The sequence below is a fragment of the Phocoena sinus genome, chromosome 17 (assembly GCF_008692025.1).
Source record: "Phocoena sinus isolate mPhoSin1 chromosome 17, mPhoSin1.pri, whole genome shotgun sequence".
NCBI classification, from domain to species: domain Eukaryota; kingdom Metazoa; phylum Chordata; class Mammalia; order Artiodactyla; family Phocoenidae; genus Phocoena; species Phocoena sinus.
The window spans coordinates 588,736-660,824 of record NC_045779.1 but is presented as its reverse complement, the minus strand read 5'-3'; the positions used below and the strand labels follow the sequence as shown (position 1 = coordinate 660,824).

Below are 72,089 nucleotides of genomic sequence, written 5' to 3'. Positions count from 1 at the left end.
CAGAGGAGGGGCTGGGGAATGACCGCGTCCCCACCAGCGGCCCTCCAAGGCAGCTTCTTAGCACTTTTGTGCTTTCACTGATGGTGGCAATTAATCCGGGCTTCATGCAGGAAAAGGGGTCTTTCAAGAGAGGAGCTCTCCTTCCCAAGAACAGTCAAGAAAGTTGGGAGAGATTAGCCAATCGTAGTATTCTGGGGGTGACATGGCTTTCGTTACTTTTTCAAAAGAAAAGAAAACACTGTATCACTGCAAACTGCTTTGGTAGATCAAACCGACGTGCGTGGTTCACTCCTGTTTGGTAGCCGTCCCGATGTGATTGCCATCTGGCGAGGTTCCACCTCACAGCCAACAGCCCACGTGTACTTCCACAGAGCAGGCCAATCACTCCGCCCCAGATCCCACTCGTACAGCTGACACAGTCACACTTCTGTTTGTTTTTACTGTGGATTTTTAATTTCTCACGTGCCTGGGCCGTGTCCGAGGCCTGTGTGTGTGCATTATACCGTCTTTAAAAGACCTGCCACCAACCAGACAACACACACGAATGCGAACAAATGATTCAAACGAGCCCCTTCCTGCAGACCTCTGACACAGCACAAGATCCAAAACAGCCATGTGCACAAACAGTGCAAACCGCTATCGAGCCGGAAAAGTCAGAAATGCCAAGTCCCAGAATCTCACAAATCTGCCCGCCGTCTGCAGGACGCAGACTTCCGAGTGACTTCGCCAGTGTAGACAGCGAGCCTCTCTCACGAGAACCGACTGAAGCGAGGCTCAGCCTCTCCCTGCTGAAGGCCCCATCGCGGCGACAAAGGGCCGACGGCCTGGACCCCACTGAGTGAGGGCTCGGAGCTCAGAGCTCAGGACAGGAGGCTGCACACCCTGTCCGACCCAGAGGCCAGGTGCGCCGCAGTTTCTCAGAGTGCGGCTCCCCCTGTCGGGCTTCTTCAGCGGCGGGTGTCACACTCCAAGTGGGGAGCGGGGGCCACGGAGGCTCGCTTCCCGGAGGAGAGTCCCGAGTCCAAAAGGATGACGGGCATCCTTCCCTTCAAGCTGCTCCTCGCCAGAGGCTGCCCTCCGTGTCTGTGGATTTGCTGGTCCCCAGTCGGCCCAGCACCCACGAGGGGGGCGGCCCCTCTCCAGGGTCCCGAAGCCAGCAGCATAGGTACCCCAGCACCTCCAGCTCTGGACCACCCAGATCATCCAGTCTCCTCATTTCAAGGCCCACCGTGCCACGTAACAGAAGACAACCAAGGGGGAGAAACCTCATCACACTGACAGGTTCGGGGAGCAGATGGGATGTCGGAGGCCAGCAGCCAGCTCAAATTCTGCTCCCACTGCAGTAAACACCGCCCACGCGCGGGCACTCCAGGTGGCCTGTGTGTCACTAAGTCCCCAAATTGGCAGTTTCCTTTCCTGAGAATTTGGGATAATGACCCTTTTTCAGGACTCAGAATACCACGAGGATGACTGCAAATTCCAGGCAAACGTTTATGTGTGACTATTTCATCGCTGCAGCAAACGTCCTCAGAGGTATAACATACACACGAAGACGACGCTGTCGGGGCCGGCCCTTCCCCCGACAGGGGTGGCGTCCCGGACACCCTTCCCGGGAGCGAGGGTGGCCTCTGCCCTCGCTCCCACCTGCTCCACCCGCCCCGAGCGTGCCCGGCGGGGCTTGGGGACGACTCAAGAGAGCTCCGTGAAGAGATGAGGCAAAGGGAAACGAGAAGATGTGACCGGACACAGAAGAGCAGGGGGCTCTGAAGACATGGGGAGGCGCAGCGACCAGGCTGCCGAGGTCTTAGGGGGAGAAACACAGGCGTCTCCAGCCTCGCCTGGCAAGGAGGGAGCCGGGAACACATGCCTGAGCTCTCTCGCCTCTGCCCTTCAACATCCTGCCGGCGCCTCCCATCGGCTGAAGGCAAGGAAGCCTGGTGGATGGCAGTCAGCGGAGATCAGAGATCTGTCCCCAGAGCGCAGAGCATGGCGGCAAAGTTGGAAATGCAGTGACTTGGATATTGAAGAAGGAGGAGGTGCCATTCATATAAAACAAATGTTCCTGCAGCAACAAACAGCCCCAAACCCCGGTGGCTTTCAGGAACGGCCACGTGTTCGTCCAGGGATGAACTGGCTGCAGCCGTGCTCCACAACATCCTGCCCCAGAACTGAGGCCAGCGGAGCCCACCATCCAAAGCACGTCCAACTTCGTGGCAAAGAATAAGGGGGGGTGATCCCAGGCCCGCTGCAAAAGCGTCTGTCTGGGGGCACTTCGGTCCTCACTTAACTGGCTAGAGCACATCACACACCCACTCTTGATCTTACACATGCAGTGACGTGTAGCTTCCCACCGTGAGAGGCTTGCAGGGAGGAAAACTAGCACATCTAACAAGCAGGAATACAGTGTAACAGCCAGGGGATGAGTGGTACCCACACCACCCCCTTCCAACAGAGGGAATACTGCAGCCCCTCCCCATGGGAGAGCGGCCCTGAGGACTCACCTGTCACCCCATCAGCTTTAAGTCTAGCACCCCTGGGTGACATCCTTGCCATCGGGTGCAGGTGTGGCTTCTCAGGGCCCAGAGACCTATGAATGCATGACCTAGAAATCTATCTTCCCCCTTAACACATGCAGCATGCCAAAGTGAAATAAAACCTCACTCCCGCTGAGAAAGGGGGAGAACAGGAAACACACAGCCGCCTTGGAGCCACGGCAGTGATCAATCCTGCTATGCAGAATTTTGTGTATGTGTGTGCGTTTTTCTGGGAAGCAGTCCATAGCTGATAAAACTCTCAAAGCAGTTCTTATTTTGAAAGGAGTTAGGAACCCCCGAAATGAAAAGAAAATTGTAGTATTGAGAACTCGAACTTTTCTGCTCTGGTAGAGTTTTCTTAGAACAAAAGCACCATTGGAACGCACATTGCTAGGTTACAGAAGTTGACGAGGAAAGGGAGGTCAGCCCTAACCTCAGTCAAGCTCTGCCCCCAGTAGAGGAAACCAAGAGGGGTCACGCAGAGGTAACGCTTCCGTTTCCAGCACTTACCCTACTTTGTGTTTTCACACGAGCTTTGGGAGAGTGGGCAGAGCTTCTCAGGGTTGGACGTCTGAAATGAAAAGCGATGTGAGCATCTCCACCAGATTCACCCCGCATAGCCTGCAGAGAGAGATTGAAAGAACAGTTCAAAATCTTCTCATAGTGAAAACACCAGACCTGTAAGTTTTGTTTTTTTTTTTTTTTTTTTTCCCCAGGGAAAAAAGAAACTTCTTTATTTAAAACTGCGTTTTTTGTTTTTTTTTTTTTTTTCTGTGAAACTACAAGTTTACAAGTGAGGAGAGAACTGCCCCAGGCCCGTGCCTCCCGCCCCCACCCATCACACTCCCAACCTGGCCCCCAGGCCTGCCTAGATCTTTGACGGGAGGGGTTCCCTACTGACAGTCTTGTGAAATCCTGAGGATATTTGAGGGGTTCAGGGCCGAGGGTGGGACAGTGGTGATTTTACCTTCCCTCATACCTGGCTTTTTGCAGCCTCCCTCCTCTCTCTCCCCACCCTCTCGATTTTGGACTAAAAAAAAAAAAAAAAAGATACCTCGTTTCTGGGGAAACTGAGGGAGATACATACACAAACACCCCAACCCATATTTAACATATTTGGCAATAACCCCCCTCCCCATTCTTCCCCCTCCTATCTGCAAATAGTGGTTTAAAAGAAAGATTTTAGATGTGTCACTCACAGGGGAAGGTGACATTTGCTCAAAATTACCGAGTCTTAGCCCTGCCCAAGGGTGGTGGGGAACAGGCTGGCAGAGCAAGCCCTGACTGCTTCCACACCAAATGCAGCAGAAAGCTGCCTGCACAAGCAAAGAACACCTCGGTGACCCTGGAAGCAAAGGAGAACACCTAAGTGATTTCAGGGGGCAGGCTTGGTGCCCTGCTAAATGTACTTCCTGACGAACAGGAGTGGAGGCAGGCAGGCCTCTTCACCAGTTCTATTTGTTCCCCTTTTTCTTATCATGACCCCTTTGGCTATCACCCCTAATGTGGGAAAGCAAGAAATGAAAAAAAAAAAATCAACATATTTATAAAAACATCTACTTCCCCAAACTAAATTAAAAATTAAGAACCACCACCACCACCAAAAATCCCCGAAATAAAAATTTAAAAAAATACAGATGGATCCCAGGGTTACTTTTTCTTTCCTTTAAAAAAAAGTTCAACCCCAAAGCCCAGTCAACAATTCCCTAAAGTAGCAGAAACTCCCTCCGAGGTAGATATCTGAGTCAGACACTCCCGTCCACCGAGCGATTCTATTGGTTTAAGATGAGCTGCGTATGAGGTAATAAAGCCGTCTGGGGGGGCAGGGGGGGTGGGGAGGCACAGGGGGCGTGGCCCATGTCCTCTGTCCAGAAGTCATGTCCCCATTTTTGGCATCTCTGGCTGGGCAGGGCTGGCATCTCCACAGATCCCAAAGCAGATAAGTGGGGTGAGGGAAGGAGAGTGGGGGAGCCCAGAGAGAGAGAGAGAGAGAGAGAGAGAGAGAGAGAGAGAATAGTTGTACGTGCGTGTATGAGAGAGGAGGAGAGGAAAACTCTGAAAAATAGGATTCTGGGTGCGTGTGTTTCTATGTGAGAGAAAAAGGGGGAGAAAAAAAGGAATGAAAAAGGGAAAAAAGGGGGAGACAGACCCCACTCTCCCCTTAAGGGGCCCCATCTTCCCTGCCATGTAGTCAGCACCCCCAGCACTGAGAGAGTCTGGCCAGGGAGGGGATGACCCCCGTTTGCCCTTCTCTATCTTGTGCTTCTCCTTTGTCTGGGTTTTGTCCTCTGGATGCCTGCGTCCTCTTCAAGAGGTGCCTTGTGAGCCCCTACCCCTGTGGCCCTGAGGGGCGAGATCAGTTGGAAGTGTCAGAATGAACGCTCCCTGGTCCCTCTGTCGGGGATGTCACTGAGGATGGGGTCACAGCCTCCTGCCAGCCACCGTTTGCCCTCATTTCCCGAGGGCTATACATCTGGCCTCCCCCGAGGTTATCCCCGTAGCCCCCTGGCCCCATCGAGTGTCGGAGTGATTCCACCTGGGAGGCAGAGTAGGAATCTCCGTTGAGCCCGGGCATCCCCAGAAACATGTCACCGGATCCTGAGAGATTGAAAGAGCCGCCAGAGCCTGCGGAGGAAGGGGGCGTCGGGGAGCTGGTGCGGCTGTGGCCTCCCTGGGTGACTGACACAGCGGTCTTGACGGCATAGATGTTTGCCTCCTCTTGGAACTTTCCAATATTTTTCTTATAGCGAATCCGCTTGTTCCCAAACCAGTTGGAGACCTGAGAGACGGTGATCCCGCACTTCTTGGCGAGCTCCTCCTTTGCCTCCTCACTAGGGTATGGGTTACTCAGGTGGGAGTAGAAATACTCATTCAGGACCTCAGTGGCCTGTTTGCTGAAGTTACGGCGTTTCCGTCTGGCGTCCAGGAAGCGGGACCGCAGGATCATGACGGCCTCGCAGGTGCTCTGCTTCAGCTGCATCTGGATGGCGCTGAACTTCCGGTGGATGATGCTCACCATGCGCTCCATCTCCTTGGGTGCCACCGGCCGCGTGCGGCTCTGCTCCCTCAGCAGGTTCATGACGTGAGTCGTGAACTCGTTACACGCCTGCTCATACTTCTCCAGCTCCGAGTGGTAAATGTGGCGGATCTGCGCAAGTTTGCTGCGATAGTCCGAGTGTTCGATGGAGTTGTCAGGGGACACGCCGCCTCCGGAGGCGGCGGCGGCCGCAGCTGCTGCGGCTGAGCCACCCCCTTTCTCAGGCCCGGCCACACCCTCTGCCAGAAGCATGTTGTCCAAGCGCATCAGCTGTGGGTCCACAGGCTCCTCCTCTTGGGAGCTTCGAATGCTGAGGCCAGTTTTCTCCTTGATTTCACACAGGACGCTAAAGAGAGCAGGCTTCATTCGGTGGCAGTTTAGGGCGTGTTTCTTGGCCTGGGCCTCGTCCAGGCTCTGGTCGGTGATGGTCATTATCTGCTGCAGAATGTCCCCGATGTCTTGCTTCCCTCGGCCTCCCGGGACCCCCCCGCTACTCCCACCGGGGTCTCCACCACCGGGAGGTTCGCCAGGGCCCCCAGGCTCCCCACCCACCAATCCAAGGCCCCCCCGGCCCCCGCCTGGAGGGGGCGGCCCCAGCAGCCGCTCGTCCATAGTTGGGGTGGGGCCCTGAGGCCCCCTCCCTGCTCCGCCCCTCCCCCCCCCCGCGCCTGGTTACTTCCCCCCCAAACTCGCTGGGGCCGCTGCTCCCTCTGCCCCAACCCCCGCCCGTCTCCCCCGCTCCCGGCTCTCCCGGGGGTTCACCCCGGCCCTGAAGGGAGACCTGGGGTACCGTCTGGGCCCCCCACGGGAGACCCCGGCCCCCGGCGGCGGAGAAAATGGAGCCGGAGAGGGGGAGAGAGAGAGAGAGAGAGAGAGAGAGAGAGAGAGGGAGAGAGAGAGAGAGAGGGAGGGAGAGAGAGAGAGAGAGAGAGAGAGGAGGCCCAAGCGGGGGTGTGTGTCGACCTGTAAGTTTTTACCAGCAAGCTCTAGCAAACATTAAAGGGATAAAAAATTCCAAGGCTACACAAACTACTTCAGATAAAAGATAATACGGGTTTATAACTATAATGTAGGATTGACGTATTATTAGAAAATCAACTGATGTAATTTACCACATCAGCCAATAACAGAATGGTATATGATCATCTCTACAAATGCTGGGGAAACTTTCGTAAAATCAACATCTATTCATGATTTTAAAACAAAATAAAATTCTTAACATGCTAGAAACTTCTTGATCCAATAAAGGGTCTCTTCAAAAAACCTAAAGCATACAAGATACTTAATCGATACTTAATTGAAGATGGGAAATAAGATCTGCCCGCTCTGCCACACCAAGCTACAGATCTTAGACGTCACAGCACAGCTGGAAAGAGAGAAAGGTAAGAGAAGTAGAAAGGAAGGACAAACGATGACTATTCATATGTACACATGATAAGAGCTGTCTACATAGAAAATTCCGAAGAATCTGCAGGTAAATAATCATAACTAATGGCAGACATTAGTAAGACTTTTGGGCAGAAATTCAGTTTTTAAAAACCCTTTTCTAAGACTTCCTCTTTCAGAAAGAAGGAGTAGACATACTTTTTCCTATCCCTCCCATTAAGGAAAGCCCCAAATCCTGGGCGTTATCTGTAAAACAAACAAAAGACTCTGAAAGGTGTAGAAAGGAACCAACCCCCTGGGACACCTGGACCCACACAACAGTGGTTCGGGTTCTTTCTCAGCCTCCTTCCCCAGGCTGGGTGCTGGGGAAGACGGTGGGCACAGAGCAGAAAGCACCCAGAAGGGCCTGCTGCCCCCGGTGAGGAGACCAGGAATGGGGCAGCACCCCGAGACAGAACACGTCAGGTGAGGACCACCCTCCTCCGGCGCCCTCCGCCGCTGTGGGCAGCTGACCGCGAGGCTCCGTCTCCAGCCCCCCCACTGACTCTTTGCCGGCTCGAGGGGCTGCAGGTGACAAGGCTGCGGCAGGGAAGAGGCCTACACTTAGTTTATGGCCCAGAAGTGTTTCTGGTCACCCCCCACTCTTCCCTGCCGGGCTGTTCCCAGCTGAGGGTGGGGGATTCCCCCCGGGGCTGTGGGTCCTAAAGCCCTGCCCTCCTAACGGCCCGGCTGCGTCTCCAGCGGGAAAGTTCCCCTCTTAGGTCCGGGCCTCCCCAGGCCTCCCTGATCTGCTCTGCGTGGGCACAGGGGTCCGGGGTCTGTCAGGTGGCCTTTCTCGGCCATTTGCCCTCCGACCTCTCGTGAAAGTAGCTGCTGGCGCCTCTCCTGTCTGGTGGGGACCGCAGGCAGCACGTAAACAGACAGGCTGTGAATTCGCTGTGCGTCCGGGCCAGACTCTCATAGTGCCTGGCGGCAGCCCTGGACAAAAAGGAGCCCAGTACCTTCTCAGGACAGCAGCCCCGGGTCCTCGAGGCTTCCTCTCTCCTCTCCCACTTCTCTCTTAAGAGAAGAACGGAGGACGGGACAGAGTAAATCCGCCAGTACGAGTGCATCCGAGAGGTTCCAATTCTCTCCCAAGAAACAATCGTCCATAAATATGTGAAAGAGCGTCTGTAACAGTTGTTTCTATTCTGCCTTGGTGGCCTCCAAGCTGACCAAACAGGAAACCAAGGGAGCTTCTGAAACTTGAAACTCAGTGTCCGAATAGTCACCAGATTTGTTGAGCCTTTTTTTTTTCATTGCTTAGAACAATAAGGTCAAGTTACCAGAAGAAAGCAAGACGGGGTGTCCAAAGCTTGGAGGGACTGAGGTCTGTGTGCCCAACACTCTGGCCAGAGTAACTTAGGTGGTGTCACTGTCTTTACACAGTTCCGAACGAGACTAGAAATGTGAGGCATTTGGGGGAAATACATCAGCTAAGACGAGCACTTCTACAAGACAGCAAATTTTGGTAACTGGAAACACAACAGGATCCTTCCAAGAAGGACCAATGAAGTAGTGAGACTGAGGCAGATGTGGATTAAAGAGCACATACCAAGCAAGTGGAGAAAGGGCTTGTCCTGCACTGGGCGATGCACCCGGCAAAATGTGCAGGTCCCTCCCTCAAGGGACTCACTTGCAAACTGCAATTCTGATGCCCCCAAAGAACTGGAAACGGGCAGACACTCCCGTGCACACGTGTTCACAGCAGCACTCTCAGTAATCAAAAGATGGAAGCAGCCCAAATGCCCCTCGATGGACGGACGGAAAACAAACGTGGTCCGTCCATACGGTGGAGTATCACTCAGCCACAAAGGGAATAACGGGCTGACACAGCACAGCACAGATGAACCCTGAACCTGGTGCCAGGGGAAGGAAGTCAGACACAGGAGGCCTCATACAGCATGACCCCAGTTATACATCCAGAGCCGGTGAAGGAAGGCACAGGGGCAGAAAGTGCTCGGGTGGTTGCCAGGGCAATGGCCAGTGCCTGCTGGTGGGCCGGGTTTTCTCTGGGGTGACTGAAGTATTTGGGGACTAAGTAGGGGTGGTGGCACAACACTGTGAATGTACTAAATGCCGCTGAATGTCCATTTTTTTGTTTTGTTTCTGTTTTTATTTTGGGGGGGGGGTTTTGCGGTACGCAGGCCTCTCACTGTTGTGGCCCCTCCCGCTGCGGAGCACAGGCTCTGGACGCGCAGGCTCAGCGGCCATGGCCCACAGGCCCAGCCGCTCGGCGGCACGTGGGATCCTCCCGGACCGGGGCACGAACCCATGTCCCCTGCATCGGCAGGCGGACTCTCAACCACTGCGCCACCAGGGAAGCCCTGAATGTCCATTTTTAAATGGCTAATTTTATGGTACATAACTTCACCTCAGTTTTTTAAGAAAGCATTTTAATTGCATGTTGATACAATGTCAGAAACCACCTAGTCACTTTCCTTCCTCCAGGGAAACATCTTGGATGCTCAAGTGTGAAGAGGCAAACGCGGGATTTCTCTGGGCCCTGGGCGCTCAGCCCTGCTCCCCGCAGCCCTTCCAGGGAGGTACTGAACCCCTGGGTCCCGAGAAGATCTGAAGCCCATCTCCTCATTTTGCACATAAAAGCACGGAGGCCCAAAGGGTGTGTCAGTTGCTTAAGAAGCTGGGGCATTTTTGAAAGATCGGAGACAAATTCATTATTTTTTCTATGTGAAAAGATACCAATGAAAACCTCGCTCCGTGCTCAGCAGGCAGTGTGGACGACACGCAGAGGTGTGCGTACAGCTGTGGGGGGAGGCTGGGCGCCTGGGGCCGTGTCACCCGGGCGGGGCTGCGCCCTGTCGCGTCTGGGAACTGAATTAACACAGGGGAGCATGTGCAGGAGATGGAGGGAACTAGTCCGGTTTATAAAATGGTGTGAGAGCCTCGGGCACACTTGGGCTTCAGATAAAAAGACATAAACGTCCTCTCAGGGAAAAACCAGATACGTCCGTGTCCATGTGGGTGAGTGATGATGTCACAGGACCGGCTGACTCTCGGCCTCGCGGTGTGTCCGCCACGCGGGAAGCCAGGCCTGTCCCCGTGGGCGGTGCTCAGCCCGGCTCAGGGGCAGGGACGCAGCAGGCAGGGCGGCTCCCAGACCCCGGAGCCACTCCCAATGGGGAACACGGTGCGGCCAGGCTGGCACCCGAAGGGCTCCCGCGAGGCCCACCCGAGCGCTGGCCGCTCAGACCCGCGGGCCGGGCCCCTGCAGCGCGGCTAACGGGGCAGGAAGGCAGTGCCCCCGGTTTCCACACTGACGACAGCTCAGCTGCAGAGCTGAGATGCCCAGCGGGTCAGGGACCCTCCCCTCCCCCCGCTCTGGGCCTCTTTCACACGTGGAAGGAAGAGAACTGAGAGCCAGGTGACGAGCGTTACTGGAACGTAGGCGAGGGTGAAGGCTGACGGGTCAGGGCCCCCATGGGCGGTCCTGTCCCCTCCCAGCCACCAGGACCAGCGTCCGGACAGGAGGGCACGCGTCGTCCTAAGCGTGGAGAAGGCAGAGCGACCGGCACATTGCCTGCTTAGTCCCCATGGCGGCTGGTGTCCCATCACCCCAGCCGATCCCACTCCGACCTCAGAGCCTGGCCACCTGCAGGCTGGGCGGGCGGCCCCCAGGTCTCTACTTGTCTGCGCCACCCTGTAGAGAGAGTCAGAGTCTTCACTTACCAGGACCCTCCTGCTGCACCTCAGGACCACCTTCAGCCACACTGGTGTAATCCCTCTGCGCTTCATCCGTGTTTCTATGTGGAGACACCGCGGCGTCCCTCCAGAGCTGCGGACAGGGTTAGCGAGGAGAGGCCCACGTCCGCAGGTTCGCTTAGTGAGTGTAGCCGCAGTGTTTTCTGAGCAGGTGAGACCAGCAACACCCCAGCTCCATCTGGATGCATCTGTGCACGTGGAATGGGCAGCCTTTCCTGCAGAACTGGGTCCTTCATTCTTTACGAGGGTAGGTACTGCCCTCTGCTGATGACTCAAAGCCAGGGGAGGACAGCGGCCTGGTGCAGGCAGTGCACATGTCTCCCTCCAACTTGCTCCTGGGGCGGGGGGCAGTGGCGGGGGCAGGCAGGCAGACCCACAAGGTGGAGTCCAGCCTGCAACACCCCTGACAGACCAGACCTTGGTCCCTGCAAAGTTTAGGGTCACGAGGGAGACACCTAATCACAGATGCTTCGGGGACCCGAGTCCTCAAAGGGAACGGGGGGGAGTCCAGGGGCAAACCACCACCCTCAAGGTCACGGCCACGCACATGGTCCCCCTGCAAGCGCTGCTGGCACCGGAGAGGAACCCGTCCCACATAGGGGAAAAGCTCGTCACCCAACTCCTCTACAGGAGTGACAGCCCTCTCCACGGCCCGAGGAGGGGCAGGGCCACCAGCTCCGAGCCCCCCCCAGCCCCCAACGTGGCCTTGTGCCGAGGGACTCCCAGCCAAGAGCTACACCAACAGGACCGGAGCTTAAACCGAACAGCTATTCCTGGGCAGAAACAGCTCAATAAACTTTACAGGGTGACTTCTGTAAAAAGATGACAAAGCAGAGAAAAGGTCCCTGATTTCACTGTAGTGACAGCATTCGCTGAAATCTCCCTTTGAATCAAGTAACCACCTTGAAGCTTTCTAAAAACACAACCGAAAACACGTGACTCTGAACACTGAAATCAGCCAACCGCGTAAACAAACACAGAACTCAACCCCCTTTAGACGCCTGGTTCTGTTTCCACCAGGTCCTGTGGACTGACAGCCCCACCCAGGACAGGGTGGCGGTTCTCCAGGGGCAGAGACTCCATAGCAAAACTGAAAACGACAAACACTCTCCCGGAACCACCCACAGGCCTCCCGTGTGTTCACTCGATGCAACTCGCTCGGTCAGCGTCCCTGCACGGGAAAGGGGTCCACCCCGGAGCCTGAGCATCACTGCCAGGGAGACGCTCCTGTGGGCAGAAGTGCTGCAGCTGGTTAGTCTGGACGCTCTGTCCCCTGGGGGCCTCAGAGCCCTCCGCAGACACCGTGTGTGCCACGCTGCTTCCACAGGGCGGGCCTGAGGGCGTCACCCGGGGTCACCGCTCTCAGACCCCACTGCCAACGCTAAACGACCACCCAGCCCCTCAGGCCAATGGGCGTCTGGGGGTGGCGTTGGCCCGGGCCTCCAGGCGGTGGCCTGACCCCCACTGGCCCTGCCTGGGGGTCACTGCCCGTGGGCCCACCCCGGGGCTGGTGGCTGCACAGCCCAGGGCACCGCAAGCTGCCAGCAGAAGCCCTGGAGCCCAGGCTGTGCTGGGAAGCAGAGACCACGATGGGAGTGTGTCTGATACAGTGAGTATCTCGGAGGAATACCCACTCCAGCAACAACAAAATACGTCAGGGCTGAGGCAAACACCCAAGGCATCTTCCCGAATCCTCTGGTCTTGGGCGAGGTTGAGCCCAGGTCCTAAGAATGCTTCCTGGGGACTGAAAGTTGGGACTTAGAGAAGAATCGAAAGTTCTCTAACGTGGCTCTGGATTCTTTCCCAGTCTCAATCCAGGGCACAGAACTGGGCCTACGAGGGGTCCCCGGGGGTCGTGGGCACTTCCCAGCAGTGCCTGCAGCCTTGGGGACCAAGTCCACAGACTAGAATTGCTCACAGGACCCTTGGTGTCCAGAGGACGCTTGCTCTGCGAGAACTCGACTGTCAACACCCTGCTGTTCTAGAAAAGCTGTCTCCCTAGACGGAGGGTCAGAATCCAGACGCGGAGGCCTTAGCAAGGAGAGCAGCCGGAGAGGGAGGCCTGTTCCTTGAGGCTCGGGGGCAGGGAGGGCGGGGTGTCGGCAGAGGGGCCCATGGCCTTGTTTAAGGGCAAAGGGCTCCAGCCACCTGACATTCCCCTAAAAGGGAATAATTCATTTAAAACACTGTATCTGCGAAACGCAAGACTGTCCTTCCTCATCCGAGAAATGGGAGTGCTGTTCGCGATGTCTAAGCTGCTCCCCCTTCACGTGACCCAGTGAAGGATGAAGAGGATCCCAAGTCCTGCGCTGTCGCTGCTGCTGCCGCTGATGTCTAAACACGCTTTCCTGTAGAACAGTCTCCATCATTTTTACCCAGGAATTTAACACTCAACCTCAGAATCTTCAGACAAAGACTAGCTTCTATTCCACTTACATCGAGGCCATAGGGGAGCCTCCTTCAGCCAAGGGCACTGGTGGGCGGAAAGGGCTGCAGAGTCTGAGGGTCCACATCGCCCCCACTGCCCAGCAGTGCTCTGCATGTCCCCGCTTTCTTTCCTGGTCCAGTGGACACAGGACAGAGCTGGACGTGCGTCCAGGCATAGGGTTCTATCCTGCACTGACACCCAGACAGCCCTGTGGAGCCTGGGAGGGTGTAGGTATCACAGAGAAAAGCCTCACGTTCAGGAATAAAGCAATGAAGAAAATCATTCCTCGATATAAAATGTTCTCTGCTCGTCCCCTCCCACGTATTCGCATGCTGGGAAGTGGGAACATTCTGGTAAAACGCTTTGGGGAAACTGGGTGTTTGCAGAGGATGGATAACTTTACAATGTATGAGTTTGTCAAATACAGTAAAATATTTCAAAGAAATGTCCACGTCAACAAAACACAAATACCTCTCCTCCAACTCAAAAAAAGTTCCTGAAATCCAAGCACTGACTGACTGAGTCCGATCACAAAGTGTTCTTTCCTGTGGTAATTTGGAAAATAATGAGTTCGATTTTTAAAATCATATATAAAGTATTTTAAAAGCACATCAATATTGTCACTTTTCTGATACAAAAATGAATCTGTCAGTTAAAACAATGTCATACAAGCCTTAAGAAAAGGGTTAGGGGCTTCCCTGGTGGCGCAGTGGTTGAGAATCTGCCTGCTGATGCAGGGGACACGGGTTCGAGCCCTGGTCTGGGAGGATCCCACATGCCGCGTAGCAACTTGGCCCGTGAGCCACAACTACTGAGCCTGCGCGTCTGGAGCCTGTGCTCCGCAACAAGAGAGGCCACGATAGTGAGGCCCGCGCACCGCAATGAAGAGTGGCCCCCGCTTGCCACAACCAGAGAAACAAACACAGAAACGAAGACCCAACACAGCAAAAATAAATAAATATCCTTCTTTAAAAAAAAAAGAAAGAAAAAACAAAAGAGTTAAATTATTGCTGAAAATCCTACCCCCTCTACGGAATACATTCCAGTACAGCACAACTTCATATTAAGGGACAAACAGAACTTAACAAACATTAATACCAAATGTAACCTAAGAGAAAAAGTCTCAAGGTACTTGTTATGCGATGAAAGTGACATTTTTCTATTTAGATATATTTTGTTAAGTATTAAATAAAAATGTTACAGATGATGTGGAGAATGGGGGTTAGGGAGACTATGGGGGATGATTTACATTCTCACCTGATACAGCCAAGACAAAGCGCTTGCCTTTAAAACAGAAGAAAAATGCAATTTCTCAAGCCGTCAGTCTTATTAGTCCTGCCCTAATAAAACCAACATGAATGACAGTAACTTTCAACTCACCATCCCACCACTCCAGCAGATCACCTTTCTCCTCCACATTCTCAAAGCAGCTTGATCCTAAGAGTCCCCTAACACACAGAAGAAATCCGCTTCCAGATGTGATGAAACTCAGTTTGAAAAAACAGTTCCCTCAAATATTTACAATGACAAGAACTAAGAGAGTTGTTAAAACAAGGCATGTTTCATTCACGTCATACTTTGAAGACTGTTCCTGAGACCTCGTGTCTCTGTCGGCTCCACACGAGCCTGAGAGTAAACGCAGAAACAGTCTGGATGTGGGAACAGGTGCCCTGAGAGCTTCGGAAACCCTCGCCCCCATTGCAGCTAGTTCCTAGTCACCGCCCTCCCCGCGGGGCCATCCTCATGACCTCGGCTCGGCCTTCAGCCCAGGGACCGGTCACCACGACGGGAAACCTGGGCCCAAGACCTCCCCCAGCTCGGATTCCAACTCCTGAGCTCCAGGGGCGGTGGTGAAGACAGCGTGACCTTGCCGTGTCCTTGCTCCTCCCGGGGACGCCGGGGGATGAGTCAGGCTCTCCAAGTCACAGCACTAAACGGGGTCCCCCTGCCCGAGAGCTGTCACCTCCCGGGCTCAGGTGGCAGGTGCGCGAGCGGGAAGGCCCCTCCCGGTCCCCAGGGCCCAGTGTCCACAGGCACTGGGACCCCTGCGCCACGCCTAACCCTGCGGCACTCCCAGCTTTACGCCATATTTCTTGTAACCCCCATTAAAAAGCAAAAAGAGACCAAAATGGTGTTTATGAATTCTAAAAAGGACAACATTTTCCTCAGAAGGTATAGCGTGGGGCAGGGGGTCTCGGGCCTCAGGTGGGGCATCACCGGTGCCCCAGGTGCCCAGCGGGCGGGGACAGGTGTCCGCGGAGAGCACAGCATGCGGGTTAATCCTGAACTCAGAGGCCGCGTGGAGGGAGAAAGGGCCGCTGGTGAGTCTGTAGATCCGCCCTCGACAGTCCGAGTCCTGCTCTGCTTCCAGGCCCAGGGACCCTGGTACTCAAGGAGATGAAACCCGGTCCTGGACAGAGTTCAGGGGCTGGGGGTCCTCCTGGACGGGGCCCCCGCGGAAAGCGAAGACAACACGCATCACCTGACCCATCTTCCCCGGCTGGCGGAGCCTGAGACACGTCAGACACAGGCCTCCCACAAAGGAGTCCGCATTCAAGTCAAAGCAGGATTTATTCCTCACCCCAACATTTAGCCACAATGTGACCAAACTAACCGTGTGAGAACAGAGCTCCTTGGCTGGAAGGGCCAGCCCTGGGAAGTGGGAACCGGAGAGCTACCACCCGCTCCATCCTCCGTGTGAGGGGTAACCTGGGCGACAGTGGGACCAGGAGGTCAGAGAAAAATGCTGGGCTGGACAGACAGCTAAGGTCTGGTGGACAACCAGATGCCAGCAGAGGGAGGGCCGTCAAATCAGTGGATTAGCAGCCTTAAGTTTATAAACAGTTCCCACAAATCACTATGAAAAAAAGACACACACACACACACGCAAATGATTAAAAAAGAAAAAAACAGGGGAATACCTAGAAGAAACCCCCAGGGTGACGGCCATGAACAGGAGCCCAAAGCCCCCACTCGTGAGGGACTCAGGTCCATCCTGAGACATGAACTTCCACGGAAGCCCCTTCCACAGCCACACACGCGCGTGAAGGTACCTGCACGGATTTACTCTTTGCAGCTTTGCCAGCAATGGACAGAATGAAAACTCGACCTGAATGTGTGTTGACAGCATCGAGCCCCTTACAGAACGGGCTGCACCAGTACGGTCTGACATGGAAAAGCAAATAACACACGATAGTAGGCTTTTAAATACACTTATGTGGCTTTAAAAGTATGTAAACACAACAAGAAAGGATCTTCTCTGCGTCTCTAAGGAGCCCGTGTTTTGTTTTTATTTTCTAAGTATAGAATGGTGTTTAGAAACCACGTACTAATATTTAATAAATGGACTTGTTAAAATGAGTTTGACGTCTGATGAGTGGGCTCAAATTAACATTTCAGAACATGATTAAATTACTACAAATTCTTTCCTTGGAAGAATAGTACTAAAAAACCCTTTTATTTCCTGAGATCCCCTTAAGCCGTGGGAGTTAATACACGTAGCGATCCCTGTTTTGCATTTAATTATCTGTGTCCTCCTTACCATACCATACCCAAAAGCACTGACTTCACTTTGTGTTTGTCCCTATTTGGAAGAAATAAAACTTCTCGGCAGGCCACCTGACTGCAAAGCATCTGCGGAAGCAGCTCAAGACCTTTAGGTCGCACAAGCCTGGAGAACACCGGCAGAGCCGGCTCTCAGCACGACGCTTCCTCTGGGCCCTGGTCTAAGCCACGGGGAGTCACCCTGATCAGCGTCCCCTCAATCAAACCTCAGGTCACAGGCACCGGAGCAGCCGGCCCCCACCTCCTGGCCACTCTTCTGGAGCATCGTCTGGGCCTAGACCCGACGTGTGCCTCCCCCACTCCCAGCCTGGGCCGCGCTGAGGCACAGCGGCCGGCCCGGCCGGGGACAGGGTCAGGAAATGCCCAAGACCCTCTGCCACACCTGCCTGCCCCTCGCTCGGCGCCACGGCACCACCCGTATCCGCAGCCTCTCGTGAACGCCTGCTGAATACATGCAGGCGGCAGTGAGGGCTCGGCCTCGCACCTGCACCCCCTCGAGCTCCCAGCGACGACCCCTGCTCAGCCTCCGTGGCCTCCTAGGGAAAACCGTCCCATGACAGTGGCCACACCCCATCCCTCGCCCACCAGGACAGGTGGCACGCTTGCCATCGTAGACGCAGCACTCAACTACGTCTGCACCTGTGCAGAATTAAGTAAATTCTTAATTGAGTAAAACCCTTGGGAGGCTTTTTCAAAAAGCCTTTTCTATCGTGAAACATCAAAATCATAGAAAGTACACAAACATTACAGCTCAGTGAATTATCACTTCTCTGTTCACAATGACCGTCTCTTGACCTACATGACAACCAGATTCATGCTTTTCTTTAGAGTTTTACCACATAATCACGAGTCAAACAATACAGGTCAGCTTTGGTTTTGTTTATTTTTTGAACAACATAAATAGAATCACACAGTATGTGAACTCCTCTGGCCTGCTTCTCTCATTCGACACTTTTGTATCTTCATCCACGTTCTTGTGTGTGCCGAGCACAGTTTGGAGGAAAGTACCACAGGGTGTTTTTCTGCCCAGGGCTCAGCCGCCATGCACGCCTCCCCCGCTTCCTGTTCCCCGGCTGTTGGGTTTATATTTAGGAATGAGTGACTGGGACTTGGGGTAGGTGTAGCCTTGACTTCAACAGATGACGCCAAGCAGTTTCCAGTGGGACTGTTCATGCTTCTGCCCTCCGCCGGTAAGACTTCTGGGAGCTTTGCAACCACACCCTTTTTAATTCTGACCACTCTGGAAGTATCAGCGATAACTCGTTAAGCACCTTTTCATAACTTTCTTGGCCATTTGGACGTCCTCTTTTGTGACTTGTTGATTAATACCCATTTTTCTATTGGGTCGTCTTTTTCTTACTGATTTGATAGGATTTTTACTTATAGATTTGAGTTCTTTTTCTAAGTATTTGCAATGCAAACATCTACTCAGTTTGCCTTTTTTTTTTTTAATTGAAGTATAGTTCATTTACAATATTGTGTTTCAGGTGTACAACATAGTACACTCGGTTATATATATATATTTTTTGATTCTTTTCCATTACAGGCTATTAAAAGATACTGAATATAGTTCCCTGCTATACAGTAAATCCTTTTTATCTATTTTATATAGTAGTGTGTATCTGTTGATCCCAAACTCCTAATTTATCCTTCTCCTGCCCTTCTCCTTTGGTAACCATAAATTTGATTTTTATGTCTGTGAGTCTGTTTGTTTTGTAAATAAATTCATTTGTATTATTTTTTAGATTCCACATATATTTGTCTTTCTCTGACTTCACTTGGTATGGTAATCTCTAGGTCCATCCATGTTGCTGCAAATGGCAATAATTCATTCTTTTTTATGGCAGTTATATTCTATTTATTTATTTATTTATTTAGCTACATCTCCTTTGTCCGTTCATCTGTCAAAGGACACTTGGGTTGCTTCAATGTCTTGGCTATTTATTTAGTGCTGCTATGAACACTGGGGTGCCTGTATCTTTTCAAATTAGCATTTTCGTCTTTTCTAGATATATGCCCAGGAGTGGGGACTGCTGGTTCATATGGTAGTTCTGTTTTTAGCTTTTGAGGAACCTCCATAGTGTTTTCCATAGTGGCATTTACATTCCCACCAACATTGTAGGAGGGTTCCCTTTACTCCACACCCCCTCCAGCATTTATTATTTGTGGACTTTTTGATGATGGCCAGGCTTTTCATTTTCTTAATGGTATCTTTTAATAAACCAGAATCATAATAGATAAAATTTATCAATCTCTTACCTTAAGGATGGTGTTTTTTGTGTAACGTTTAAGAAATCATTTCCTATCCCAAGATTTGCGTGGCTTTCATATTTAAATCTTCTGTAATGTGAGGTAGATATCAAGGTTTTTTTAAAGAAATTTTTTGTTTTCAAATTTCTTGGCATAAAGTTGTTCATAAATCCCTTATCATCATCTTTATCCACATGATCTCTGGTGATTTCTTCTTTCTGATTTCTAATATTATTTGTGCCTTCCCTTTTATGTCTTTATGAGGACTTGCCAATTTTAGACATCTTAACAATGAACCAAACTTAGATTTGTTGGTTCTATTTTCTCATTTATTGACTTCTATTTTTATCTTTATTTCCTCCCTTCTGCTTTCCTTGAGTTTAATTTTGCTTTCTGACTTCTTGAGATGAATGCTGAGATGATCAAATTTCACCTGTTCATAACTTAAATGTTTTAAATCTAATTTTCTTCTTAGCAATATTTTTGCTTCATCCCTCAGATTTTAACTTGTAGTATTTTAGTCATCACTCAATTCAAAATATCTCCAATTTCCATTGTGATTTTTCCATTCACCCATCAGTTATTTACACAAGTATTACCTAGTGTCTTACCTCATCGTTTTCTGGCTATCATTTTGTTATGATTTCCACGGTGCTCGAAGAGCACACTCAGTGGCAAAGAGGTGCTTCCAAGGAGTGTTTATCCTGCAGTTGGTGGGTGCACTTTTCTACATTTGCCCTTTAGGTCATTTGCTAGTCATGTTCAAATCTTCCATAAACTTAATGGCCTGTGCTATCAGTTGCAGGGAGAGATATATGTTAGCGTGAATGTCTTTTTTTTGTTTTCGTAAAGAGCTATAATTTTCTGTAATTTTTTTCTGTGCCTATTTCAAGGCTATGCTTAACTGGGTATAAATGTAGGATGTTGATGTTTCCTAGTGATCAGATTGCTTTATCTTCAGCAAGTTGTCTTTCTATACTGTTTGCATTGTCTTCCTCCTTTTATTTTCAACCTTTCTGCATCTTTTCACAGCTTTATTGAGGATAAAGTTAAACAGCACACATTTGAGTTGTTCGAGTTGGTAAATCTCACATGTATGTACATGAAACCACCCACAATCAAGACAATATGTCTATCATCCCCAAGTTCCTTCATGCTCCCGTCACGAGGCAACCGTCGGTCTGTAGTCAAGATAGATTAGCGCATTTTCTAGAACCTCATATAATAAAATCATATGATATGTACTCTGTCTTCTTTCACTCAGCCTATTTTGAAATTCCTTTTTATTGCTGAATAGCATTCCACCATATGGGTGTTACAGTTTGTTCACCCATTCACTTGATGATACACATTTGGGTGTTTCCAGCTTTTGACTCTTACAAATATTCTATGAGTATTCATGTCTTTGTATGGACATATGCTTTTCATTGTCTTGAGTACATACCTAGGGATGGGAACGCTAGGTCGGATAGCAGATGTGTGTTTAACTTTTAAAGAAACGGCCAAGCTATTTTCAGAAGTAGATGCACCATTTTAGACCCACCAGCAACGTATGAGAACTCCAGTTCACCGACATCTGCCCCAATACCTGGGGAATCTTAATTCAAGACGTTCATAGGTGTACAGCGGTATCTCAATTTGGTTTTTATTTGCATTTCCCTAATGATTAATGATGTTGACCATCTTATCATGTGCTTATTTTCCATCTGTATTTCTTTGTTACTGAAGTGTCTGTTCAGTTTTTGCCTATTTGTTTTATTGGGTTGTTTGTTTTCTTATTGGCAAGTTTTGAGTTCTATATATTTTCTGGACTAACGTCTTATATCAGTGTATTAGTTCCCAATTATTGTCAAAACCACCACAAACTTAGGGGCTTAAAACAACACAAATTTATTATCTTACAGTTCTGTAGGTCAGAAGCCTGAAATGTCTCACTGTTTGGCTAAAATTAAGGTTTCGGGAGGGCTTAATCAAGGTTTCCTGCAGGCTCTAAGGGAGCCGTCTTCTTACTTTTTCCAGCTTCTAGAGGCCGCTCGCTCTACTTGGCCTCGGGCCCCTTCTCCATCCTCAAAGCCAGCTTCTCCTGTCACAGGGACCGTGTTGCCTCCCTCACCCACGTTTCAGTACCTTTGTGATCATAATGGGCCCACCTGGATAACCTCATCTCACAGTAAGCTGATGAGCAACCTTCATCCCGTGTGCCACCTGACTCCCCTTTGCCTTGTAACATTACATCTTCACAAGTTTGCGGGATGAGGACAGACATCTTTGGGGGACCACAATTAGATGTGTGACTTGCAAATATTTTCTTCTATTCTATGGCTGGTCTTTTCATTCTCTAACAGAGTCTTCCAAAAAGCATAAGTTATTCATTTCAGTGAAGTTCAGTTCTTAACTTCTGTTCTATGGATCCTGCTTTTGGTTTGTTATCTAAGAAAACTTTGCCTAGTCCCCCCAAAAGTTAAAGATTTTCTCCTACTTTTTCTTCTGAAAGTTTCATAGGTTTTACGTTCTATGATCCATTTTGAATTAACTTTCTTCTAGGGTGTGAGATATGTATGGGTTGAACTTTTGCATAAGGATAACCAATCGTTCCAGAACCTTCTGTTGAAAAGATTATGGGAAGTGACAAAGGGCCCCGCTGGCCGGTGACGAGCCTGGCAGGAGCACAACGGGAGGTCACAGACAAGGGGTCAGGAGAGGCGTGTGGATGGACCTCTGGGAGCGGGCACAAGGCGTGAAGATCACTGATCACAGGTTAATGCCCAGCAGAGAACATTGCCCAAACACCCAAGCAGACAGAACGGTCAGCTAGCCTGCCATCACCACCTCAGTGCAGACAGTGGGTGCGTGCAGGCAGCATCCACTGTAGTGGGTGAGGACTGTACGTGGGCCCAGCAACGTGGGCTTCTGCTCAGCAAGGTCAGTCTTCCAGCCGCAACACCACCCTTGACAAGGTCAACCAGACACTTTGGGCGCCCACTGGGCCCATTCCACTCTGGAGAAGGCTGGCTTCACCTTTCATATTCCCACCCCGCTCCCCTGTTGAATCCACCTCGATCTTCCGCCAGCAAACTCAGAGCTAGGAAGGAAGTGAGCTGGGCTCCAGGTACCTAGGTTGGTACCCATGCTCCTTCAGAGTCAAAAAGGGAATGCCTCTAAATGCTCTGAGGATGTGAATTTGGCCTGTAATTAATCTTTCAGGACACCTTGTTTCTTACACACACACTGGCTTTGCCCAGTCTGGACTCCCTTCCCTGATTTCTACTGTGCTACATGACGACAGACAATTGTAATAAACACGTCTGCACATTTTTACAACCATGAAGTATCTGATACGAAACAACTTTGCTGTTTGCAAACTGTCGGCTTTTATTTAGCTAAACTAACAGTAAAACAAATAAACAAATGTCCTATTTCTCTTAGAAAACTGCCTACTAGCAAAACTCCTCTGGTCAAGTGAACGAATTTTTGCTCCCAGAGGGCCAAGATAGCACATGTGCCTGTAAACAGCAGAGCAGCTTTTCTGGAAAGTAACACGTGAAGATGGGTTACGTCAAGATGATTCTCTCTGGGAGCCTTGCGTCAGCCTTATTTTCAAGTCAGTGTGGTCACTGTCAGTTGTTACAAACTCTACCAGGACAGAGAAAACAGGTTTTCTCTAAGTGGCCCTTCACCCTGAGCACTGCCAATTCACTCCCCACTAAGGTCAACAGTGCACAGCGCCCAGGCTATTAACCGTGACAAGCAGTATAGCGTGCTATCTGCCTCTATATTCTTACCGTCTCTGCCACTTCCCGATTCCAGAACCCAGTCAGCTCTGGCTTCAGCAGTAACCTCACGCCTTCCTCTGCAGCCTGACACCAAGGGGCAGGGTTCGTACAGGACTCCTGCCTTGGGCTCTGGGGACATGCAGCTGGGGGTGTGCAGAGGACCCCACACCCCTGGCTGTGGCCTCAGACTGTGCGAGCCTGACTGGCTCCCTGCCAAGGAGCTACCGTGGTGGGTCAAGGGTGCAGCTCTGCTGCATTCGGTGACTCAGAAATCCACACCTTCACATACAAATTAAAACACACCCACAAAATACGTATGTCTCTACCAATGCTGACTTCACCTGCGAAGTTCCCAGACATCAATCTCACGTACATTACAGGGGTCTCAAAAAATTACTCTCTGAAAGTTTGGTTTTATTATTTATATCTTACTATAATAAACACTTGATATTTTTCCCTGCAATCTCTCTTCTCTAATCTTAGGACATCTTTATGTACAGACAATACCCGTGCACTTCCTCTCTCCCTGCAGTTTCTCCTATTACTAGCATCTTGCCTTAGGTAGTGTGGCACATCTGCTACAACTGATGAACCACTCCTAATTATTACTTACTGAAGTCCAAAGTTTACATGAGGGTTCACTCTTTGTGTTGTACATTTCATGGCCTGTGACAAACACACAATGACGTGGCTCCACCATTACGGACAGTATGACTGCCCTAAAAACCTCCTGTGCTCCGCCTAGGCATCCCTCTACCTCCCCGCCACTCCCCAGTCCCTTGGCAACCATTCACCTTTTTACTGTTTGCCTTTACCAGAGAGCCATACAGCTGGGATCATACAGTATGTAGCTTTTTCAGACTGACTGGACTCTTAGAAACAACTGGATCTCCACAGTTTATTAGCTCCACCAAGTTCATGGAAAGTTAGCATGCACTGCTCAGAAGTATACTGAGGACTGAAGGAACAAAATCCCATGGACCAGTTCTGGATAACACAGCATTTCAAGAATATTCCCCCTTGGATTAGTTAAACATAAATACAAACTGGTCTTTTATCCAATTCTTAATGAATTGTTACTGCTAGAAATAATGGTACAAAACCTGACAATCGCTATAACTGCTCACAGTAAAATCTAGATCTCCAAAAAAATATTTTTTTTAATAAGAAAAGGAGAGAGACTTCCCTGGTGGTCCAGTGGTTCAGAATCCACCTTACAATGCAGGGGGGCACGGGTTCCATCCCTGGTCGGGGAACTAAGATCCCACATGCTGCAGGGCAACTAAGCCCAAGCGCCACAACTAGAGGGAAGCCCATGTGCCGCACCAAAAGATTTCGCAGGCCACGACGAAGATCCTGCGTGCCGCGACTAAGACCTTGACACAGCCAAATAAATAAAATTAAATAAAATTTTTTAAAAAAAGGATGAAAATGGGAATGTAAGTTGATACAGCCACTACGGAGAACACTATGGAGGTTCCTTCAAAAACTAAAAACAGAACTACCATACGACCCAGCCATCCACTACTGGGCATATAACCAAAGAAAACCATACATAATTCAAAGACACATGCAACCCCAATGTTTACTGCAGCAACTATTTACAATAGCCAGGACAGCAACCTAATGTCCATCAACAGAGGAATGGATAAAGATGTGGTACATACATACAATGGAATATTAACCAGCCACAAAAAGAAATGAAATTGGGCTATTTGCAGAGACATGGATGGACCTACAGACTGTCATACAGAGTGAAGTAAGTCAGAAAGAGAAAGACAAATACCGTATGCTAACACATATATATGGAATTTAAGAAAAAAAAATGTCATGAAGAACCTAGGGGTAAACAGGAATAAAGACACAGACCTACTGGAGAATGGACTTGAGGATATGGGGAGGGGGAAGGATGAGCTGTGACAAAGCGAGAGAGAGGCATGGACATATACACACTAACAAACGTAAGGTAGATAGCTAGTGGGAAGCAGCCGCATAGCACAGGGAGATCAGCTCGGTGCTTTGTGACCGCCTGGAGGGGTGGGATAGGGAGGGTGGGAGGGAGGGAGACGCAAGAGGGAAGAGATATGGGAACATATGTATATGTATAACTGATTCACTTTGTTATAAAGCAGAAACTAACACACCACTGTAAAGCAATTATACCCTAATAAAGATGTTAAAAAAAAACACATATATAAATATGGTCAATTGATTTTTGACAAGCGTACAAGACCATTCAACAAATGGTGCTGAGATGACTGGATATATATACGTGCAAAATTTATACATACAAAAATTCAAAAATTAACTCAAAACAGATCAAAGGCCTAAATGTAAAAGCTAAAAGTATAAATTCTTAGAAGAAAAGCACAGATGTAAATTTTTGTCACTATATCAGAACGAACCAACAGGAGATCATAGATAAATGATAGGCAGATAAAGAAAGAATAAGACACAGAGATAGATATTTATTTTAAGGAATTGGCTTAAGTAATTGTGGGGACAGGCTAGCAGGCGGGAAATTCAGGCAGGACTTGACACTGCAGTCTTGAAGCAGAACTTACTTTCCTCCAGGAAACCTCAGTTTTTGCTCTTGAGGCCTTCAATTGACTGGATCAGGTCTCGTCACATTATTGAGGGCAAGCTCCTCTACTTAACGTCAACGATCATAGATGTTAATCACATCTACAAAATATCTTGAAAGGACCCAGATTAGTGTTTGATTTAGTAACTGGTTACTACAGCCTAGCCCAGCTAACACAACTAACCATCACAATGACCTTGGACAAGGCAATGATTTCTTAGACATAATATCAAAATTACAAGTAACCAAAGAAAAAACAGAAAAATTACATTGCATAAAAAGTTAAAAATCTGTGCATCAAAGAAATAGTATCAAAAAAAGTGAAAAGAGGGGCTTCCCTGGTGACACAGTGGTTTAAGAATCCGCCTGCCAAACGCAGGGGACATGGGTTCGAGCCCTGGTCTGGGATGATCCCACATGCCATGGAGCAACTAAGCTCGTGTGCCACAACTACTGAGTCTGCGCTCTAGAGGCCACGAGCCACAACTACTGAGCCCGTGCGTCACAACTACTGAGCCTGCGCTCTGGAGCCCGTGAGCCACAACTACTGAAGCCTGCGAGCCTAGAGCCCGTGCTCCGCAACAAGAGAAGCCACCGCAACAAGAAGCCCGCGCACTGCAACGAAGAGTAACCCCCGCTCGCCGCAACAAGAGAAAGCCCGCGCACAGCAAAAAAGACCAAAAATGCAGCCAAAAGTAAGTAAATAAATTTTAAAAAAACGTGAAAAGACAGACCAGAGAACAGGAGAAAATATTTGCAAACCATATATCTGATACAGGTCTAATATCCAGAATATATAAGACCTCTTACAACTCAACAGTAAAACTACAAATAAACCAATTTTTTATATGGGCAAAGGACCTGAGTAGACATTTCTCTAAAGAAAATACACAAATAGCCAGTGATCTTGTAAAAAGATGCTCAGCATCATTAGTGACTGGGAAAAACTGCTGCGAAATACCACTTTACACCTACTAGGATGGCTAGAATCACAGCCAAACAATAACGTGCTGGTGAGGATGTGGAGAACTGCTGGTAGAGATGTAAAATGGCACAACTACTTTGGAAAACAGCCAGGTAGCTCCTCAAATGACTAAACACAGCTACCTTAAGACTTGGCAATTCCAAGAGAAATGAAAACATATGTCCTCATAAAAACATATACAAATGTTTGTAACAGCATTACTTATCACAGCCAAAATACGGAAACAGCCCAAATAGCCATCATTCTGGAATGTTCTAGAATTAGTGGTGATGTTTGCACAACCTTGTGGATATGGTAAAACCACTGGGCTGAACAGTTTAAAAGGTGAATTTTATGGTATGTCATTTACATCTCAACTTAACAAGGAACGTGTAGGTATGACAGAACCTCCTCTCCTGGCTCCGCTGGCCTTGGGCCCCACACCTCCAGGCTAGGATACAGCGGGCCACTGGGAGCAGCAGAGCTTCGGCTCCAGGAAGCACCCTCCCCGGGGGCACGAGAGGATGCAACTGAGGTGTTGGTCACCACCTCCCCCGTAAGGAGCCCGGCAGCGTTTCACACCAAGTCAGCTCAAAGGTGGACTGTCCAGCCTCCGCAGGGCTACTCTGAGATTCAGGTCAAGGTGTGTGTTTCTGGTGGGCCAGCGAGGTGTATGCCCCACCTGTGTGAGATGAGTGCGTGAATGAACTACACCAACACCACCTCCAGGACCACCTGTAACGTGCACTGGTCAGAACAACAATTGTAAATGCACTGATAACACTCATGACTGTGGGAGGGCAGGAGTGGTGCCCATCCAGGGGTGGATCCACCAGGGCCACTGCACCCAGCTGGGACGGGGGAGGGGTGACAGGCATGCCAGGTCTCACTAGCACCCAGAAGCCCATCTGTCTGCCTTCAACCAGGAGCAGAAATTAACTTCGTCCAGAAAGCGAAAGCGGCTTAATGAAGCCTCCTATATGACCTCACATAACCTCTTGGAAAGTTAGCCCACCCTTTACACAGGAGGACAGACCTGATGCAAATGCATATCTTGACATAATTTAAGTGAACGTTCTTCGATTAATAACATTTTTAAAAGCTACCACTTACTGATTAATCATTCTGATTGTGATTAAAACCATTCACATTGTTTCATGCCACCACAACTCTATGGGGTAAGCATGACCTTCTCAGAAGGAACTGAAGGGTACAGGGCTAAGTGGCCCAAAGCCACAGGGTGGAGGGCCCTAGGATTTCCATCAGCTTCCTCTCTGCTGCTCTTCGTTGATCAATTTGCAGAGCCGGTTCGGCTTAGAAGCTCACTGCTAACGGCGCTTGGGTTCTGCCAGTGAGGAGCCCCAGACGAGGACCACAGACTGTCACCCACTCGATCACCAAGGCTGACAGACTGGCGCCTACCTATCACCTCCATGGTATTGTCTACCTTTATGTCCTAAAGAAGCAGTCTCACAAGGACTTAACACAGGGAGGGTTGAAAACAACACTCCAACCTGCCTGCTGAGCAGAACTCAGTAAATTCTGCATCGCATAAAAAGTCACCTAGTTTCTGGCAGTCATTCTAATAATTTTTTTTTTTTTTTTTTTTTTTTTTTGCGGTACGCGGGCCTCTCACTGTTGTGGCCTCTCCCGTTGCGGAGCAACAGGCTCCGGACGCGCAGGCTCAGTGGCCATGGCTCACGGGCCCAGCCGCTCCGCGGCATGTGGGATCCTCCCACACCAGGGCACGAACCCGTGTCCCCTGCATCGGCAGGCGGACTCTCAACCACTGCGCCACCAGGGAAGCCCTCTAATAATTTTTAATACAAATAAATGATTCTAACACTTCTTTGTAGACAAATACATTGTTTTCAAAAATGGTATTTCTCATAATCTTAAATATCTCAAATAAGAAAACATCCAAATTCTGATGTTTAGCTTCAAAAAATATACTCTGGGGATATTTTTAAATTCAAAGAATATTAAATGCTTAGAATACATTTATAAATAATATTAAAATTTTATTACTGTGATGGGCAGCTTGGACATCAACTCTCAGAGGCAAATGAAGCAAAAATATCACACACAAGGACACTGTGTCAAGGAGGACAACGGTGACAGGTGAGGAGAAGATCTGCAAATCAGGGATAGAGAAGGTTGGAGAGGACCCAGGTAGTGAGGGCACAGGTGGTAAACAAAGGGCACAGGCAGGAAGGAGCCAGAGCACAGCAAACGGGCGAGCTACCTCTCATAAGCAGTCTTCAAATTCATGGTTGGGGCTGATGTGAGGGGACCACATCCAGAATGATGGGGAAAAGGGGTTTAAAGGGATCCACTCAAAGAGCAACAGAACGTAAGAACAGCAGTGGCCACAGGCTGATAGAAGGGAGCTACAGAGATGACAGGTGCAGGAGATTCACCAGAGGACGATGGACAGTACAGAGGCACAAACGGAGAAAGGAGCCACTTTCAACCGCAGTTTATTTTCTAAACCAATAAATGTATTCAGCACCTCTTAGCACTAAGCTTTAAAACCTAACGGATTAAAATGTGTCACCCAAATTTAAAATGATCTTACTATATCAGTTTACCTACCATCACCAATCATAAATCATTTTTATTTCTATACAGGGCCACAAACACAGCAAAGTGAGTATCACAGTAATTCTCAAGAATCAAGGGTTTAAGACAACTGTGGTCTCAAAGTTGAATCAAGACTGAGGAATTTTAGTTCTCTGGTTAACAGAACAGAACAGAGGGGGACCTAATGCGGGAACTGTATTTATACCAAATGAACACAACAACAAAGGTTTTATACCAGTTTGTCAAGAGAAAAAAGGTAAGAAAAATCTGAGGTCCAGCCGCACACTCTAAAATAGACATGGCAACAACAAAAAGCCAAGAAGAGACGAAAATATTTACATTTCAAGTAGAGAGTAATTCAATAAAACATCCTCAATATTAAAGTCTTTTACATTTTAATTACTATGTAATTGTGTTAATTTGCTTTATAATTTTATAGGGCTAAGAAGTTTATACATTTGCATTGATACAATTTTATGCATTAAACAATGTCTTAACAAAAATAATTCAAGACAATACTGAGTCCAAAAGAATTATTTTTCTCCTTAAAGAAGTCCGTATGTTACTCAAGATTAAGAAACCCAGGCAATTAGACATTTTACTTTTCTTGTGAACTCAATTACTTTTACTTGAGTGTTAAGATGATTTTTTAAATTACAGCAATAAAAAGATAATTTATGACAATGGATATAATCTGGACATCTGGCAATCACTACTTATTTGGACAATGTGGCTTGAGAAGCAGTAAAACAATACATTTCTCTTTGTCAGTTATCCACTGTGGAGAAAATCTACCTTTTTCCCTCAAATTAAGGGCTGACAAACTACAAAGGCTATAAAATCTCACCCTGTGTAATAAAGCATTCACAATTACCATGCTTGTTGATTGGAAGAGTCCCTGGACCCAAAAAACATGACATTAAGTATTATAACTAATTTTACTACATTTTAATGTAGGTGTCCTGTTGAAACCTCACTTTACATTACACTGTTAATTTTCCAGATTACTCTGTAAAATTATCTATTGTTAAAAGCCTGTTTAAAAAAAAAGCTATTATATCAGATGAAGGAAGAATACACACACTCCATTGTTTAGTGTTTCCCCATAATCTCTGAACAATATTTTAATTACTTAACTGCACTGAACAAACAAGGAACAGCTTTCACTCTCAATGAATTCAAAGATTTGCTTCTTTACTGACCACGGGGTTTCTCACTTCTATCGGTTTCTCAGTGCCAGAGATTAGTCTTCCTTTGGAGGTGGAATATTACCTTTACTTTTGTATAATCTTTTGGCTGCCAAAATCTCAGACAGATGTAAGCAGCTGCTCAGTACTCAACTAAGACAAGATAAAAGAATTCACACGGTAAGTCTACATCTGGAGCAGAGGGGCCACTGCACAATCCTTACATGGTATCTGGTCAGCTACCCACTGGAGAAAGGATGATTCCTGGAATGTTTCTAAGTTAAGAAAGTGAAATCTATCTGGCTTTTATCACTGATTTCATAAATGAAGTTGCAGAAAAAATTTTGTACTGATCTTTAGATTACATGTAAAAATGAAATGCAGAGGACCTTTAGGAATTTTTTAGGTGAGAACGTCCCATTAGAGATGTACGTAAACACAATGGGCAACCTCTTCATATCCAGTGATTCTTTAAAATCACGTACTCACTCCATGATTCCCTCAAACTCCCTTATTTCACAGGATGACAGTTTTGACTTGTCATTTATTTCCTGTGTCATCAAATACCTTCAGTAATTTTCTCTTCAGAAAATACTTATGGTGTATCTTTTCAGTATTCCACTATACTTTTAAAATAACCAACATTTTCAGTATGACCTATGATAAGATTTCCATCTACTGTTTAGTAACTTCAAAGAGGCATATTAATTTTAGCATAAAAGATATTCTATTTCCATACATTTTGCTTGTCAATAAACACAGTACTGGGTAGGAATTAACTGCTAACACTCCTATCAAGCCTGTAATACGCTGCATCCACTGCTTTTCATAATGTTTCTGTTTTATATACAAAATACAAATGTTTTCCAAAATCTTCGGAGCTGGAATCTTTTTGTGAACACAACCAAAAGCCAATCAAGTTGTTACTGGAAAATCATATTGTTACTTCTCAGAAAAGTGAAATCAGTGCCTTTTAGATCCTTCCCAGCAATTAATTATACTATAATGCTACACATATATGTCTAAAAAATATACTTACCAAGAAAATCTGGGGGAAAAAATTCCTTAACTCCCCAAATTGTTATTCATGACACTAGACAGCATCACCTGCATTTACACTCTTTAACGTGTACATGCAAGCACGGCTGCGCACCCACGGGAAGAGTGAGCACAGCTCTGACCGAAGTCTATACCTCACGATGCGTCTTCCAGAGCCGCCCACATGGTCACACACCAAATCCAGGGTGGGAAACACATTGATATTTTCCAGCCATGTACTCTAAGTTTTCAAAACAATATGAATTTCATGCATATTCATCAATAACAATATATACTTAGTGGGAAGTAGTTAAATTAATGAATTGGTATTAAGTAATCCAGACTAATAAACCATATGCAAGTCAAACTAATTCACTCCCCAGGCACCTACTCAAATTTGAAGTGTGATAAATTCTTTTAAAAAGATAATTTAAAATTATAATTTCTAAAAAAATTTTACACCCAAAAGACTCAAATACCATTGACCACCTCTTATAAATGTTTATGTTCCAAAATCCTGAAAAGTCACACATAAACCTGTAACAACAAATGCCATTACTTTAAAATACTAGAAAAAATATTTTTAAATGAGGGATTCTGAAAATTAGTAATTAAAACCATTAAAGCATAACACTGACCTAACAGGACAAATATTTTACTTTTGCAATCTTTATTAACACATGATCATCCCCTAGAGTCTCACCTGCTAGCCTTTCAAACAAATTTCGAAGGCAACACACACCTGTGGGGGGGAGTCCTTCACAACAGCGGGTGCGGGGAAAGGAGAGTGGACCAGAGGTCAAGGTGCCCAGGCTCTCAGCCCACCACTGTAGAAACAATGTACAGCACTCAGATGGTTATCAGCGCCCACATACGACAGGACACGCTCTCCCAGTGCGGAAGGGGTCACTAGAGACCGATTTAGACTGTCAGGAACCACCACTCTCACACAGGATATCAGTGTAATTCCACTTAATCTCAACCACTTAAAATTTTTAAGAATGTATGCCAAGGTAATAGTTCATTTCAAACCTATTTAAATAAATTACACATGCACTAATTTATATGTATACATTCTCTATGTGTCACTTTAAACATCTTTGATAATTAAAGCCACATTGAGGGCTTCCCTGGTGGCGCAGTGGTTGAGAGTCCGCCTGCCGATGCAGGGGACACGGGTTCGTGCCCCGGTCCGGGAAGATCCCACATGCCGCGGAGCGGCTGGGCCCGTGAGCCATGGCTGCTGAGCCTGCGCGTTCAGAGCCTGTGTTCCGCAACGGGAGAGGCCACAACAGTGAGAGGCCCGCGTACCGCAAAAAAAAAAAAAAAGCCATATTGAAATTAGCAGATTTAGATAAACTGCCACTGACTTTAAAGTATTACTGGCCAAGAAAAGGTAGCTCAGAGCTTTAACTTTGAATGCACTTGATAAAAACATGTCAGGGTTGAGAAATCTGTCCTTGTTACATGACCCCCTTACTATTTTCTTCAGAAAACAGAACCCATAAGAGAGAAGTATTTTCAGCAAAATAGTAACCCAAGCGCTCTGAGATGAAAAACGGCATCCGAAAGCCTCAATCACTCTGGTCAAAGCAGAGCACAGGTGGACTTTCAATTCAGAATTATGTAGCTGCCAAAGCAAAGGATAAGTGAACAAAACTAACCCCAGTTACTGCTAAGAGCACTGGGGGCAGACATCATGAAGAAAAACTGGAACGTATGTTTGGATAATTTGCAATCTCTAATTCTAAAAAAACTGCTACATCTTTCTTAACAATATTTCTGGTGAAATCAACTTCAAAACAGAATACCTGGGATCCCTCCTTCTCCTAACAAGAAATTAAACTTATTAAGTAATCTGTACTGTTAAATACTCCACAAATTCCAATTTGCAAGACGTATACAATATAGGATAAATAATAAAAGGTGTATATAGGGGAAGGCTACAATAATTCCGATTTCTGCTACCTCAGCAAGTTACTGTACACATACCACATCAATATAACAGAAATGGCACAGTTTCTGAGGACACATTCCACATTTTATTTACAATTTAAGACTAACGTTAATCTCAAAATCACATATCCATATATCTATTTCCTTTCTGTTGATTTCATTTAAATGTAAATGCATGGTTTGTCCAACAAAGACTGTAAACAACTCTTCACCGCGTCTGGTACATGGAACACCCAGGAACAGCTTGTAACGGAAATCCGTCCACCTCCCCACAACAATTTTATTATAAATACAGGTATCAAAACAATCCTGAACGTATTTTTGATACTACTAGTAGTCAGCACCTATACCGCTTCGAAAATGAACATGTTTTGTGACAATATTCATTGTACCTGCCACTTTAGACCATTTCAACGGAAGCTCTTTCACTAAGCGAGAGCACGCCATTCTGGGTTTTCCTTCTTGGGCTTTCTCTTCAGAAACACATCTGCTTGCACAGCCATCTGACACTTCTCGCTGTTCTTCCACCTGGAAACCTGAGTTCCACTCTGAGTACTCCAGGTTCATGCTTAAATGACGGTGCCTTAACAAGAAAAAAAACTGTGCTGAATTTTCCTCCTGTTACCTGAAAACATAATGGGTGTACATATATTAAATATACTCTTACAGATGTCCAGGTCATGTTTACCAGCTGGAATTATCTTACTTAATGTGTGGGTATTTTGCATTGTGATATTTAATCAAGACATTAACATGAATAGAAGGTTGTTGATTTAAGACAAGTTTTAAATCCACTAAAATTAATTGTTGTATGTTTGTCCTTCTGGTGGCTGTGGAAGCTTCATATTTTCTTTGGACATCATTAGACGTCTTAGCTCTTGAAGTACAACTTTAATGCTGTATGAGTTTTGCCATTTTGCTAACACTGGTATGCTCCGTGCATCCACCTGAAAGGAGGGGGAAGAAGAGTAAAATCAGCTGCCAAGTTTAATGGGGTCTGGCACCAATATACTAGACGCACTTTGATAAGAAGTACTTTTAAAAATTCATAGCTTGGCTCTATTTTCACAAAGCGAACATTATGAAACTACTGGTTCATATAATACTTAGGGAAAATATTCCTTCTTCCACAGGTGTTTCCTAAAAAAGTGTGTCCTTTGCGTGTGGTGCTTTTCTGTAAACGTGTAGGGAACTTCGGTCATCAGAAATAAACGTTATATAAAATAACTACACGTAAACATATTTACCAATTCCTTCTTGATAAGGTCAGAGGTTTCTCTCCATTTCCAATGCCACGACCCAAAGTCTGGGCAATGACCTCCACCAGGATTAAGGAAAGAACTGCGAACCCTGACCTCTGCTTTCAGATCTCTCTCTCCCGTGTGTTCTCCGCACTGTGCTAAATTCATCTTCCACTGCAGGAAACTGGCAGGATGGGGCTGGAGCTCCTTCAAAGCCTCACCCCCAGGTACCTGCCATCTCTCGGCCTGCCTGAAAGTTCCCTGGAAAACCCCTTCCATGGGGTTTCTCTTTGTCTGACCTCAGAACTCACCCACGGAGGACCACCTAGTCCCCGGCCCACCCCTCCACCTGCTGTTTGCCAAAAATAACCAGTGTCAATTGTGTGACACCTCGGAGACACAAACTACTATGTACAAAATAAGCAACAAGGATGTACTGTACAACACAAGGAAAGATAACCATTATATTGTAATAACTTTAAATGTAGTATAATTTATAAAAATACTGAATCACTATATTGTACATCTGAAACAAATATAATACTGTAAATCAACTATATACTTCAATAAAAAATAAAAAAAAAATTTTAAATTAAAGAAATTGCTTAGGGCTTCCCTGGTGGCTCAGTGGTTGAGAGTCCGCCTGCAATGCAGAGGACTCGGGTTCATGCCCCAGTCCGGGAGGATCCCACATGCCGCGGAGAGGCTGGGCCCGTGAGCCATGGCTGCTGAGCCTGCGCATCCGGGGCAAAAAAAAAAAAAAAAAGAAATTGCTTAAACTGTTTAACACCTCTGCTGGGCAAGGAGGTGGTAAGAGGAAAGCAGGAAGGTGACCAAATACTTCACAGGAAAGCTGGGAAATGAGATGTCCAGTGAGGCTTTGAAAAGTTCCAACACACGCCTGTGAATCTAGAAGACACACATGTGCAGGGCTGTACAGGCTCAAAAGACCTGAGAAGGCCATAAACTCTCACCTATGGCTGACCTTGAGCAACATATAAAGAATTTGATTATGCACCATAACCAAGTGGGATTTATCCCAGTAGGGCAAGGTTGGTTCAATATATAAAAATCAATCAATGTAATACACCGTATTAACAGAACAGAGAGCAAAAACCATGATTATCTCAACAGACACAAAATAGCTTTGACAAAATCCAACAACCTTTCATGATAAAAACACTCAACAAACTAGGTATATCAACCCAATACAGAGCACCTACAAAAAATATACAGCTAACAGCACACTCAATGGTGAAGGACTGAAAGCTTTCCTCCTGAGATAAGACAAGACAAGGACATCTGCTGCCATCACTGCTACTCAACACTGAACCGGAGGCTCTGGCCAGGCAACTAGGCAAGAAGATGAAATTAAAGGTTTTGAAAAGAAAGAAGTGAAACCATCTCTATGCGCAGATGCCGTGGCCTTGTACACAGATCCTAAGGCAGCCATTAAAGGAACTGCAACTGCTGGAGGGAATAAACGAGTAGAGCAAGGCTGCAGGGTACAGGATCCACAAACAAAACCTTATCTGTGTGCTTGCAATGAATGATCTGAAAATCAACTCAAGGAAACAATGCCATTTACAACAGGATAAGAAACAGAAGTGTAGGCCATGTACACTGAATACTGTAAAAAAAACTGTTGACAAAGATATCCCATGTACATGGATCAGAACACTTAATGTCGTTGACAATCCTCCTCAAATTCATCTACAGATTTCACACAATCCCTATCAAAATGTCAACTGCCCTTTCTTTTCTTTTTTGCAGAGCTGGACAAGCTGATCCTTTAATTCATATGGAAATGCAAGGAACCCAGAATAGCCGAAACAATATGAAAAAGAACACTTACTACAAAGCTACAGTAATCAAGAAGGGTGTGGGACTTCCCTGGCGGTCCACTGGTTAAGACACTGCACTTCCACTGCAGGGGGCACGGGTTCGATCTCTGGTCAGTGAACTAAGATCCCGCATGCCGTGCAGGTGGCCAAAACAAACAAACAAACCAAACCAAACAAAAACAAAAGGTGGTGTTCACACAAGGATGGACATACAGATCAATGAAATGGAAAACGACTGAGAACGCAGATCAATGGAATGGAATACAACTGAGAACCCAGAAGTAAATCCATGCACGTACAGTCAAAAGATCTCTGACAAGTGTGTCAACCATGGGGAAAGGACAGTCCCTTCAACAGATGGTGTTGGGACAACTGGACATTCACATGCAAAGGAATGAAGCTGGACCCTTAACTCAAAATGGATCAAAGGCCTAAATTAACAGCTGAAACAATAAAACTCTTAGAAAAAAACAGGAGTAAATCTCTGTGACGTTGGATTTGACAATGGTTTCTTAGATATAACAACTAAATACTTTCAACAAAAGAAAAAGTAGATAAATTGGCTATATAAAATTTTTTAATTTTTGTGTTGAAAACGTCAAGAAAACAAAGAGACAACCCACAGAATGAAACAAAATTCATGCAAATCATATACCTAACAAGGGGCTCTTGTCCAGTAAATTAAGAACTCTTAGAACTTAATGATAAAGACTAAATATCTCAATTAAATGTGGGCAAAGTGGATCGTGGTAGACAGCTGTTATGGACTGCATGTTTGTGTCCCCCAAAACTCATGCGCTGAAACCCTAACCACCATGGGAAGGTACCAGGAGCCGAGGACCTTGGGAAGTAATTATCAATAGGTTTAGGTGAGGACCCAAGGGTGGAGCCACCACGATGGGATTAGGAGAGAACGAGACTGGAACTTGCTCTGTCCTCCCTGTGAAGACCCAGCAAGAAGTCAGTCATCTGCAGCCCAGAATGAGGGTCCTCACCAGAACCCAACCACGTGGGAACCCTGATCTCAGACCTCCCAGCCTCCAGCCTGTGAGAAATAATCTCTGCTGTCCAAACTAGCCCCAGTTTATGGTATTTTTGTGACAGCAGTCAAACTAAGACAGCAGCTTTTGTGATGGTTCCCGAAGATCTTCAACTCCTGACATTCACGTCCTATGTGACCCCTCCCTGGAGTGCGGGCTGGACAGAACGCTGGGATATGACTTCTGACGTTAAGCTACAAAAATACTCCAGCTTCCATCCTGCTCTTTCTTGCTTTCACTCCCCTGCTTTGCAGACGGAAACCAGCTGCTCTGCTGTGAACTGCTCTGCGGCCTCTGGCTACAGTGTATAAGGAACTGAAGCCTGACTGAGAACTGACTACTGCCAACACCTACGTGAGTGAGGCCGGAGCTGCATCCTTCCTCAGTCGAGCTTTCAGCAGAGACCACAGCACAGGCTGGCATGTGGGCTGCAGCCCTGGGAGAGGCCCTGGGCCACAGTCCCAGCCCACAAAGACTGTGAGACAATAAATCCTTGTCGTTTTAGACGGTTCTGAATAGACATTTCTCCAAAGAGGGTAAAAAAAAATGGCCAATAAGCAGGTGAAAAGGTGCCTAACTAGGAGAATGCAAATCAAACCACGATGAATATCATCAAAAGAAAACCTGATGCCTAATCCAGTCACTCTATACAAACACTTACGCTCCAATAATTAAACCAGGACTTAATTTCTCTGCTTCCAGGTCCCCACTCCAGCCTGACTATATGAAGCACTGGTAGGGATGGACAGTCCAGGCACTTACACACAGTGAGCATGACAGACATGGACAACCCTGGGAGAGCCCGGGCGGCAGTCAGTCAAGCTGAAGACAAGCCTCACCCAGACCCCACCTCAGCAGACATCCTACTTGTACGTGAACGCCCTAGAGCAGGGCCACTGAAAGCACCTTTCATGCAACAGCCCAAGACCTTGCACTGATTTTTACTGGTCCACCACAAGATAAACACAGAAATTCAGAGTAGCCTTTAGAGAGTTCTACAGAAATTTAACGGAGAAACTTTTATCTTAAAAAATCTGAGCTTGGGCTTCCCTGGTGGCGCAGTGGTTGAGAGTCCGCCTGCCGATGCAGGGCACACGGGTTCGTGTCCCGGTCCGGGAAGATCCCACATGCCACGGAGCGGCTGGGCCCCGTGAGCCATGGCCGCTGAGCCTGCGCGTCCGGAGCCTGTGCTCCGCAACAGGAGAGGCCACAACGGTGAGAGGCCCGCGTACCGCAAAAAAAAAAAAAAAAAAGTCACTGACATATGAGTCCACACAAAAGGGATACAACATAGAAGCATACACAAACGTGCACAGTAAAAACACAACCATGCATGAAATGATAAATGCCAAATCTGAGATGCAGCCACCTCTGAGGAAAGAGAAAGGGCAAACCGGGAAAGGCACAGACAAAGTTAACTCTGTATAATGCAGTCTTTCGTTAAAAAAAGACCTGTTACAAATAAGACAAAAAGGTTAAGATTTGAGGAGGGTAAGTGGAGGATGTTGGTTACATCATTCTCTAAAACCTGCCTGTGTGTTAGAAACAATTCTTTTAAAAACGCCAAAAATAAAAACAAAGAGAAAAATGATAATTTATAGTAACTGCTACAAAGGGGAAGAATAAAAGAGTGACTGTAGCAGAGTAACAAAACAGACACAGTTCAGACTGGGAGTCAGGACAGAACTCTCTGAGAGTGACACTTACACAGCGAAGTGAAGAAAGAGTCCGTAAGGATGTCCACCCCTGAAGCACAGAAAGTGCAACGGTCTTGAGGCGAAAGGAAAGGTGTGCAGGGCCGCGAGCACCATGAGCCCCCAGGGAGCCAGGGCAGAGAGTGTGCCCGTGTGGCTGAAGCCACTGCAGGATTTTAAAGCACAGAAGCAACAGGACACAACCTGTGCCTCAGAAAGGTCCCTCTGCTGCTTGCTTTGTAAAGACTGGGGGAGGTAAAGCAGGAGAATCAGAGAGGCTGTGCAGGGCCCAGACAAGAGATGATGGCTAACATTCACTCGGTGGCAACGTAAGGAGAAAAGTAAAACCGGACTCGAGTTACATTTTCAACAAAGACTAACAGACCTTAATGCTAGAGGGTTTAAGAAGGAGAGGCAGAGAAGGAGGCATAATGTCCAAAATGAGATCAGATGAGCTCGTAAGGCAGGTCTGAAATTTAATCCTGAATTTCCTAGTTCCCACAACAATGTAGAACTCACTATGAATTACCTAATTTGCAGAGTCTATAATATGAAAACAAACCAGCAGTTGTGAAAAACACAAAAATTTTTCAACACAAAAATTCCTGGTAAAGAAATTTCACCAAAATGTCTTCCTCATAAAGGTAAAGTTGTATGTCATAAAAGAAATTCCCTAAACAATATCCCTTCCGTAAATTCAAACTGTTTCATAATCCTGCTTCCATCACATCTCTTAATATTACTGACACAGAAATAGTTAAGTATGCACGCTGTAATTTCTAGAATAACCACTGGAAGAACAGAAACAATGAAAAGAATTGAGAATGGCCATTTCAAAAGTAGGCAAGAAACAAGAAACACGTGTAAAGATAGAAACCACAAGATACGATGATTATACACCTGAACGCATCAACACATTGTACAATAAATGTCCATGGACTGATGCCCTAGCAGGCAGGGAAGGGAGGACTCTCAGGGCCCAGCACCGGCTGGTGCACCACAGGCACCGCACACAGGGAGGTATGGGAGTGGCCCAGCAGGTCCAGGGCTGAGATGCCCAATAGCGCTCCTCCAGTCAGGGTCATGCTTTTGTCCGGGGCACCCAGCAGGGAGGAGCCAGCCCACCTGGAGCCCCAGGGTGGGGTGGGGGCCGGACGGCCAGCTGTGTGTCCAGGACCCAGCCTGCTGCTGGAAGTGTGCTTTCACACAGGGGGACTGAGCACATGCAGGTAAACACACTGGGCAACAGAAAGCAGGTTTCTCACCGCTGAAGGCAAGAACTACAAGCACAGAAAGGATGAAATCTGAAAAACACCCTGCAGTGTTGGAACAGAACTGGAGATGATGGTATAAACTCATGGTGTGGGATGGATGATGGACGGAAGAGAAGGAAAGAGGGAGGGAGGAAGGAAGGCTAGCTGTACAGATGTGACACCTGGGCTAAAACTATAAAGAAAAAGTGATAGAACACAAAAGAAATGCTCCAGGTGTTAACTACCATTGCTGGGGAAAGGGAACACAGGGACGGGACGCGTAGGCGCACACAGAAGTTAAGGTAACATTCTGTTCCTCTGACAGATGATGTTCATGCTACTATCATCACGTTATCATGCTTCCTAACACGTATTCTGCATGTGAGGGTGCTCTCAACACAGCACCTCAAGAGCCTTCACTTCAGGTTCTAGTACTCGTACGAACCCAAGACTCGTACCGGAAATTATTTCCGCTCACTTCCTTCTGTGAGTCAGGGAGAGCACATCATTTTGATTTATTTGCTTTAAACAACCATGCTCAACCACGACTGTCTATTCCCGTACAGACATACTCGTTCCTCAGAGAAAAACCTCCTCTTCGTGAATATCCATCCTTTTAATCTCACCAATGTACCTTAACCCTAAAGAAAAATGTTAATTCAAAGAGAAATAATGACTTTCTTATCACCAGATAAGGATTCAGCTGAAATATGACTACTGAAGCAATTAATAAAACCCTCACCTCTATCTAGGCTAGTACATAAAGGTTCTTAAGGAAAGGTCCATTCAAAAGAGAAAAACAACATGAGATAAACTGTTTTAGACTTTCCGCTAAACAAAGGTTCTTTTGTTGTTGTTGTTTTAACATTCTCCTGACTATATATTTATAGGCTATGTAAGAATAAAATGACTACTTTAACTTACCATTCCACTGGAATTATTTACTCCATTCATATTAATTTTGGTTACAAATCTAACTGATGGAGGTGCTTCTGGGTATTTAGGTCCACATTCTACTTTCAGGCTATATATTCTGTTTTCATAATTTGTCTGGAAGGCAAAAATAATAATATTGAAGTGCTAATCAAGAGGGAAAGTACAATATAAATGTACTTAATATTACCACTTGTATGATCAAGAATTTACTTTTCTACGAATTTATTTGATCTATATGGCTAGAAAAAAGGCAGCAAGCACACTTAAACGTAGAGATTTTACAAAATTAAATAATTCTACAAAGTAATATCAAAAAGATCAGAACTTGCTTCTGTGGTACAGACAATGCCTGTAACAAATTAAAAGGAAAAAACAGACCACTTAAATTCAGATTTTACTAAAAAGTCCATATTGTGGCTTGACCTGTGTCACACATATATAAAGGTTCCCATTTTTCCAGGACAATTCTGTTTATTCTTACTGCTCCTGTATTAATTATTAATAATACTTCATTTCATTCTCAAAAGGGTCTGGCTGGACAATAAATTATATGGTTACCCCATTTATACAGCAATCAATATATCTTCTGGTATAAACACCATATTATACCATTGTCCAGCACTAGAACAATTAATTCATGCTTCTGGTTAGTTACATTTACATTACTACTTCATTAATTTTGTTGTCCGTTAAATTCCATTATCTAAATTCAGAGATACAATACCCAACTTTTATTTTTCCACATCATTTAAAAACAGGGTTTCTTAATCGAGAAGTTAAACATTACCATATTATAAAACAGCCATTTTAAAGCGACCAGACTTAATGCTTTTAGATTTTTCAAGGCTTACTTTCATGCCTATAATTAACTCTTCTTTATCCTTATGGCTTCTGTTCACTAGGTAAACTTATTAGTGTTCAATTAAAACAAGAAAGTAAAAAAATAAATGGAAGTGACAAATTTCATACCTGTTGATTCCTGTAAAAACATGGGAAAAAAGAAGTTAACCATCTATAGATTTCACTTACCCCAACTGATCCACAGCTTCCTCTCCCTTAAGTAAGAGTTCTCCCAAGTGGAGGTCAGGTCTGGGTTATTAAACTACCGTAATTTAAAATGTATACAACAATCTTATACATATATTATTAAATATTTCAATATTTTAAAAAAGAAACAGCTGGATAAAACTCATCCAAGTTTAACAGCAAACCTACATTAATAATATGCCCAGGACCTGGAGAGGTTTAAACAGGACTAAAGGTCAAGGAAATCATCTGGTCTGTCGTTCTCCAATCACATGCACAGCAGCCTCTCTAGAAAACTTGCGTTAAAAATAATAATAATTTTTTTTAAATGATACAAATGAACTTATATACAAAACAGAAACAGACTCGCAGACATAAAAAGCAAACTTATGGTCACCAAAGGGGAAAGTGGCAGGGGGAGGGGTAAATTAGGAGTTTGGGGTTAACAGATACACACTACTATACATAAAATAGATAACCAACAAGGACCTACTGTAGAGCACAGGGAAAACGATACTCAATATTTTGTAATAACCTACCAGGGAAAAGAATCTGAAAAAAAATAGATACATATGTATGTATAACTGAATCACTTTGCTGTGCACCTGAAACTAACACAACTTTGTAAATAAACTATACTTCAATAAAAAAAGAAATAAAAGGAAAAAAATTTTTCTTAAATAGCCCCTGAGAAATTCCATACTGTTAAAAATACTCAAAGTACATGGAAACAACTAGAACTCTCATACTTTGCTGGTTGTAGGGAATGGTATAACCATTTTGGAAACAATATGGCATTTTCTTATAAAGATAAATAAGCACACACCTCCCCTACCAAGTAGGAATTCCATTCCTAGGCATTTTATCCAAGAGAAATGGAAACAAACCTATGTTCACAAGAAGACTTGTAGTCACAGCAGCTTTACTTGCGATGGGCAGGGAGTACTGTGATCAGGAGAAGCGATAAGCACACTGTGGCATCTCTGTGAAACACACCACTACCCACTTCATGGAGCAACACAGCTGATCCCGAGACATTATATGCCAAGGCAAAAGAAGCGGGCCTCTAAGCACACACACTGCACGATTCCACTGGCACAAAGGCCTACAACACACAAGACTACTCTAGGGGGTAGCGAGTAGTGACTGGGGCAGGGCGGGGAGGGGCACAGGGAATTTCTGGCGGCACAGACATGTTCTGTGTCTCGACATGGGTGCGGGTAACAGGCTCCATTTGTCGAAAATCATTTCACTATATGCAAATTATACCTCAATCTAAGCTAGCCTACAATGATTAAACATCCTAACTTTTGGTACCTTGGATTAATTTCATCACCCCTGAATTTTAAATTAACAGCCAAGTCTTTCTGCTAACAAAAGAGTGACAGAAAAGAGAGTAGTAAAAGGAACTAATGTTTATTAATTATGTACTACACATACTCTCTTATTGTCTAATTATTAATTCATTTAATTCTCAAAACTTCTGAAGTATACATATAAGGAAACTTGGAAATGTTACTAAACATCTAATGCTAAAAAATACTGCTTAGAAAATTTAATACACAAACATATATGGAAAAACAAAATCGCTAATTATATAAATCCAAATAAACAGTGGAAAAACATAAAAAACCAGGGATCTTAGTAGCATATAAAAAACATATAAAAAAAAAAAAAAAAAAAAAAAAAAAAAACAAAAAAAACCGAGAAACAACTAACCAAGTAACAGAATGCTGAGGTAGGAATTCTCCTGTTACCCTAAAGCTGGGGACAAAATTGTTCTGAATCTGGCACCTTCCAAAGAAAAACCAACTAAGCCAAGATGCCGCCCCTGCAGGTTTTATTAAAAGGCAGCTGAGCAGCTGAATGAGTGCTGGGACCGCCCACTCTCACCCAGCCCCCCAGGCCTCAGCAGGTGGGGAAGCCTGGCTGGAAAGCCTGGCTGGAAGGACAGGGCCTCTCAGGGGTGCCTCCCGCTCCACAGAAAGGGGAAGGGGCTCCAAGACAACCCCTTCCCCAGCAGAAAGCGGCAGGGGGCAGCATCCTGTCTCTGTGCCCCCTGCAAGCAGGCCTAGCCCCATCCGACCCTACAGCAGCCTTGGCTCCCACTGGGCACAGCAACCCAGCGAGCTTCCTGTGGTTCGGTGACACCAGGAAACAGCTAGTTCGGGGGACCTGCTGATGACCCCAACCGGGTGAGAGAGATTTGTGAACTAGGTTACAGGGCAGCCCACAAAATCATGGGGGGTCTTATGCACAAACTCCAAAACACTCTTAAAGTCTCTTAGAGGTAGCGACTAGAGAAAAACCAAATGTAAATCATTTCGAATGTATACTCCACCCAGTTCAGACTGTCCAATCTTCAAGCTGTTCATTAGATAAGAATGCTCATTATTATAAGCACTTACTTTTACCAAAAAGACCATCTGGTGATACTGTTCACAGGCAGTGAAAATCAAGGTTTTCATTACAAATACCAAGTTATAAAACATCAAGAATTCTAACCATCAGGATTTTATTTCCTTCCTCACATGTCTTATGGAAAAATCAGAGCACTGGAGGGAAGAGGGAACTTGTTAGTTTAGCAGAGTGCACAAATTCTGCAAAGGAACACCAGAAAATGCAAAACATACATTAATTCATTCTCTAAAGTTAACATTGCTAATTACCTGACCATTTCCTTTTAGAAAAAATAAAGAGGAAATCTAAATTCTACCTAACAGCAAAACAGTTGAAATGCTCCCATCACAGGCAGCAAACAGTATACAAAACCAAAGACTAAAAAAACCTTCATATTTGTGTTCTTTCCAACAAGTCAAAAAACATACAATACATATTTCCAAGAGTCACTGCAGGGTGCGCAGTAAATGGGGCCTTTGAGTAAGGAATGCAACGCAGAAAAAAATTTCCCAGAGTCTGAAAAAAATTTTGAGTAAAAATAGAAAGGCATAAACTTGAGAAAGACCGAAGAATAAAACAACAGGTCTGTTGCCAGCAATGCTAGAAAACATGCAAGAATCAGCCTCGTCTACATATTTTATAGATGAAAACATGGAGGCCAGAACATTTCCATGGCGAGTCAACTGTCATTGGCCAACAGCAATGTGCACTCAACACAAACCAATTTAGAAACCCTGATGACACACACAGCAGGTTAGTAACATGTTACATCAAAATACACTCTTTGCTCTTCCCAAATACCCCTCCATTTCCTCACCTTTTCTCCTCTCTATCTGGAATGTTCTCCATCCCCATCACCACCTTCTGAAATCCTACCAGCCAGTCCTTTAAGGCTCATTCCAAAGGCAACTTCCTCCACTGTTCAGCTTTCCTCAATTATTCCAGCTAGAAGAAACATATTCTAAAGTCCCGCAGTGAACTTTCTCTGCCATATTCAGAATCTATCATTTGTGTTCATTTCTTCTCCTCTACTCAACTGCAAACACTTTGGCAGCAATGATTGTATCGGTCTTTTCCCCCCAATCCTCCAGAAAATCAAGCATCAATAAATGTATACAAAATAAGTAAAAGGTGAGGAAGTGTTTCAGTTAAAGTTATAATTATTTATTTTAATATCAATATTATAAAATAAAATGCTTACTCTAAAGTGACAATAAATATTAATAGAAAAAATATGTAATTTATAGCACTGACCCTTGGTGGCCCAATAATCATGCCTGTCCACCTTGTAAGTGTCATATCTTCATCATCTTCCAGGCCCCAGCTAACCGTACCATCGCCTACTCCTTTTTGTCCTTCTTCAAGTTCTTCCAACAAGCGAAAATTACGAGGAACTTTAACGCCTATACAAAAGAATGTCAATGTAAATGTAAAAAGCTCATAATTATAAGGGCTACACATATTCAAATTCAGCTTTCCCCAAATTAACCTTTAAAAATTATTTCCCAAAAAGACAAAATTCCCTTTAAAAAGCATTCTGCCCCCAAAAATGCTGAATCTAAAAACCCTTCAAAATGAAAACGCTAAAGAAAGCACTGTTCCAAACATTAGCAGCAGTACAGAACATGTATATAAATTCCTAAGCAATCAGTTTTAAACTGACATAAATCAATCATAAGGGAATCATCGTAAGTGATTATTTTTCCGTAACTGAGACTCCTGTTCCTCAGCCAAGAACACGACAGCGAATAAACAGGCGTGACCAGAAAGTCCATAAAAGCTCCATTTCATTAGCACATACTCTCCAGTAATCTTCAAAGAAGAGAATTATGTTCCATCTGTAAAAACGCACTAAGAGGTACTATTTTGAGAATGCTGACCCCACCCTCGGTCTTGAGCCAGTCTGCTGGCTGCCTAATCACCAGGGGGCCCCGTCTCCCCCGTCAGCAGGCTGGAGGCTGGAAAGCCAGCCTCCTGGATGTTTCCTAAGACACGTCCTTCTCATCTGGGCCCAACCCAGCAACAGTTTCACAATCCAACAGCCTTTCTCACACCTCCACTTCTTTAGACCTCCTCATTCTACTTATTTCTAAAATCTTACCACAGAAATGTTCCTCTCTGCCTAGAACCCCCAGCCTTTCACAGTCCCTACTCCCTCACTCTCACTGAACCTGGTCTTTGCCACCATTCTGACCTCCAACCCCCGGAACCAACCATGATTTGTGCACTTTATCACAACCTGTCCTAGGATCACTGGCCTGGCCTCTCCAGAGGATGGACCCTGTGGTTTTCCATGTTCTCAATAGCATCTAGCATGAAACACCCTCCAGCCCCACTGCACAAGTCTTGAAAAAAATCAGGACCCTCTCCTTCTGGCTCTGGAGCACCGCCTCCCTCCCTCCCTCTCACATGCAAGCACACACACAATCATGAGGCAGGAAAAAAAGTGACGTCTCTTTTAAAGCGACTGTCATTTTGTATAACTTATCTCTCTTGCTGAAACTAAAACATCTCTTTCAGTTACTAATTTGTAGTAAGGTTTCTGGACAAATAATGGAAAGCCAATAAGTACTGTAACTTAAAAACACTAGCCACGGGGCTTCCCTGGTGGTGCAGTGGTTATGAATCCACCTGCCAATGCAGGGGACACGGGTTCGATCCCTGGTCCGGGAAGATCCCACATGCCACAGAGCAACTAAGCCCGTGCGCCACAACTACTGAGCCTGCAAGCCACAACTACGGAAGCCCGTGCGCCTAGAGCCCGTGTTCCGCAACAAGAGAAGCCACCGCAATGAGAAGCCTGCACACTGCAATGAAGACCCAACGCAGCCAAAAATAAAATAAATTATATTAAAAAAAAAACTAGCCACTTAATGTACTGTGCTTCATAAAAAAGGCTTGAAAATCTTGGGCCACAGAAACATGGGGCTGTTATAAATCACAAAAACAAGAGTACTCATTATTACAACTACAATAACTAGTAATAACCATTTGTTCAGGGTACACTGTGTGCTATTTTAAATAAATTATCCCATTTGATCCTAAAAGCACTCATTTTACAGTTATAGAAACTGAAGTTTGGAAAAGTGACCTACCCAAGGTCACACAGTTACAAGCGGCAGATCCAGTATTAAGACCCAGTTTCTAGACCAAAGTCACTCTCTTAACTGGTGGGTTATACAGCGAGCCATCCCGGCAAAATCGTGGGCGCTGCCCAAGGCCAGCTCCCAGTGCCGCTGCCTCCCAGACAGGGGCCCCGGCCCCATTTTCTCATCTATAAAAGGGAGACCACGGTGGCTTCTGCTCCAAAGAACCACTGTGAAAATTAAACAAGGTATCTATCTTAAACAGAATAAATGTTGACTATGACCAGTTTAGTGTCCATATTAAATAAAATTACAAAAAACTTCCATTCACCTCCATCTACGTTTTGGGAGAATTCAAGCTCTCTGTACAGTCCTGAAGGTTGGCACCCAGGAAACAGTCCCCGAGCTCTAAGTTTCTATGCACATAACACTGGGACAACTGCTCTTCCCTGCAGCTGCACAGTCAGAATCTCCACCATCTATTGCTACTGACTTGCTTTTTAAAGGTTTCTCCCTTAAAGGACCCTGATTACCCTTACCATTATGAAGTCATTCCCGAAGAAAAATTCTAAATTTGTGTTGAATTTTGTTGCCTCCTTTTTATAAACAATTCAGTCAGGTGAGCTTTATGCGCATCCAAAACTACAAAGTAAACAATGTAAAAGTAATGTTTCTTTTTACATAAGTGCCATAAAAGTGATAAACCTAGTGACTGCTAAACTTTTCACCATTTCTCTATGCTGCATCTTGGGGAAACAGTTCTAAGATTAATGGATCAGTTACTGGCAATGTTAACATTTAAAAGATTATAGCAGCTAAGATTATTTTGTTTTTAAAGTATAAGACTCAAAACAAACACCAGTGAGCTATATTTTTAAATTCAGGGCTAGAGTACTCTGGTTTTATTTCAACCAAGCACTAATGTCTGTGAAGAGAAAACACCACGAGATGGGGATGTTGGTCTGTGAGTGTTGCAGTGTGTACATAAGCTGCCCTCTGGATCTCTTGCCATGTCTGAGCTGCCTTCCATTAGCTCTGCTTGCCTTTTTCCTATGTGTGTATATGTGCGCATGTTGTTGTTATTACTGTTGTTGTTCAATAGTTTTAAATACTTTAATCCCTTAGTCTGGGATCTTCATTAAAAGAAAAAAATCCTCAGAGACCATCCAGTCCAAAACCTAACTCTTTAGAGAAAAGAAAATTCTCACCAGGAAAAGTTAGGTGATAATCCTAAAGTCACTTAACTACCAGTTAGTTACCAAACCAAGTCAAAAACCCAAGTCTCCAGGCATCCACTAATCTAGTCTCCTCCTTACTACATTACAATGAACCTCCATTCATAAGACCTAAGACCCAAAATAATATTATTCAAAAGCAAAATGCTGAATGCAAACAACCTAGAAAACATGCTTCCAGTTTTTAATCTCAAGGCTATCCGATTCCTAATAATGTACCTTTAATTCTCACAATACCAAAAGTAAAGGCATAAACACTGCCAAATAAACACTAGAATGAGTCTTGAAATGCTGTTTATTAGGGACATGGATTTCCCAATTATAACTCTAAATATTTTTACCTTTTTCAGTTATAAGGAAAAAAGCCCAAATAAAACCTTAAACAGTAATAAATCTGTCAATCTATCCATACAAACGTAAGAAATGACAGCAAAGCAAATTTAACATCACTTTGCAACCAACCATCTAAATTAAGAAAGCTCTGATAACACTAAAAAAAAAAAAAAAAAAAAAAGATGAGGTGGTATAGTTTTGAAGAGGGCCAGGTGAATTCTAGTTCCACACTCTGGGATGTAGAAAACCCAAAAATAAATAACTATGAACATTTCAGTGTTATTTCTTTTCAGATTACTTTCCATATATAGTAATATATGGTTTCTGTGTTTTTTCCCAAATGATATCATGACTTATAATTTTGTAACTTGCTCTTTTCCTCACTTACAAACATGTTTCTATATAAGCATAATCAAGTACCATTTTCAAATGTCCTGGCGAATAGTATTAGTCACGTTGGGGAACGGGGTGGGCAGGACTTCACTGGACACCCTTTCACACTATTTGACCAGGTGAATCATCATCACCTACAGAAATGAAAGGAAAACCCCCATACAAACAGAATGAATTTCTTCCATCTTATCTGCTTTCCAGCCCTAGGTAGCTGGTCCTCACGAACACCCCGGCTCCCCGCACTACATGCCCAGAGTGGCGGTGGTAGGTTAGGGGAGGGAGTGTCGGGGCACCCAGCTTATGGGCCGGCCAGGCTGCGTAACTGCCCCCGCAGAGTTCTCTTAGGCGCTTGGGCTTCTGTCACCGTTCGACACACCTGAGGAGGCACGCTGCTAAGATGGAACTCCTGAACAGTCCCACTTGTAATCTGAGTGCTTGCTTCCCATCCCACTCTGGGAGTTCGGAGTCCCCGCAAACTCCCAGCAGGCTGACTTAGTTAAAATGGACATATTTATTGAGCACCTCCTATGTGACAGACATTTGCTAAAAGCTTTACAGGCAGAAGCATTAAATTTTACCTTATGTTGTTTTAACATCACCATTTCACTAAGTAAGAAAATTAAGGCTTAAACTACTAGGTTGGGCCACATGAGTGAAACTGCTGGTGTTCAGGCATCTCTGTGATCAACAGAAAGTGATTTCACAAGGTTCACCCTAAAAACATGGAGAGCGAGTGGGGGAGGCGAGGAGGGAACAAGTCTCAAAGCCGAAGCTGCCCGCCATTACTCTCACTCCCTCCCCTCAGTCCCGGATGGCACGCACATCCCTGGCCCTGCAAATCTGATGGGAGGAGGAACACGTCATGACCAGCTGTGGGGGCAACTGCCAAAAATAAATCCTGCTCTGAACGCTGGTAAAAAGAGCCTTTCCATATATCACACACCTGGGTGTGCACGAAGGAAAATATTTCCCTGTCCAGGGAAATAATATAACTGTCATTTTATATTTTCCAAAGTACTTTCCCATACAGTCATCTAACTGAATAAGGGAAATATCTTTTGAGGTATGATGGGCAGATATATCCATATTTTCACAAAGATCAAAGACATGAAGTAACTCACTGAGGATCATGGCAAGCCAGTAGCTGAGTCAAAAGTGAAATTCACATTTCTCAGCATGAGTACAACTGTTTCCATTACTGTATACTGCATACTTCAGAAAATAAAAAAGAAAGCAGGGAAACTTCAGAATGTGTACGACTTAAAACACATATTTTTCAAAATATACACATTGTTGAAATTCACTATATAAACAAAAACATCATAAAGAGAGTTTTAAAATTCAAGTCTAAGGAACAGGGACTTACCTTCTGATTTTGCATTGCTTAAAATTATATATTAACAGAAGCATTTATAAAAGCTCTCTGTGAATAATATTTTCTAATTTTTCAGAAATTTAAGACTCGAATATCTGTTTGGTTTTAACATTCTTTTCTTCCTTAATGGGATGAAACAAAATTAGGAAAACACCACATGTAGAGGAACATGCATTAGGCATCAAAGCACTGGGAAACCTATTTGACCATATCCATTACTTCTACATTAATTCATCCTTTCACTCAATAAACCTCTGACTACTGGATGTAGTTACTATGCTAGGCACTTGATACCAGGAGGACCAAAACCTTTGTTTGCCCTCAAGAAGTTTACAGTCTATGAGAGGAGGACAGTTAAAAAGATAGAACAACACAAAGTAAAACATCCTCTGGGGACACCTAGGAAGGACAACCAACCCCAAAGAACAGACAAGGAAGGTCTCCTTGAAGAAGAAACTCTCCAGGTGCAACATAAAAGAAACCATTCAGGGGGAGAGTAGGTGAAAATATTCAGGACGTCAGTGGGGAAAATTAAAAAACATAAGCAAAGAACGTCAAAAAACTGAATAAACAGAGCAATCTGCCTACATGAGAAACTCACTGCAAATACATAAGTTCTCCTCAAACTAATCCACAGATTCTTACAATTTAAACTGAAATTCCAATAGCACTGTTCTTGTAACAGGACAAAGAGTCCTAATATTCTTATGGAAAACTTAAGGGGCAGGAGTTTTGAGAACACTTTTTTTTTTTTTTTTTGCGGTACGCGGGCCTCTCACTGTTGTGGCCTCTCCCGTTGCGGAGCAACAGGCTCCGGACGCGCAGGCTCAGTGGCCATGGCTCACGGGCCCAGCCGCTCCGCGGCATGTGGGATCCTCCCACACCGGGGCACGAACCCGTGTCCCCTGCATCGGCAGGCGGACTCTCAACCACTGCGCCACCAGGGAAGCCCAAGAGAACACTTTTAAAGAAAAAGAAAACAGAGGGGATAACTTCCCTAGATATTAAGACTTCCCCATCAGCCAAAGAAAGTAATTAAGATAATGTGAAGTCAGTGCAAGAATCGACAAACTAATGAAAAAGAAAGCCTCCAAACAGATACATGCATGTATGAAAACAGGATATGTAATAAAGGCAGCATTAAGAGTCGGCAGGGGGACTTTCCTGGCAATCCAGAGGTTGAGACTTTGCCTTCCAAAGCAGGGGGTGCAGGTTCGGTCCCTGGTCAGAGCTAGGATCCCACACACCTTGTGGCCAAAAAACCAAAACATAAAACAGAAGCAACACTGCAATAAAAACTTTAAAAAATGGTCCACATCAAAATAAAAAAAAAAAAAAGAAAGAAAGAGTCAGCAGGAATCCACACTAAAAGAAGACCAATCTTGAATCATGTACCAGAAAAATATATATGTAATTATTTTGCTTTAAAGAACATTAGCGGAAAACTGGCAGTCTGAACAGGGCCCAGAGATAAAAGTTCGGTATCAAAGTTAATTTCTTGATTTTGATAATTATATTATCAAGTAAGAGAACGTCCTGGACTTCAATACATGCACAGTGAAGTATTTAGCAGCGAAGAGGGACATGTCTATAACTTATTCTCAAATGCTTCATTAAAAAAAATGTGTCTGGGGCTTCCCTGGTGGCGCAGTGGTTGAGAGTCTGCCTGCTGATGCAGAGGACACGGGTTCGTGCCCCGGTCCGGGAAGATCCCACATGTCGCAGAGTGGCTGGGCCCGTGAGCCATGGCCGTTGAGCCTGCGCGTCCGGAGCCTGTGCTCCGCAATGGGAGAGGCCACAACAGTGAGAGGCCCGCGTACTGCAAAAAAAAAAAAAAAAAAAAAAATGTGTCTGTGGCGGGGCGGGGAAAGAGTACACACGCAAGCACGTGCAAAAATCTTAATTAGTATGGGGTAGGATTTCCTCATACTGTTCATGTAACTTTTCTGTAAATCTGAAATTATTTCAAAACAAAAAAATAGGGAAAGAATGGACTGGACTGTTCGGTAAATGATGTTAGAAAATTTTATCCACATGGAAAAATAAATTAGATCCCTATCTCACAGCATACATGAAAATCAATCCTAGGCATATTAAATGCCTAAATGTGAAGAGCAAAACATAAGACTTTAGGAAAATATATGATTTCCTCCAACCTTGGGATATAAGAAAGGATTTCTTTTAAAAAAGCACAAACCAGGGCTTCCCTGGTGGCGCAGTGGTTGAGAGTCCGCCTGCCGATGCAGGGGACACGGGTTCGTATCCCGATCCGGGAAGATCCCACATGCCGCGGAGCGGCTGGGCCCGTGAGCCATGGCCGCTGAGCCTGCGCGTCTGGAGCCTGTGCTCCGCAACAGGAGAGGCCACAACAGTGAGAGGCCTGTATACCGCAAAAAAAAAAAAAAAAAAGCACAAACCAGAAGACTGATAAACGACTAAAATTTAAAAACCAACTTGACAAAAGAGCCACAAACTGTTATGAGGAACATAACCAGGAAATGTCAGCATCCAAAATATACAAAGAAGTCATCCTATGAGTCAACGAGGAAAACAAAACAGTGAATAAGGAGGTTCACAGGGGTGGAAACAGGGATGTACAATAAACATATAAAAAGGGTGCTCAACCTCAACAGTAATCAGGGGAAACATGAATTAAACCATAATGACTCTCCACCAGACTGACAAATATTAAGTCTGGCAATACTTGGTTTGACGAAGATGTAGAGATGGAGGCTCATTCACTGCTGAGGTTGGCATAAACTGGTACAACTCTGGGAGGAAACTGGTAACATTCACGGAGATCCTGGCAAAGGGCTGGAGGTAGGAAGGCTCACTTACCATGATTTCTAATCGTGAAAATTTAGAAACAACCTAAGCATCACATAGTATAATCCATGACAGAATACTGTTACAATTAAAATGAAAGAATAAGAGCTACAAGCATCAATCAATGCTAAAATTTTACAAACATGTTGTTCAGTAAGTGCACAGTTGCAGTTTCACAAGGTGAAAAGGATCTGGAGGTTGGCTGCACAACAAAGTGAATACATGATAGTGCTGAACTGGACAGAGGCAGTTAAGACAGTAAACTGTATGTTACATACACTTTACCATAACTGAAAAAAAATAAACCAAAAAAAACCAAACAAAGCTATGTACCAACAGACCTTTACTATACTCCTCCTGAGCACACACATATCTAGCAAAGGTATAAAAATGTTTGTGGAATATACTCCTTAATCAGGATAGTGATCACCTGTGGGCAAAGAGAAAGGGGCCTAGTACTTGGAAGGGTCCTGGTAATGTTTCGTTTCTTCAAAAAACAGAAAACCTGGGCTTCCCTGGTGGCGCAGTGGTTGGGAGTCCGCCTGCCGATGCAGGGGACGCGGGTTCGTGCCCCGGTCCGGGAGGATCCCACATGCCACAGAGCGGCTGGGCCCGTGAGCCATGGCCGCTGAGCCTGCGCGTCCCGAGCCTGTGCTCCGCAACGGGAGAGTCCACAACGGTGAGAGGCCCGCGTACCGCAAAAAAAAAAAAAAAAAACCCGAAAACCTGAAGCAAGAATAATTTATTAGCGTTTGAGAGAGCTGGGGGTGGGTGCATGTGTATTCATGCATTTTTCTGGTGTTTAAAAATCTTTCGTCTAAAAAGAGGAGGAACAGTACCTAAACAAGGAGAGAAAGAATGGTAGGCAATGTGTGGGGATAGCAGTAGAGGATAAATGGGCAAAGAGCCAGAAACTGCCTGGAAGGACAGGCGTGCTTACAAATTCAGACTTCACCTGCGGCAGTGAAGACCAAGGGAGGGGTTTAAGCACAGACTTCAAGGACAGGAGGGCAGAGGGGAGAACAACAACGGCTGTGATGAAAGAGCAATCGGGAAAAAACGTTAAATGCCTCCACTAAGAAAAATGTGGTTCGTTTTATTGTTGTAATTCTGTGATGTTATTTATTTCCAATAACCAAAACTAAACATCAAGCACGAGCTAGAAACTGTGCTAGGCCGTGGGATCTCACACTGACAGTCCCAGCCCTCATGGAATCGACAGCCTATCAGGGCAGCAAGACACAGAAATCACAGCATATGAGAGGCACATAGATGACAAAAGCAACAGGAAAGTTTCCTAAAGTAGTAGTTTTGCTCTACCACAAAACTAGACAGGTGACTTTGGGCAAAGTGTCTTTTTCTTCCACTCTGCGTACTTTGATGTAAAATGTGGGACTAAACTACATGAGCCCACCCCAACCCAGCTCACTGACCCGCACATAGAAGCCTACTTCAGGAGGGGTCCGGCTGGACTGGAGAGAAAGGAGAAATCCTGTCCCCAGGTCTCTGCCCCACCTCCATCCTCAGCATCAGAACCCTTGCGAAACCACGTTATTCCTAAAGCTCCTCCCAAGTTTAGGATTCTTGAATTCCATTTGGAGGACTGTTTCAGAACATCAGACATGACCCTATCCTAAGAAGTCAAAAAAAAAAAAAGAAAAAAAAGAAAAAGGGAAACAGTAATAAACATAAGGTATAAAAATTTTAAGTTGATTTCTAAAATATTAAAACTCTATATCATCAATAACCAGTTATACTGAAGTAGTAAATGGATAATATGTATTTCATAGACAGATATGAAATACAACTGATAATCCAACAAGAAAATGAACCAGAGGGAGGGAGACGCAAGAGGAAAGAGATATGGGAACATATGTATATGTATAGCTGATTCACTTTGTTATAAAGCAGAAACTAACACACCATTGTAAAGCAATTATACCCCAATAAAGATGTTAAAAAAAAAGAAAAGAAAATGAACCAAAAGAGAAAATAAGAAAAACATGCAGCCTTAAAAAAAAAAAATGACATTACTGTACTCCCATCAAAAAATAAAATTAAAAGCACAGTAAACACAATGCCGGCAAGACAGTGGATAAACTACATTTATCCATCCTTACACATCACTGGAAATTGACTACACCTTGCTGAAGAGGGAATTTGACAAAATATAACAAGAATTTTAAAATATTTATACACTTTGATTTATACTCCAGTCTGTGAAATCCACCCTCAAGAACAAAGCACAGGGAGTGTAGCCAGCCTCAGAGCCAGCTGTGAACAACCTGTCTCCTGTCTCCAGGCACGCGCCCTCCTGGTCAGAGGCCAGGGCTACTCCCCTCCCCCCGACTCTGGGCTGGCCTTGCCACTTGTTTCGACAGAACGCGATGCTGGTGCGGTTCTGGGCTGGGACGAGCCTCGTCAGAGCCCTATAGCTTCTGTTTGGTTTTCTTGGAAGCCAACCACCATACAAATTCTGACCTCCCAGACACTACTGGGGTGCGAGGAAGTCCAAACAGAGCACCTGGAGTGGCCACGTGGACTAGAACCAAGGCACCTGGGCACAAGGCCCAGCCCACCGTCAGGTGAAGGGAGACCGGCAAAACCACACACTCAGCCCCCAAATCACAGGAATAAATCACTGTTTGAAGCCATATATCCATTTCAGATATTAAAATTTGTCTTAGAATTGATGAAATATGGCAGGTGAAAATAAATCTGAAAAAAATTTCAAATCAAACGTACATCTGAAGCATCTGTACTATGCCTTCAAACACAAACCCTCTGGATTAGAGGACTTGCAAGGCGCCTCGAACCCACGGTATGGAAGCTGCAGTACGTGGAGTAGAATGTGAGCCATGCTACTGGTACTCTGTAGGTGCCAGCCAAAGCCACTCTCCCAAAATTCTGCAACTCTTCTCACGGCCTATATGCTGTATACTAACTCAGGCAAGGAGAAAATATGAAGCTTCATGTGTTTATTTAATGAAAGTATTTGAACACAAAATATCCTTTTAGTACCGCTTCACTTCAAAAAGTAAACTCAAAACAAAATTTAAAAGTAAAACATTATAATACACAAAGGGGGAAAGCTAGATTTTACTTGAACCATTTGTTTTCTCATTATTAAATCACTCATATAGAAACTGCACCATAAGGAAATGACAACATCGGAGGCACTCAATAAACACGTGGTGCGTTTATGGCAGACGCTTACTTTCAACCTTTCTGTCGACACTTACGGGCCAGTCCTGAAGCAGGTGATGCCGATTCCGAACACAGAATCCTTTCCCCAGCATCTTGGCGGTGGTGATGGGTGAGGACAACCATGTAGGCGGATGCATTCAAATGCAATAAGCTACCTCAAGAGATTTTGCTCAGAACACTACTGCTATCTCAATGAGGCAGACTAACCAGGGAGAACCGAGTTACTTAATATTCTCCAGGAAACCTGCGAGCAATGTTTACTTCAGAACTCAGAAGGAATGCCTCCCTGAGAATAAGCTCGGGAGTGGCAGAAAGCTAGGTGAACCACAACATACTCTGCTTCCTCTCCAGCAGGAACTTCCAAATGGAGTGAGGACTGGCACACCTCCCTCTCTCACCTCCCTCTCTCCCTCCCGGAGACCACCTACAGGGTACAGGGGCTCTCCTGTGGCACCAGGGAGCTGCAGTTAGAAGCAAAGGAAGTATCCCGCCAAGTCACTGCTGGCAGGGTGAACACTTGAGAAAATTTAAAACTTTTCAATAACTTAAGTATATCCTCTCAGGAAACAACCACTTACATCGATACTGTTTAGTAAGCTGTAACCGATAATTTAGTTAGCAGGTGACACTACCATGAATAACAAACAGTAAACCAAGCTATGCATTGTTGGTACTTTTCAGTAACATTCCAGTCACTAGACTGAAAAAAATCTATGGCATAATTACATACTTACAAAGAATAAACTGCTTGAAGCATGCCTGCTATCTGGCTATATAACTCTGTTAATGTAACATTAAACCTCACACCTGGCAAGGCAGGGCTTAGACTCCTACCCTCTGTCATGTGGTAATCCTGTATAATAATCATAACCAGATCATCACTTAGAACTTACATATGTCAACATGATGTTTTTAAAACAAAGGGTCAGGTAGACGATGAAGTACATACCAAAAGCCAGACTTTTCATCTTAATAAAGTAGAAAAAAACAGATAAATTGGACTTTATCAAAATTTAAAACTTTGGGGTTTCAAAGGATACCATCAAAAAAACCAAAAAACCTACAGAGAGAAAATATTTACAAACCGTACATCTAATAAGGAACTTGTATCTAGAATATATAAGAACGCTTACTACTCAACAATAAAGAGACAAATAATGCAAATTTTTTAAGACGGGCAAAGCAGAAATGAACCCACACTTATGTGGGCAATTAACCTACAACAAAGGAGACAAGAACATACAGTGAACAGTGACTTCAATAAATGGTGCTGGGGAAACCGGACGGCTACATGCGCAAGAATCAAACCGGACTACTCCCTCACACCACACACAAAAGTAAACTCAAAATCCATCGACTTAAATGTAACACCTGAAGCCTTAAAATTTCTAGAAGAAAACTTAGGCAGTATGCTCTTTGACATCAGTCTTAGCAATAATTTTTTGGATGTCTCTTCAGGCAAGGGGAAAAAAAAGCAAAAATAAGCAAATGAGACTACATCAAACTAAAAGCTTGGCACAGAGGAAACTATCAACATAACACAAAGGAAGCCAACAGGATGGGAGAAGACACTGGCAAACACTACGTCTGATAAGGGATTAATATCCAAAATATACAAAGAACTCATACTACTCAACATCCAAAAAAGCAACCTGATTTAAAAAATGGGCTGAGGATCTGAATAAGACATCTTTCCAAAGACACACAGATGGCCAACAGGCACGCGAAAAGATGGTGCTCAACATCACTAATCATCAGGGAAATGCAAATCAAAACCACAATGAGACACCACCTCACACCTGTCAGAATTGCTGTCATCAAAAAGACAACAAAAAACAAGTTGGCAAGAATGTGGAGAAAATGGAACCCTTGTGCACTGTTGGTGGGAATGTAAATTGGTGCAGCCACTATGTAAAACAGTACGGAAGGCCCTCAAAAAATTAAAAATAGAGCTACCATACAATTCAGCAATTCTACTCCTGGCTGTTTATCCGAAGAGAACAAAAGCACTATTTCAAAAAGATATACGCACCCTTATGTTAACTGCAGCGTTATGCACAACAGCCAAGATATGAAAGCAACGTAAGTTCCCATCAATACATGAATGGATAAAGAGGACGTGGAAGGTGCACACACGTGCGTGCACACACACACACACAAATACACTGTGTGTGTATACCATTCAGCCATAAAAAAGAATGAAATTTTGCCATTTGCGACAACACGGATGGACCTAGAGAGTATTATGCTGAGAAATAAGTCACAAAGAAAAAGACAAATGCTGTATGATTCCACTTACATGAAGCAACCAAAAAGTTTATAGAACACAGCATGATACCGAAGCAGAATCAAAGAACCTGTAATCAAGAAACTAGCTCTGGACTCAGCATCTAGCTAAGTAATCTTGTGAAAGTTATTTCATATCTAGATAGCGCTCATCTATAAAATATACTTTGCCTAGAGCCTAAATGATTCATAATGTACTTTCCATGAGCACTACTATTCCCATATATGTATAAGGACCTATACAAGCCATAAGGACCTCTCTCCCCTTCTGTTGTTTCAAACTTTGCTGAGTTCCAACTTAAACTGAAAATAACATCTGCTCTTACACAAGTCAGCAAAGACTGTGTAAACAAGAATACACTTCCAAACCCAGTCCTGAAGTCCCATCTTACAATAATATCTCAAAGATTTACTTATAAATACATCTGCTCTTTTAAAACAGTTAACTACTTTTGAAACAGACTTTTTTGTACGCGGGCCTCTCACTGTTGTGGCCTCTCCCGTTGCGGAGCACAGGCTCCGGACGCGCAGGCTCCGCGGCACGGCATGCGGGATCTTCCTGGACCGGGGCAAGAACCCGCGTCCCCTGAATCGGCAGGCGGACTCTCAACCACTGCGCCACCAGGGAAGCCCCTGAAACAAACTTCTGAACACTGGATTTCATTCCACTTGTTCTAGTCTACATACCTCACATCCATTTTGAAGTTTTGCGTCAAACAGCTCCCCAAATACTTGCTAAGTGGATGTTTCCGCATATGGGCAATCTCCGCTTTTCATGGTTTCCACACGTGTGACTTTCAGTTACCACGGTTTAGTGAGACACCAGTCCCCCAACAACAGGGTTCAGACTCCAGTCTCCATGGTACGCAGACAATGAGTACGCGCACAGAGCTCACACGTGGCTGCTATCTCCTCAGTCCACAGGTGACCATGTGAGTGACAGACGAGCAGTCCCGACCAGCAGCCAGCACTTCACAGCTTTCAGCGTGTACCTGAGGCTCACTGCACATCTCTTACTCAGTTAACAGAGAGCAAAGCATGGAATAGAGTTGCCTCCTTGTCTACCAGTGACAGTCCATAAAAATAGCCAACAAAGGTGAAAGTCCAGCAGAGAAACAAGAACTGGCAACACGGGAAGTGAAATCTGAACAAATGTAAAGAGAGTCACAGAAGAAATTTGACTGTGGGAACATCGGAGAGACTCCGGAAGAGCAGGCAGAGGAATTCTGTGAACGTGAGCTTACTGACATAAATGAGGAAAGGAGATGTAGGAAAAGGATGACCGTGTCCCAGAGGAAGTGAAAAACTTCACAATAAAGAAACTCTCAGAGGTATTTCCTAACACTGAAAGCACAAATGACAAAATACTGGAAGCAGATCCAAATTTAGGAGTATGACAATTCACCAAAGCACAGAAAGATACTTGTTCCACATTAAGTTATACGATTAAAAAGATAAGGCAAGCATTGTTCAAACTACTCTTGACAAGCGTTTTATAACCAAAAACACTCTAGTTCTTAATTTCTCACGTTTAAACTACAGCGTACTAAACAAATGTTAGTTTTACTATTTTTTCCATTTTTCCTATATTGCTTGTAACCCCAGGAATTTTCAATGTTTCTAGCAAACATTTCTAAAGGTCACAGAATAATCATAATTTTTCTCACTTAGTAAGATTGCTCTGAACAGTTTCAGTATGCCACCCAAACTACCACGCAAAGGGAGGACTGCTGATAGGCTGTATTGCCTGACGATATTACCAAGAGCAAACATACGTCAAGAGCACCCAGGTTCCTAACTCACATAGACAAATCTACCAGGCCTGTTATTAAAGTCTCAAGAGGGAAATAGCCTGGACTATTACAGTTCAGCTCTTATATTGTTTAATTTCCAGGTTCTATGATTTACACCTGCAAATCTCTTCTTCTATTACTACTCCCAAGTTCTGCCCATATCCACAAATCTTCATCCTGAAGATGGGGAAAACAAACAAAATCATGTAGTCCAAACTTTTCATAGAAAGGACGGAAAAGCAAGGCTTATGAGACTCACTGCACGCCTAGCATGGCAATCTACCAGGGCAGCAAGGGAATCAAAACACAGCCAACCCAGTTCCTGTTCCAGTATACATAATGCTTCCCACTTCTGAAAAAGGTTAATTAGGCCTCACTGTGGTTGTTTTACACCTATATGGCTTACGTAGACTTACCACACTTTATAAGCTAACATTAATACTTTCTATTAGTGCTGAGATGTGATTAAATTTTTGAATCACAGGCACTAAATATACTAACAAATTTCTATCCCAAAAGAGTCGTGTTTCTTAAGCCGTGTCCTATGAAATCATCTTGACCCCCAGAGGTGACTGTCTCTTGGGAAAGGGGAACCTAGCCAGTGGGTCTCCACCACAGCCCTATTTCTGTCCACAAGAAGCATCTGACAGTCTGAAACAAGGATTCTGCTAGGAAGAGAAGTATGAAAGCACTCTCAAGCCTTAAAAGGACGTAAGATTCCTGATTTCAGGATTATTCCAAATTCATAATTGCTCATGATGGAAAAAGCACTAGACTGAGAGTAAAAACCTGATTCTGATCTGGACTCTACTGCTAACCAACTATATAAACCTTGTATTTCCTCAGGCCTCAGTTTTACTCAACTGCAAAACAAAGAGGACCAAATGGTATGGGAAAGTATCATATCAGTCAGCTTAGAGGTCTCAGTCTAGTTAGAATTCTTCCTGCCAATTTTTCTTCCAGTAACAGAAAGACTAAAAGCATATGATTTAGGTAATGCAAGTTAAATATAATGCTTTAGTTAAAATTAAAAAAAAATCTGTCAGTTGTCTTTTTCTTTTTGGACTATTAAAGAGGCTATTTTTATCAAGATTATTTTGGCTTAATAAAAAAACATGGGACTTCCCTGGTGGCGCAGTGGTTGAGGGTCTGCCTGCCGATGCAGGGGACGCGGGTTTGTTGCCCGGTCCAGGAGGATCCCACATGCCGCGGAGCGGCTGGGCCCGTGAGCCGTGGCCGCTGGGCCTGTGCGTCTGGAGCCTGTGTCTCCACAAAGGGAGATGGCACGGCAGTGAGAGGCCAGCGTACTGCAAAAAAAAACATGTACAGTACACCCTAATTTTAAAATTTCAATCTTTATCACATTTATTTCACATTGCTACCAAGAGGCAAACAATACAAAAGTAGAACTAAGAGAAAATATAATTTAAAAATAGTTTCAAAACATAGTCCAAAACTGCTTCTGCACTCCTCTCTCCCCAAGCTGGACGATAGTGTCAATGTTGTAAAGCACAGAAAAGGAATAAACGGTATATGAAATTCGCCAACGCAATTTTTAACAACAGTTTCAAAACAAATTTCAGTGATTTAAGAAAAACATCAACTAACTGCCTAAAGATATTCTTTCTGATTATGCTCAGGTTTCGAATCTCATAAATTTAAAAGCAGCGTAAATGTAACAATTAGAATGCTGAAATATAAACTAGAAAATACAGGCTTCCAATGTACAATAAACGTGCTAATAATCTCTCAGCAACTTCTTTATAATGCATAGTCAACTTCCAAAAATGACTCACTGTGGTTAACAAAGAGCACCTGCCATTAACATAATCTAATCATTGGTCTTTTCAAAATATTTCCACACTCTCTCACAGGTACAACGTTAAAGGGGAGAAAAATCGTATTTAAATAAAAAAGTGAAATCCACAAAATGAAGATTATCAATCAAACTGAAACACACCACTTTACTACTAAATTTTCAAGAACCTTCAGATACGAAGCACAACTCTTAAAAAGACATGGAGTTTTAATGCACAAGCACACTCGATTTCAAATAGCAAGGACAGTAAAGTTTTAACACTAAAATGTCACTTTTTAAATCATCCACGCTTTACTAGCTAGCTCTGACCCCAAGTGTACCGAAATAGCTCCCCAACGCTAAAATCGTTAAACAGCTTATCCTGACACCTGTACGTAATAAAGATGCGATACAAAAGACGCAATTCTTCATTAAAATGAAGGGAGAACGGCACTACCTTAAAAGTACCCATCACAACATACACCGAAGCCTTCCACTTAAGTACACAAAGACTTGAAAATTCGTGTTATTATGCAATGATGGCATGAAATACAAAACCACACTGTTCCACAGCCATGGTTCAATAATGATTAGAAAAAATTAAAGACCATACGTCTTAACGTTTTAAGTAATAAAACGGTCCCCCTTTAACATTTTGTAATGGTCAAATTTCTAAAACCTTAGTGTTAATACCGAATTTCAACGTCTGTGCTCAGAGGAAACCAAAACTGTATTCAGTACGAGAGGAGCGGAACAGCTAATCTAAGAAACCACTTTTTCTTCAATTAGTGTTCACCTAGCTCCTTGCTTCTATTTAGTCTACATCTCAGTTTTTCACTCCAGCGAAAAAAAGACCACACGCATTCAGTCGGTAAGAATGGCCCTGTCCTTCGCCCACGTCAGGGCGAGCCGGGGGGTCGGACCCGTTCCATCCAGGACCCTCACGCGAGGCCTCGCGCGCCCAGGTGGACGCGGCCCGCCCGGGCTCCCCTCCTCGCTCCCGCACTGCCCGCCAGAGCCCCGGGCCAGCCGGCCCGGCCCGGCCCAGCCCAGCCCCCAGGCGCGCAGCCGACGCACGGGCACGACCGCCGCCCCGACGGCCGCCAGGACCCTCCCTGCTCCGGCTGCGCTCCGCGGAAAGTCCGGCGGCCGGGGGCCCGTACTCCGGCTTCTCCCACACCGCCAGGCCGGCCGCCAGCTGCGCTCAGAGGCGCAGCGCGGGCTGGGATGGAAAAGCAGGCGACCCGGCACGGTACTGACCTGTGGAGACCGCCATCTTCTCCTGCAGCCCGACGCACCGCCCGGACGCATGCGACGTCCGCGCTACCTCCGGGAGCGCCGCCGCCCGCCCCGCGGCTTCCGGCCCCAGGCTCCCGCCCCGCAGCTTCCGGTACGTCAACGCGGACCCGCCCCGCGGCTTCCGGCTTCCGGCTTCCGGCTTCCTGGGACGGTCCCGCCAAATCGGAGTGTGAGGGTGCAGGTTAAGCTCATGGGACAGACTTGAGTCAGTCACCGTGACAGAAAGGAAGAGCGCGAGGCCAGAATGCTCCGGGCGGGGAACGTGCTCCGAGAGCCGGCGTCGGCTCTGACGTCATAGGCGTGCGTCGGAGCAGGTGCGCTAGCGCCGCCCAGAGGGCCATCCTCGGTCGCGGGGTAGGGTGGCGTCTGTGGAGTTAGACGAAGTGCTTGTGGAAATGAGGCCCTGACCAGGCAGGGGCGTTGACGGTTCCGTCGAAAATGATTCAAGGAGTGACAAAAAGTTTTAAGGAGCCGCTAGAATTAAACCACCTTGTTCGTGCTTTCTTTTGAGATAGGCACGCGAGAGAAACGTGATAGAAGTCTGTGCCTGAGTCTAGAAAGTTCCTTCCGCTTGTGAGTGATTGGGGAGCATCACTGCGTCCAGAGGGCGGAGCTGCCCACGCGGCTCGGGCGGCCGCGGGGACGACCGGGGACGACCCCCGAGGCCACGACGTCCCGGGGCGCGCGGACCTCTCCCCGCCCCGGCCCACATGAGTGGGGCTCGTTCTGTGGCCGGGCGGTGGGCCTGCTGGGTGGGCTGCTGCTTTCCGTCCTGCACCCCTGTTTACCCGTCCCTTGCACTGTGCGGAGGCTTGGGGAGGAGACAGACCCTCTGCTCGGTTCTGAACGTGGAGGGGGTGTCAGTGCTTGGTCCCAGCCACACCCCCTAAAATGAAGCGGCTGAGCAGGCACTGTTCGGTTCGCTCTCTGCGATGGGAAACCTCTGCCGTGGCTCCCGGTGGCCCTCTCTTGGCGTCATGCCTTGCACTTTAATATCCCTCTGCCTTTTGTGGGAGCTGTGTTTACTGACCAGGTTCCAGTGAATAAGATAAGGCAGTGCCCACTGTGGCGGCACATACCCTAAGGTTGGACCGGAGCAGGGAGGATTAGCATGGCCCCTGCCAGGATGCACGCAAATTCGTGAAGCAGCCCATGTCTTACAGAAATCTGAGCAAGGGTGGTTATCCGTGTACGTATGACTGACTCACTTTGCTGTGCAGCAAGGAACCAACAACACTGTAAAGTGACTCTACGCCAATAAAAATCAATTTTAAAAGAAAGAATAAAATAAGACAGAAGTGTGGGGTATTGCTTCTGAGATTTTGTTTAAGAAGACTACATTGCAAGGGCTTCCCTGGTGGTCCAGGGGTTAGGACCCGGCGTTTCCACTGCCCAGGGCCTGGGTTGGATCCCGGGTGGGAGAACTGAGATCATCCCACAAGCCGCATGGTGAAGCCCCCGAAAAAAACAGAAAGCAAAAAACGACTGCTAGCTTGCATACCTTGCTCTCTTGCTCCCTCTGAGGGAAGCCAGCTCTCATCCTGACAGCTACCTTACAGAGAAGCCCACATGGCAAGGAACATCAGCCTCTGGCCAATAACTAACCTTGAGGAAGTGAAGCACTCAGTTCAACAGCCTGAGGAGCTGAATCCTGTCAACAGACATGGCGGGGTGAGCTCGAAAGCAGATCCGCCCCACTCAGGTCTTCAGGTGACACTTTGGCCCAGGCCAACACCTTAAGGGCCACTATGCTAGAGTCCTTGAGGCAGAGCACCCCAGGTAAAGGTTGCCTGATTCCTGACCCCCGGAAAATGAGATAACACATGTTTGCTGTTTTCGGCCACTACATTTTGGCATCATTTGTTCTGCAGCAGCGGGAAACTAATACACTCTCTTACAGTAGCCAAGGTGTGGAAGCAGCCTAAGTGCCCATCAGCAGATGAGTGGATAAAGAAGACGTGGAATATATATACACAATGGAATATTACTCAGCCGTTAAAAAGAATGAAATTTTAACGTTGTCAACTACATGGTTGGACCTGGGGGGTATTATGCTAAGTGAAGTGAGACAGAGAAAGACAAATATTCTGATGTTTACACTTGCGTGTGGAATCTAAAATATGAAACAGGGCTTCCCTGGTGGCGCAGTGGTTGAGAGTCTGCCTGCCGAGGCAGGGGACATGGGTTCATGCCCCAGTTCAGGAAGATCCCACATGCCGCGGAGCGGCTGGGCCCGTGAGCCATGGCTGCTGAGCCTGCGCGTCCGGAGCCTGTGCTCCGCAACGGGAGAGGCCACAACAGTGGGGGCCCACATACCACAAAAAAAAAAAAAATAAAATATGAAACAAAAGAATTAATGTAACAAAATAGAAACAGACTCTCACATGTAGAGAACAAACTAATGGTTACCAGTGGTGAGAAGGAGGGAGGAGAGAGAAGATGGAGGGGATTAAGAGGTACAAATATTGTACAGGACAGGGAATACACCCAATGTTTTATAATAACTTTAAATGGCGTATAATGTACAAATTTAGAATCACTATGTTGTACACCTGAAACTAATATAATATTGTAAATCAGCTATACCTCAATTAAAAAAAGAAAACTTTGTAAATTTCTCTTGAGATTTTATCTTTGTCTCCGGTATCATTTAGAAGTGTGTAATTCAGTCTACACATATTTTGGGAGTCAGTGAAGGTTTTTGATGCACGGTAATGGTTACTCAGTATTTGTAAGATTAGCTAATGTACAATTACAGTAATCAGTTATATTCTTACCTTCTTTGTTGTAGATTAATTGACCACAGATGCATGGTTTATTTCTGGGCTCTCCATTCTGTCCCATTGATCTATGTGCCTGTTTTTGTGCTCATTTCATACTGTTTTTGGTGTTTGTTTTTTTTGTCAAAAAGTTTATTTGGACTCACTGTTTTGGCAGAAGCATCTGTACATCAGCCTACTGGTAAGCCAGTGGTGTTTGTAAGTGCCTTTACCTTGTGGACCCTGGGTTAGGGACAGAGGAGGAAACCAGAGAGACAGATGACAGTCCAGGAGAAAGGGAAACCTCACTCGCGTACACTCGTGTTTCCACACAGCTCATTTAATGGAAATTGTTAGACCTGGACTAATCCTGTCTTCATTATCTAACTGTGTGGCCCTCTGTAGATCTTAGTTGCCTCATCAGCAACTGATGGGTGAGGACTGAATGATAGCATCATACTGTTTTGATTAATATAGCTCTGTAGTATAGTCTGAAGTCTAGGAGTGTGATCCCTCCAGCTCTGTTCTTCTTTCTCAAGTTTGCTTTGGCTTTTCAGGGTCTTTTTTTGATTCCATACAAATTTTAGAATTATTCTAGTTCTGTGAAAAATCCCATTGGTATTTTGATAGGGATTGGTATAAAGCTTTTTTTTTTTTCCTTTGGCAACGCTGTGAGGCTTGTGGGATCTCAGTGCCCTGACCAGGGACTGAACCCAGGCCCTGGCAGTGAAAATACCGAGTCCTAACCACTGGAATGCCAGGGAATTCCCGGAATTGCTATAAAGCTTTTTAAAAAATGAAAACAGAACTTGTCAAAATTTGTGGGATACAGTGAAAACAGTACTTAGAGGGAAATTTTGAGCATTGCATGCAATGTTAGAAAAGAAGAGAGAAGTGAAATCAGTCATCTAAGCTTCCACCGTAGGAAACCAGAAAAAGAGCCAATTAAATCCAAAGTAAGCAGAAGTAAAGAAATAATAAAAATTAAGAGTAGAAAGCAATGAAATTGAAAACAGGAAATCCATAGAGAAAATCAACAAAACCAAAAGCTGGTTCTTTGAAAAGATCAATAAGCCTCTAGCCAGGCTAACCAGACAGAGAGAAGACACATATTACTAATACCAGAAATGAAAGAGGGCACATCACTACAAATCCTATTGACATTAAAAGGATAATAAAGGAAGACTATGAACAAATCTATGCCTCAAATTTGACAACCCAGATGAAATGGACCAATTCCTTGAAAGATACAATTTGCCAAAGCTTACAGACAAAATAGTACGCATAGGTCTCTCTATATATTATAGACCTATACACTAAAGAAGAAAAATCAACAATCGGTAACTTTCCAAACCAGAAAGCACCAGGCCCACCAATTTTACTGGTCAATTCTATCAGACATTTAAGGAAAAACTTATACCAATTCTCTACAAACTCTTTCAGAATATAGAACAGAGGGAATACTTCCTACCTCATTCTGTGAGGTCAGCATTACCCTAGTAGCAAAACCAAAGACATTATAAGAAAAGAAAACTACAATCTATCTCTTCAACATAGATGCAAAAATCCTCAACAAAATATTAGCAAATAGGGCTTCCCTGGTGGCGCAGTGGTTGAGAGTCTGCCTGCCGATGCAAGGGACACAGGTTCGTGCCCCGGTCCAGGAAGATCCCACATGCCGCGGAGCGGCTGGGCCCGTGAGCCATGGCCGCTGAGCCTACGTGTCCAGAGCCTGTGCTCTGCAATGGAAGAGGCCACAACAGTGAGAGGCCCGCGTACCACAAAAACAAACAAACAAAAAACAAAAAAAAATTAGCAAACAATACAACAATGTATAAAAAGAATTACACACCATAACCAAGTGGGATTTATCTCAGGGATGCAAAGCTATTTCAACATTCAAAAATCAATGTAATTCATCATATCAATAGGTTATAAACAAAAGCCACATGATCATATCAATAGATACAGAAAAGCATATGATAAAATCCAACACTCATTCATGACAAAAGCTATCAGTAAAATAGGAATAGAGGGGATTTCCTCAACCTGATGAAGAATATCTGCAAAAAGCCAACAGCTGACATGATAAAGGTAACAAACTAGATTTTCCACTAAGATCAAGAAAAAGACAAGGATGCCCCTTCTCACCACTCCTTTTCAACACTGTACTGGAGAAGAAAGAATGAAACTTATTTGTTTGCCAGTGACATGATTTCCCATGTAGAAAATCTGAAAGAATCAACAAGAAAATCTGGAACTAATAAGCAATTATAGAAAGATTGCAGGATACCAAGTTATCATACAAAAGTCTATCACTTTCCTATGTATCAGCAATGATCAAGTGGAGTTTGAAATTAAAAACAGTACTAATATAAGCACCCCCCAAATTACTTAGTTACAAACCTAACTACATATAAGATCTGTCTGAGTAAACTTACAAAACTCTGATAAACAATATCAAAGAAGAAATAAATGGAGAGATATTTCATGTTCTTGGATAGGAAAACTTAATATCATCAGGATGTCAGTTCTTTCCAAATTAATCTATAGATTCAGTGTGATTCCCAATCAAAATCCTAGTATGTATCCTGATTCTAAAGTTTATACCGAGAGGCAAAGACCCAGGGTAGCCAACACAATATTAAAGGAAAAGAGCAAAGTTGGAGGACTGACCTTGTTTGAATTCAAGACTTTCTACGAAGCTACAGTGACCAAGACAAAATCGTATTGGTGAAAGAATTGATAAATGGAACAGAATAGAGAGTCCATAAATAGACCTATATAAATAGAGTCAGCTGATCTTTGACAGGCAGCAAAGGCAATACAATGCAGCAAATGTAGTCTTTTCAACAAATGATACTTGAGCAACTGAACATCCAGGTGCAAAAAAAAAAAAAGATTCTAGACACAGACCTTATGCCCTTCACAAATATTAACTTTAAATGGATCACAGACTGAAGTATATAATGCAATACCATAAAATTCCTAGAAGTTAACATAGGAAAAAGCCTAGATGACCTTGGGCTTGGCAATGACTTTTTAGGTAAGACACTGAAGGTACCATCCATGAAAGAACTGATAAGCTGGACTTAAGTTAACACTTTCTGCTTTGCAAAAAAACACTGTCAAGAGAATGAAAAGACAAGCCACAGACAGGAGAAATATTTATAAAAGACCCATCTCATAAAGGACTCATCAAATTTTAAGAACTTTTAAAACTCAACAATAAGAAAACAAACAATCTGATTGAAAAGTGAGCTAAAGACCTTAGCAGACACCTCACCAAAGAAGAAATACTGATGGCAGATAGCACATGAAAAGATGCTGAACATATGTCATCAGGGAAAGGCAAACTAAAACAGCAATGAGATATTGCTACACACCTATTAGAATGGCCAAACCCAGAGCACCGATAGCACCAAATGCCAGTGAGGATGTGGAGCCACAGGAATTCTCATTTGTTGCTGGTGAGGATGAAAAATGGTGCATCCGGGGCTTCCCTGGTGGCACAGTGGTTAAGACTCCGTGCTCCCATCGCAGGGGGCTGGGGTTTGATCCCTGGTTGGGGAGCTAGATCCCACATGATGCAACTGAGCGTTCGCATGCCACAACTAAAGATCCTGCATGCAGCAAGGAAGATCCCACACACAGCAACAAAGAGCCCACGTGCCACAACTAGGACCCGATGCAGCCAAGTAAGTAAATACATAAATAAAAATTGTAAACTGTTGCAGTCACTTTGGAAGCAGTCTGGCAGTTTCTTAAAAAGCTAAATACACTCTTCCTATATAATCCCGCACTTTTGCTCCTTGATATTTACCCAAAGGAGTTGAAAACATGTTCACTTGAAACGTACACATTAATGTTTATAGTAGCTTTATTCATGATTGCCAAAACTTGGAAGCAGCCAAGATGTTAGTAGGTGAATGGATACATAAACTGTGATGTACAGTATATAGACAGTGGAATATTATTCAGTGCTTTACAAAATGAGCTATGAAGTCATGAAAAGACAGGGAAGAAACAAATGCATATTACTGTATATTAAGTGAAGGAAGCTAATCTGAAAAAGGCTACATACTGTAGGACATTCTGGAAAAGTCACAACTGTGGAGACAATAAAAAGATCAGTGGTTGCTAGGAGTTACGGGAGAGGGAGAGATGAGTACGCAGAGCACAGAGGACTTTTAGGGCAGTGGAACTACTCTGTATGATGTTATAATGGTGGATACATGTCATTATACATTTGTCCAAGCCCATGGAGCGTACAACACAGAGAGTGAACCATAATATAAACTATGGGCTTTGGGTGATTATGATGCATCAGTGTAGGTTTATCGTAACAAGTTTACCATCTGGTCAGGGGTGTTGATAGTGAGGGACACTATGCATGTGTGGGGGAGGGACATATATGGGAAATCACTCAGTTTTGCTATGAACCTAGACTGCTTTAAAAAAAAAAAACTATTTAAATAAAAATTCTCCAGTGGCTTTCGTCATACTCAGCTGAAGTTCTTGCAATGGCCTGGAAGGCTCTACATGGTCTATTCCCATGCCTGCTCCCTTATCTCCCATCTTCACCTCCTACTCCTCTCCTCTTCGCTCTTTCATACCCAACCCGTGTGCTTCCTCACTGTCCCTCCAACAATGAAGATTCACAACCACTCCAGGGTCTTGTCACTGGCCATTGCTTCTACTTGGACCTCTTTCCCTCCCAGTACATCTCAGCTGAACATCATCCCTGCCCGCTTCTTGCAGTCTCTTGCCAGTACCTCTAGAGGTTCCTCTGTTCTTAGTCAGGCTGATCAGATCCCATCACCTGGGATTTGGACAGGGATTATTGCTGGCTATGCTCTGCTAGAGCAGCCTCCCAGGGGAAGGACTACAAATTTCTGCTATCCATTCCAGCCACCCCCAGACGTAGTACATCCTTTCTGAAGTGTCCTGGCAGGCAAAGTGGTAGGGTGAAAGTAGACTCATTATTCACTGTGTACTGAGAGCTGACTGTTCAAACCCAGAACCCCGTAAGTAAGCGTTTTCACGACAGTGCCAAGATTAACGTGTCAGCACTCTCAATTCTCCTTCTCCTGTTAGAATACTGACTGGTTGTCATGGTGTTAAGTCCACATTCAGTGGGTCCATTCTTCTTCCTCACATTCAGCAGCTGGAGCATTCTTAAATCTAAATAAACAGGATATAATGAAAACCAAGATAAT

At 45.0% G+C, this 72,089-nt stretch overlaps 2 protein-coding genes and 1 non-coding gene across 7 annotated transcripts; 1 reads left to right on the top strand and 2 right to left on the bottom strand.

Moving 5' to 3' along the window:
* Window positions 1-3,995: 3,995 nt before the first annotated feature.
* Window positions 3,996-6,203, bottom strand: LOC116742698 (pre-B-cell leukemia transcription factor 2). Its single transcript, XM_032610538.1, has one exon. The coding sequence runs from the start codon at window positions 6,181-6,183 to the stop codon at window positions 4,891-4,893; it is 1,293 nt and encodes a 430-aa protein (XP_032466429.1). The 5' UTR covers window positions 6,184-6,203; the 3' UTR covers window positions 3,996-4,890.
* Window positions 6,204-28,746: 22,543 nt separating this feature from the next.
* Window positions 28,747-64,173, bottom strand: UBE2V2 (ubiquitin conjugating enzyme E2 V2). Of its 5 annotated transcripts, none has more exons than XM_032609529.1 (4): window positions 64,073-64,173; window positions 45,735-45,883; window positions 41,043-41,168; window positions 28,747-33,993 (listed from the first exon to the last, which is right to left on the bottom strand). In XM_032609529.1, exons 1-4 carry the CDS (start codon window positions 64,086-64,088, stop codon window positions 33,847-33,849), a joined length of 438 nt encoding a protein of 145 aa, XP_032465420.1. In that variant the 5' UTR covers window positions 64,089-64,173; the 3' UTR covers window positions 28,747-33,846. The 5 variants fall into 5 exon arrangements, with proteins under 5 accessions (XP_032465420.1, XP_032465419.1, XP_032465421.1 ...); XM_032609528.1 differs by lacking the exon at window positions 64,073-64,173 and adding an exon at window positions 56,971-57,083; XM_032609530.1 differs by lacking the exon at window positions 64,073-64,173 and adding an exon at window positions 49,555-49,574.
* Window positions 64,174-65,167: 994 nt separating this feature from the next.
* On the top strand, window positions 65,168-65,271 carry LOC116742820. Its single transcript, XR_004346595.1, has one exon. It is a non-coding gene; the product is annotated as a U6 spliceosomal RNA (small nuclear RNA).
* The last annotated feature ends 6,818 nt before the right edge of the window (window positions 65,272-72,089 follow it).

Excerpts from the sequence above, each read along its gene's own strand:
- LOC116742698 (XM_032610538.1), bottom strand. The coding sequence starts at position 6,183 with ATGGACGAGCGGCTGCTGGGGCCGCCCCCTCCAGGCGGGGGCCGGGGG.
- UBE2V2 (XM_032609528.1), bottom strand. The coding sequence starts at position 57,058 with ATGGTTGTCCTCACCCATCACCACCGCCAAGATGCTGGGGAAAGGATT. Across the intron at positions 45,884-56,970 it reads ACCTGCTTCAGGACTGGCCC|GCGTTAAAGTTCCTCGTAAT; the intron begins GTAAGTGTCGAC and ends TCTTTTGTATAG. Across the intron at positions 41,169-45,734 it reads TGATTATTGGGCCACCAAGG|ACAAATTATGAAAACAGAAT; the intron begins GTCAGTGCTATA and ends TTTGCCTTCCAG.